Raw genomic sequence first — 72,089 nt, forward strand, 5'->3', positions numbered from 1 at the left:
AAGTAATACGTTTCTTTCATCTCACAACAGAGCCATTATGATCAATTAATGGCATTAATGTAACGTTATAATTGGCAATCGTAGCTGTTTCGTGAAGTTTCTATAACGTTTTCCATCTTTGATGCTCATTAATTACGGATAATACATATCTGTACTTTTTGCTATCTAGGTTCATTCCTCCAATGTCTCTTCAAATTACCAAGAGGTCCGAGTAACTGCTCCTTCCTGTTTTCTTGAATCTTTGCCCGTATCTATTAAGGCTCGTGTCTCTTCGAATATTCTTTGCCAGTTGTCACTCTTTTATTGATCCACGTGTCTTGACATGTCACCACATAATTAATTCCATATGTTAGCTTGATTTTTCCCAATACAATTCCGCATTGGTGACAGCCCAGAGCCAAAATTTGATCACGCCCAACTATGCCTTATAAAAAGGACAATGCGGTCGTTGCAAATATAATCCGGTTTACAAGTCCGGAGTCGAATCCCACAGAGAACTAAGGCTTAGCTACAACTGTTCACTATCACCAAGAAGACAAGCTTGAACAGTTCCTAACTTATAGATATTTAGATTCTTGTGTTTAACTAATTGATTAACAAATTAAAATAATAAATTAACAACTAAAGATACTAAGAGTTAGAGACAAGATTAAGGAGGTCTAGAGTTATGATTTCCCCAATTGTCGGAATCCTTCCCGCTATGTCTTCTATAATTTCGCCTAAGTATTCTCTACCGATCATGAGCACTCTTATTACCGTAAATCTCTCCTGAGTAATCACGACAATTTACTAGACACACTCTCCCGAGCTACGCTAGCTGGCTTTTGATACAGCTCACTTCAGATCGCACCCAAGACTTCGTTATCCCTAATCCCGCCTTTAAACCCTTGGTTATTGATCCCTCATATACTCTGGGAGTGGTGTTGTTCAACAATTACCTAAATATGCACTCTCTCCCGAGTTATGCATACTAAATAGGCACAGCTAATTGAGAGCTCTTCAATTAACTACAATAAGAACGTAGTTGAACAAATAGAGATTATACTACGACTCAATTATATAAAAACATAACAAAAATTTATCCTATAAAAGATTCTATCAAAACTCTAGATAACAAATTAGCTATTCATAATAGTATGTAAAACTACATTACTAAAAGTCATAACCAACAACGAAAAATAGGAAGAGGAAAGAAAAAACTTGTAGAAGAATTCCCAAGCCTTGCTCCTATTGTGTCTCTGCATCCTTAGGTCAAATCTATGTCAAAAATATGTCCAATTCCTTTTCTTGGCAGGCTTCCTTGATTTAATATAGGGTTTAGGGCTTAAAATCCCGTGTTTTACACTTTGGTCCCTGAAATTTACGCATCCTGCCGCGGTTCCACCGCGGTTACGCCGGAACCGCGGCCAAACACCCTCTCAGGTTCTTCATTTGTCCGCGACTGCCTTCTGACGCGTTTCTGCCGCGGTCCTACCGTAACCGCGGTTTTTCACCCTGTTCCGTTTGGAATTTGGAAAAACGTAAATCCTGAAAGTTATAGCCCTTTGACTTATCTTTCCCACCATATATTATGGAGTCCAAATAGATTTCTGAGAAAAAGGTTATGTCTATTTTACTAGACAGTGCGCAATATGCCTTCGAGTTTTCGTTTTGTTGTTTTATCATCCGTTGATCCCCAAACGCGATCCCGGCTTAATTCCTTGAGCTCTTACTCAGACTTCAAAGCTCCAAACCACTTAAATTCATTCCATAACATCTATATAGCTCGGAATCACACCTACAAGGCATAAAACACACAATTAGTGCAAAACACTAGCGATTAAAGTGCAAACTCAACTAAAGTGCAGTAAATTAGTGTGTAATAATCGACTAAAATACGTAATTATATCCTATCATCAAAACCCCACACTTAAACCATTTCTCATCCATCGAGCAATCAAACTACATTTTTTTTATAGACACGACCTTTTTAAACAATTCTCCTAACTCATCACACCAAGAGTATTTAAAATAGACTAAGCACAAAAGCGTAACATCTTCACTTCAAGATTTGACTCATAAGTACCACGCATTATTCACAATTCACCTACTTACTCTAACATAGAGGTCACTAACATTACCTTTCTTTCATGAATCAAGTGCCTTCACACAACAAAAGAGAGTAGTTCCACACAATAAAATTTAAGAACACTTAGGAACTCAAGATAGAAAGAATTCACTCACTCTCAGAAATAACATTCATATGCCACAAAGATGCACCATAAGCTTGCCCGTAGTGTACTACTCTACTAATGGAGCTCATTCAATCTAGGATTAATTAGGACTTTATTTGGTTGTAATGTAGGCTATGGGACGGGTATGATACATTTAGATATAAGAGTAACTACACCTCCCTAAGCACTTTAATACATATACTTTAATATTCAAACCCCATACTTATGTCAAGCCAAACTCCACCTTCACATCAATATACATCAACTCCCAAATTATTTAAGCCCAATTATATCAAGAGTCACCACTATCAAAGAATATATACTTTTTTTTTACAGCAATACAACGTTTTTTTTCTTTTTCAATTCAAGAGGCTCTTGCTTTTCAAATCAGTGCACCCTTTCTCCTTATTTCATTAGTTCCACTCAAAAGCCAAACCAACCACCCCACACTTTAACTTTTGCAAAGTTCATAAATAATTCAAGTGCTCATGAGAGGTTACAATGGTTCAATAGATGGTTAATTCAAACAAATGGGTTAGGCATGTAATGTGGTTGCCAAAGAAACAAGATTACAGGCTCAAAGGGGTTAACTACAATACATAACAATTAGGTGGGTAACATATACATATTTGGCTCAACAAAGAAATGTCTATATCACTTCCTAGACTGAATAAAACTACTATTTCACTTTGCAAACATACGGGACAAGTTCTAGGCATCAAATGCAATGCACAGAATATAACAAATTCTTGCACACACATAGCACATGACTCACTCAAGATTGGATCATCAAGACACTCTAGTCAAAGCAGTTAAGCAAAGTTAAGATCATACAATTTAAGGTACTTCTACTAGAGTCAAAAACTGAGCCTAAGAGTCACAACCAAAGTACTCACTATTCTCAAGGCATAACAAAGTCAAGAGATATTGCTTCACTTCAAAACACAACACAATGGCTCCTACTCCCAAAAAAAAACTAACTACACCCGGTTCAAATAAAACCCTTGGAAAAGAACTGTGGTTTAAAGAAAAATCAAGGGGGAATTATTACACTACCTAACAAAAAAAAATCTTTTTGTACTTTTTCTTTAGACTTAAATCCCTCAAGAAAATTGTCTAATAGATCCATCGTCGGGAAAAGTCCAATCTTTTCTATTTAAAAAAAATTATTCAATTAAACTAACACAACTAAAATAGCATAGAAAGTCACCCAGACAATCTCCTCACCCCACACTTAAAATTGTGCATTGTCCCCAATGCACACCATACTAATAAGAGGGTAAAAGAAACTCCCTGGTAGGCCAAAGGCCGAAGCATTAACAGCTCATGGGGTACACAGACTTCTCCCAAGCTTGGTCTTTTGTGCGGGTACCTTACACTTAGTTCCAACCATTTGGTTTGCTGTTACATCCTTCTAATACCTTTGCTTTCCATGCTCCTAGAAAATAAAAAATTGGCACTACAAAAATAATACAATTAAAAAAATAAAAAATAAATAAAAGAAAGCAATAAAGTTAGTGTCACGACCCAAACTGAAGGGCCATGACTAGCACCCGACCACACTTGCCGAGCACCAACGTACATTTCATCTAACCTTCATTATTATCTTTTAAGGCTGACGAGATCAATATAAATGGTAGACCTAGATCATGGACAACCAGCAATAAAATATGACGGCATGAACATACATAGCAGAGGATGACCAGACAATCAAGAAACTACGTATAAGGTATGAGCTACCACGCTACTATGAAAGACTATACAACAAAAACTAGCCGACAAGGCATACCAAACTATACATGAGCCGACACCTGTCTATGAGCCTCTAAAAGAACATAAGTGTTGCAACATAGCCGGAACAGGGCCCCGACATACCCATAATGTCTATAACAAAAATTGCATACCAAGACCAAGGCAAGTCCGGAGAAGGGATCTCGCCAATCACCGCTGATCTACTGTGGTGGGGGAGCTGTACCTGCCTGTCTATTAGGACCTGCAGCACGACATGCAGCGTCCACAAATAAAAGGACGTCAGTACGAATAAAGTACTGAGTATGTAAGGCAAGGAACCATAAATACGATCAGTAATGTAAGCAAGGATAGAGAATATACAACCTGTAACATCTTAGTACCTCTGAGGGCTACTTACATGAAATGCATGATACATATGTATAAATACATAAACCTTTAAAGCATTCGCCTCTGTGGGCATCATCATCATCATATCGTACCCGGCCATAATAGGCTCGGTAGAATCGTACCCGGCCACGTGGAGCTCGGTAAAACCCAACTGATCAGTGGTTGCACAATAGGTGCCGTACCCGGCCAACTATAGCGTGGCTCGGTAGAGTAAAATAGATACATATATATAATGCATGCTCGACTCATGGAATCACATTCTAAACCTTTCGAAGTGACGTAAGGTCGGTATCCTCTGTACACGTTATTAGGACTAACTCTTCACTATGAACCTTATAAGAATCAGGAAGTACCAACAACATTGATAACATAAGAATAAGAGAAGCAACATTAACATCAATCGTTCCATAAGAGGGAAAACAATGTAAGTACTGCTAGCTTCTAAGAGTAGAGTATCTTGGAAGATCGTTCATTACATTATGTGCAATCGGAGTCGTGCAAAAGAAGGAAAGGGATAGCCTCACATACCTTGTATATACTTCCCCAATCTCAAGCTATGCAATTGTCAAAACTCCTTAGTCTACAATAAGAGAAACGATACTATCGTTATCATTTAAGCGTCATAACTATTATGTATCGACCACAAACTATTTTACGATGAAACGGACAGCACCTCCCCTATATATATGACCTCACACCATTCAAAACAATCACCAAACAGCCCAAACATCATCAATAATAAACATATTGAGCCTCCCGAAATAGTCCACACACAGCCTAATCACTCCATACATACGACGACCACCGTAGTCGTGTCAAACAACCTGGAAATGTTACGAATAACTATCAGCCCATAAACCTACATATATATGGTGTTTCTCCACACCCTTCCTCCTCCAAAACTTCACAAGATAGTAGTAAAATACGCAGCCCAACAACAACACAAAACAGTCCACAAAACAATAACATTACTTCCAAGCCTTTCGATATATATTTCACAAGTTCTAGCTTCAATGGCTTAGCTACAACTTGGATAATCTTAAATACATATATAGTAAGAGGTTCCTTACCTTTATACAGAAATAACAACTCCAATTTGACCTTAAATTTCCATGAAATATCCCTCCAATGCTGCCACAACAACAAAAAAGCGAAACTAGCGATCAATTAGTGTTTTTCGGCACTAGAATCACTTTAGAAGGCTTGAAATCACCTAGGATTGATATTAAGAACATGAGGGAGTATTTACAGAACATAAACCCTTTAAAACAACCTCCCACACAAGCTGGAACGACACAAAAATGAGCAACAACAAGAAGAACAAGAGACTTACTAGCGCCACGGAATTCCCGACACTTGATTTGTGTTGTTTGCCCTTTTTTCGGGTCTTGAATCTTGAGAGAACCTTGAGAGGATGTTCCTAGGGTTATAAAGTCTGAAAATAGTGAAAAGAAATGACTTAAAATGGGTTGGAGGCATCCTATATAGGTCCAAATATCTTAAACCGACTTAGTGGGCCCCATAGAGAGGTGCTTGGCGCAGTCTCGCGAAAACGCGAATATCTCTCTACTCCGAGATCGTATCGATAAACGGTTTAATGCGTTGGAAACTAGACTCATAGATCTTTAATTTGGTGGGTAGATCACCCCATAATTCCATGTAAATTATGAGAAAAGATTAGAAACATTTGACCTAATGTTTAAGTAAAATTATGAACCTAAGTTGCGACAACTTTTGTCGACTTTTGTTTCATAACTCGTTTGACTTCAAGACTTATGATACAGATATTATATGATTAAAATACCTTAATAAATGACCTCTTGAGTGTATTAAGAACCGCTAGATTACCTGAAAATACGAGTTACAACATCTTTGATTCGTTTAACTTCTAATACTGGTTAATCACCCTTATACACTCTTGTATCACTTAAGACCAATAGGATTGACTTCTTATCATCTCAAAGATAATTCCTTCTTGGATTTATGTTAACTAATATATGGCATGAACTAACACATGTGGATATGGGTTGTAACACCCTCCCCCCTTAGGAACATTCGTCCTCGAATGTAAGGGTTTATGGGGAGTTTAAATCATCGTGGATTCCAATGGAAATTTCCGATCAATTTTCCCCTATAAAATGGTCACTAGCAAAACTTGCATGTAATTAAGCCCAACATATGGCTTCACAAGGCTACACAAAGCATTATGCGTATTTACATTATCTACATATCACCATTTTGTATTAAGGAGGAGTATTCTCAAATTATTGCTTACCTCATAAAGCCGTTTCTTCTTCCAATGTATCCTGTCTTCCACCAGCATCCTTGTTATCTTCATTCTGGAATAAGTAAGGGTATTTAGACTTCATATCCTCTTCTACTTCCCATGTCATTTCTTCCATATTTTTGTTCCTCCACAATACTTTGATGGAAGCTACATCTTTTGTTCTCAGCTTGCGGACTTGCCGATCTAATATCGCCACTGGCACTTCTTCATATGATAGGTCCTCTGTAACTTGTACATCTTTGATAGGGACGACTCGAGAAGGGTCTCCAATACATTTTCTCAACATAGATACATGGAATACCGGGTGGACAAATTCCAATTCGGATGGCAATTCCAACTCATAAGCAACCTGTCCAATCCGTCGAAGAATTTTATACGGCCCGATATACCTTGGACTCAGCTTAACTTTCTTCCCAAAACGCATAATACCCTTCATTGGTGAGATCCTCAGGAAAACCCAATCACCAACCTCAAACTCTAGATCACGACGTCGGACATCAGAATAAGATTTTTGCCTGCTTTGTGCCGTCCTCAATCGCTCCTGTATCACTTTCACCTTCTCAATAGCTTGGTGAATCAAATCTGGCCCATATAATTCTGTTTCACCGACTTCGAACCATCCAACTGGTGATCTACATCTCCTCCCGTATAGTGCCTCATATGGGGCCATTTTAATACTGGAATGGTAGCTATTGTTATAGGCGAATTCTATGAGTGGAAGATGATCATCCCAATTCCCCTTAAAATCTAGAACACATGCTCGTAGCATATCTTCCAGTGTCTGAATGGTACGTTCAGCCTGTCCGTCAGTCTGCGGATGAAATGCAGTGCTGAGATTTACTTGTGTGCCTAAACCCTTCTGGAAAGACCTCCAAAAGTTAGCCGTAAATTGAGCTCCTCGGTCTGATATAATAGATATGGGCACACCATGAAGCCTAACAATCTCCTTGATATACAACTTCGCATAATCTTCAGCCGTGTAAGTTGTCTTCACTGGCAGAAAATGGGCACATTTTGTAAGTCGATCAATTATCACCCAGATGGAGTCAAACTTATGATAAGAGCGAGGTAATCCAATAATGAAGTCCATATTAATCACCTCCCACTTCCAGGTCGGAATCTCTATATTTTGAAGCAATCCATCGGGTTTCTGATGTTCTATCTTTACTTGTTGACAATTGGGACACTAGGCTACAAATTCTGCAATAGACTTCTTCATATTATCCCACCAATATTGCTCCTTGACATCATGATACATCTTTGTCGAGCCGGGATGGATGGAATATCGGGATTGATGAATCTCATTCATAATCTTCTCTCGCAACCCTGCCACATTAGGCACACACAATCGGCTCTGGTATCTCAGTGCCCCATCTTTTCCGATCCCAAAAGCCATACTTTTACACTGTTGAATGCTTTCTCTTAATCGTACTAAGATAGGATCTTCATATTGTCGTGCTTTTACCTCTGCTACCAAAGATGATTCTGATGTATTCTGTACAGTAACACCTCCATCATCAGAGTCTAACAATCTGATTCTCATATTGGCTAGCTGATGAAGCTCTTTAATCAACCCCCATCTACCTACCTCAATATGTACTAAGCTTCCCATTGATTTACGGCTGAGAGCATCTGCCACAACATTGGCTTTACCGGGATGATACAATATCTCGACGTCGTAGTCTTTCAATAATTCAAGCCACCTACGCTGCCTCAAATTCAACTCTTTCTGCTTGAAGATGTATTGTAAACTCTTGTGATTTGTGTAGATGTCAACATGGACGCCGTATAAGTAGTGCCGCCATATCTTCAAAACATATATTACTGCAGCCAATTCCAAATCATGGGTTGGATAATTCTTTTCATGCTTCTTCAATTGTCTTGATGCATAAGCAATCACATTCCCACGCTGCATCAATACGCACCCCAAACCTATACCTGAGGCATCACAATATACCACATAACCTTCTGTTCCTTCAGGAAGAGTGAGCACTGGTGCAGATGTCAATCGATTCTTCAACTCCTGAAAACTACGTTCACAAGTGTCAGACCACTGGAATTTGGTAGCTTTTTGTGTTAACTTAGTCAATGGTGATGATATAGAGGAAAATCCTTCTACAAACCGCCTATAATATCCTGCTAGCCCTAGGAAGCTGCGGACTTCTAATGGTGTTGTAGGTCTCGACCAATTCTTTACTGCATCGATCTTCTGAGTGTCGACACTAATACCCTCATCAGATATCACATGGCCAAGGAATGCTACTGAGTTCAGCCAGAATTCACATTTGGAGAGCTTAGCATATAACTTATGATCCTGAAGCGTCTGTAATACTATCCGCAAGTGGCCCGCATGTTCCGCCTCCGAACGAGAATACACTAGAATGTCATCAATGAATACAATCACGAACACATCAAGATAGGGCCTGAATATAGTATTCATGAGATCTATAAAAGCTGCTGGGGCATTTGTTAGCCCGAACGACATCACCAAGAACTCAAAGTGCCCATATCTTGTCCGGAAGGCCGTCTTTGGAATATCCTTCTCCCTAACCCTCACCTGATGATACCCTGAACGTAAATCAATTTTAGAGAAATACTTGGCACCCTGGAGTTGGTCAAACAGGTCATCAATTCTTGGAAGTGGATACTTGTTCTTTATAGTAGACTTATTCAACTGTCGATAGTCGATACACATCCGTAACAACCCGTCTTTCTTCCGCACGAATAGGACTGGTGCACCCCAAGGTGAAGTGTTAGGCCTAATAAAGCCCTTATCTAGCAAGTCCTTCAACTGCACCTTCAACTCTCGCAACTCTGCCGGGGCCATTCTGTATGGAGGAATAGAGATCGGTTGAGTGTCAGGCAACACATCAATGCTAAACTCAATCTCCCTTTCAGGAGGAAGGCCTGGGAGTTCATCTGGGAAAACATCTGGGAATTCGTTGACCACAGGGATTGATTGTAAAGTAGGCGGTTTCGCCTCCGCATCCCTAACGCGAACGAGATGATAAATGTAACCTTTTGAGATCATTTTCCTTGCCTTAAGATAGGAAATAAACCTACCTTTCGGTGTAGCAATGTTCCCTTTCCATTCAATGACGGGTTCACCCGGAAATTGGAACCTAACCATCTTCGTACGACAGTCAACATTTGCATAGCATGAGGCCAACCAGTCCATTCCCATTATCACATCAAAATCAACCATTTCTAACTCAAATAAATTTGCCGAGGTTTGACGACTACAAATCATCACAGTGCAACCTCTATATACCCTTCTAGCAATCACAGAATCTCCTATCGGAGTAGATACCGCGAGGGGTTTACTTATCAATTCAGGTTCAATGACAAACTTATTAGCCACAAAGGGTGTAACATATGATAATGTAGATCCCGGATCAATCAGCGCATATACATCATAAGAAAACACAGATATAATACCTGTAACAACATCTGGAGACGACTCGAGATCCTGTCGACCTACTAGAGCATAGGTTCGATTTTGAGCACCACTCGAACTCGGCACTGCACCTTTACCCCTACTACGACCTGTCGACTGCTGAAAACCCCGTGCTGGAGGTCGAACTGATGAGGAAGAACCAGACACAGATCCAGTCGGCTAAGCCATACCATCACCTCCTCTATTAGGACACTCCCGCATCATATGGCCAGGCTGCCCGCACGAATAGCATGCATCAGAACCTCGACGACACAGTCCAAAGTGGGCCTTGCCGCACTGATCACAATGTGGTGTTGGTGGTCTCATCTGACTAGTATCCCTGTGATGTTGCGAGCCAGATGCCCGCGAACTCTGACCTGGACCAGAATAGGATCGATCATATCGAGGCCTCTGAAACTATGGAGGAGCACTAGCTACAGGTGGCGCCGAACTCCTCGAAAACTGTGGCCTGATGCGGCCTCTGAAGTCATCAGAATACCCTGCAAATCTCGCCCTCTTATGCTGGCCTCTATCCTGCTCCCTAACTGCCCTCTGCTGGCGCTTACGATCCTCTAGGGTCTGGGCATAAGCTTGAATACGGGAAATATCCATGCCCTCCACCAAGGAGGCTGTCGTACACTCATTTATCAGATGTGGTCCCAACCCATTCACGAACATATGCACCCTATCACTCATCTCGGCCACCATATGGGGAGCATACCTTGCCAAAGAATCAAACTGCATACTGTACTCTCGTACACTCATATTACCTTGTCTAAGGTTCAAGAACTTATCAGCTCTAGCTCGTCGTATCTCAACTGGCAAGTAGTGACGAAGAAAGGCCTCAGAAAATTCCTTCCACACAGCTGGAGGAGGGTTCGGACCCCTGGATCTCTCCCAACTATCATACCAGAGAACCGCTAAATCCCGTAGCCGATAAGAAGCCAACTCTACTGTCTCTGTATCACTAACATGCATAACACGAAGTGTACGATGAACCTGGTCAATAAACGTCTGTGGGTCCTCCTTGGGGTCTGATCCGGTAAACACTGGAGGGTCTAAATTAATAAAATCACGAACTCTTGTACTAACTGGTTTCTCAGCAGCACCTGTATTCTGCCTCTGAGCCTGAGCAGCTACCAAGCTAGTCAATAACTGCAAAGCACTCCGCATATCCTGGTCTGGAGTGTCAGACGAAGGAACTGGAGGCGCTGGGTGCCTTCTAATATCCTCTGGAGGAGATGGAGTAGATGAGGTATGAGAGGGCATCTCACTTTGAGCCTCAATTTGTCCTGCTCTGACTTGGGGCACCTGACTGGTACCCTCTCCCGCTGCTGTATCAAGCCGTCTACTAATCGTTTGCTTCCTAGTCGAAGGCATCACTGAAAAAACAATGTGAATATTAGAGACGAACACTTACGACTCAACTCTACGCACGATCTAGATTCAGGAAGAAGGTAACAACCCTAGATGTCATGTAGCCTCCTGATTATAAATGTGGCGCGCTACACATCCATAATCAAGACTCTACTAGACACGGCTCATAGACAACCCCTAGGACAGACTTGCTCTGATACCAAGTTTGTCACGACCCAAACTGAAGGGCCATGACTAGCACCCGACCACACTTGCCGAGCACCAACGTACATTTCATCTAACCTTCATTATTATCTTTTAAGGCTGACGAGATCAATATAAATGGTAGACCTAGATCATGGACAACCAGCAATAAAATATGACGGCATGAACATACATAGCAGGGGATGACCAGACAATCAAGAAACTACGTATAAGGTATGAGCTACCACGCTACTATGAAAGACTATACAACAAAAACTAGCCGACAAGGCATACCAAACTATACATGAGCCGACACCTGTCTATGAGCCTCTAAAAGAACATAAGTGTTGCAACATAGCCGGAACAGGGCCCCGACATACCCATAATGTCTATAACAAAAATTGCATACCAAGACCAAGGCAAGTCCGGAGAAGGGATCTCGCCAATCACCGCTGATCTACTGTGGTGGGGGAGCTGTACCTGCCTGTCTATTAGGACCTGCAGCACGACATGCAGCGTCCACAAATAAAAGGACGTCAGTACGAATAAAGTACTGAGTATGTAAGGCAAGGAACCATAAATACGATCAGTAATGTAAGCAAGGATAGAGAATATACAACCTGTAACATCTTAGTACCTCTGAGGGCTACTTACATGAAATGCATGATACATATGTATAAATACATAAACCTTTAAAGCATTCGCCTCTGTGGGCATCATCATCATCATATCGTACCCGGCCATAATAGGCTCGGTAGAATCGTACCCGGCCACGTGGAGCTCGGTAAAACCCAACTGATCAGTGGTTGCACAATAGGTGCCGTACCCGGCCAACTATAGCGTGGCTCGGTAGAGTAAAATAGATACATATATATAATGCATGCTCGACTCATGGAATCATATTCTAAACCTTTCGGAGTGACGTAAGGTCGGTATCCTCTGTACACGTTATTAGGACTAACTCTTCACTATGAACCTTATAAGAATCAGGAAGTACCAACAACATTGATAACATAAGAATAAGAGAAGCAACATTAACATCAATCGTTCCATAAGAGGGAAAACAATGTAAGTACTGCTAGCTTCTAAGAGTAGAGTATCTTGGAAGATCGTTCATTACATTATGTGCAATCGGAGTCGTGCAAAAGAAGGAAAGGGATAGCCTCACATACCTTGTATATACTGCCCCAATCTCAAGCTATGCTATTGTCAAAACTCCTTAGTCTACAATAAGATAAACGATACTATCGTTATTATTTAAGCGTCATAACTATTATGTATCGACCACAAACTATTTTACGATGAAACGGACAGCACCTCCCCTATATATATGACCTCACACCATTCAAAACAATCACCAAACAGCCCAAACATCATCAATAATAAACATATTGAGCCTCCCGAAATAGTCCACACACAGCCTAATCACTCCATACATACGACGACCACCGTAGTCGTGTCAAACAACCTGGAAATGTTACGAATAACTATCAGCCCATAAACCTACATATATATGGTGTTTCTCCACACCCTTCCTCCTCCAAAACTCCACAAGATAGTAGTAAAATACGCAGCCCAACAACAACACAAAACAGTCCACAAAATAATAACATTACTTCCAAGCCTTTCGATATATATTTCACAAGTTCTAGCTTCAATGGCTTAGCTGCAACTTGGATAATCTTAAATACATATATAGTAAGAGGTTCCTTACCTTTATACAGAAATAACAACTCCAATTTGACCTTAAATTTCCATGAAATATCCCTCCAATGCTGCCACAACAACAAAAAAGCGAAACTAGCGATCAATTAGTGTTTTTCGGCACTAGAATCACTTTAGAAGGCTTGAAATCACCTAGGATTGATATTAAGAACATGAGGGAGTATTTACAGAACATAAACCCTTTAAAACAACCTCCCACACGATCTGGAACGACACAAAAATGAGCAACAACAAGAAGAACAAGAGACTTACTAGCGCCACGGAATTCCCGACACTTGATTTGTGTTGTTTGCCCTTTTTTCGGGTCTTGAATCTTGAGAGAACCTTGAGAGGATGTTCCTAGGGTTCTAAGGTCTGAAAATAGTGAAAAGAAATGACTTAAAATGGGTTGGAGGCATCCTATATAGGTCCAAATATCTTAAACCGACTTAGTGGGCCCCATAGAGAGGTGCTTGGCGCAGTCTCGCGAAAACGCGAATATCTCTCTACTCCGAGATCGTATCGATGAACGGTTTAATGCGTTGGAAACTAGACTCATAGATCTTTAATTTGGTGGGTAGATCACCCCGTAATTCCTTGTAAATTATGAGAAAAGATTAGAAACATTTGACCTAATGTTTAAGTAAAATTATGAACCTAAGTTGCGACAACTTTTGTCGACTTTTGTTTCATAACTCGTTTGACTTCAAGACTTATGATACGGATATTATATGATTAAAATACCTTAATAAATGACCTCTTGAGTGTATTAAGAACCGCTAGATTACCTGAAAATACGAGTTACAACATCCTTGATTCGTTTAACTTCTAATACTGGTTAATCACCCTTATACACTCTTGTATCACTTAAGACCAATAGGATTGACTTCTTATCATCTCAAAGATAATTCCTTCTTGGATTTATGTTAACTAATATATGGCATGAACTAACACATGTGGATATGGGTTGTAACAGTTAGGTTGCATCCCAACAAGCGCTTGATTTAACGTCGCGGCACGACGCCCTCCACCTCGAGCTTATGTATTGAACCCCAAGTTTTGATTCAAGCTTATGATTATGGTCATGGGGCGGTGGAACGAATCTGACTGGACCAATAAAATAATGTAGTGTTCTGCACTTCTTGGCCTTTAGATGAGGTGTGTAATCCCGACTTTCTGGAAAGAAGAATTCCAGAATGTAAGCATTTTGTTCCTCATTCCTTGACTCCTCAAGTGGCTCGGACGACTCTATTTTCATATCATCATCTAAACACAATGTGGAAAAATGCTTGGAGTGAGGACTAATGCGCTCAACTACATGAACATTGGGACAGTCTACATTCTCAACACTAATGACAATAGAGTCAACTAAATATGTATCCTCAATATCCTTGGTTGACTATAGTATCTCCTCTACGACATCAGCATCCTCTAAATCTAGTTCGATTGATTGTTGGTGTTCTACTCTAGCCTCCTCTTCTAGCTCATCCTCGTATTTTTTTAAATCCTCCAGTAATATGGCAAGTTCTACAGCCCGTTCTTGCTCATATTGGCTACTATCCACAATGTCAACTTGTTGCGCTTTACCAGGTTCAATTAATTTATTCGCTTGAGCCTCCAAGTTGTGAATAGTTGCCCCTTTCCTTTGTACCCGCAGTTGTATCTCATCATATTATTTCGTAAGGCACTTTAACATATCCTCGATCTCTTTCAGGTCCTCATACCTGAGTTCTTTGCTCCGATTATCCTAACAAGAAAACATGGAATCATCATAATAAGGGGTTGATTCTATGTTTGAATAGTGTGAATTCCTAACAAGAAAACATAGAATCATCATAATAGTGTGAATTCCATGGGCACATTCATATACACGAGTTGTGTAACAGTTAAAAGCCCAAGTGTGAAGATATTGTTTATTTTTGTGGCTTCGTATAATTTGTTCCTTTTGACTTTAGTCCGTCCAAAAGATACTTCAACAGTTGAATCTTGAATGCACTTTCCATGCAGCACCAACTTTTTTCTTTTATTCCGAGCGTGGGATTTGCCTAAGAATAATCTAATAACAAACCCCTTTCCAAGCAAGCGACGACAACGATTATACAAGGGATCTTCTTTTCCTACTACCACCATTAGAATTGAGTTTAAAAAATGAGTCAATTTCCTCTCTTGCCTTGATCTCGAAAAACTGCAACTCATCTACTAATTTGAAATTACCTTTTTAGGTTTCTTGGGCGCGGGTGGACTGCTGAGAATTTTTGGAATAAAACACGTTGGTGATTTTGGGATTAGAAGAAGTTATTTTTACCGTGGGTAATTGGATTTCCAAGATATCTTGTCGGAATTCTAGATCTGTAGACATGGTTTAATTATTATGGGTAGAATATAAATATTTGTGGAATTGTGTGAGAGAGAAAAAGTACAAAAGTTATATATAAACAAGAGAGATGTGTATTTGTTTTAGGGATCAGTATATTATTATACATATATATTTGTGTATATATATATATATATATATATATATATATATATATATATATATATATATATATATATATATATATATATATATATATATATATATATATATATATATATATATATATATATATATATATATATATATATATATATATATATATATATAAGCCAATTGAAGAAAGGGCACCTATTTTAATAATTTCCGTAGGGTAATACAAAATGAAACAACACCCTTACTAAGGGGTAGGGTGTGATAGACGAGATCTGTGAAATTTTTAACCAGAGATTTCGAGTTTGAACTTTAAATATGAAAAAAAAAATCTTTAGTAAAATGTATTTTCCTCGACCCTCTTAATAGACTCTACATGATGCGAATATCATCAATTAATCACATTATCCGAATACAAGAAACTGATATCGGTACAACTTTTCTTCCATGTCCATTTCATATACTGTTACATTAATTTACGTAACTTTATTAGTTATCACTTCTTAACATTCTTTAATTATAACGGTGGTATCCGAAGTAGATCGGATGTATCTCGATCATTTTTCCGAATATATACTATCTCCTATCAATATATATATAAGATTTCTAGCTTAGACATAAGTCACTCTCAATACTTTGATGGCATTCCTAATTAGTTCATGCAAATTATATGGTGAGTTAATTTTCAACTTATTTTGTCCTTGGGAAGATTTTCAACTTATTTTGTCCTCATTAAGGAATACTTTAATGGCATTCCTTAATTGATGGCATTCCTTATTAGTTACATTCGCTTTATTTACTCTCTTGCGTGATTTAGTATGAGCCATCTATGAAAAGAGAAAAATCAAGATGAATGCCTTGAGGTAATTAATACAAAGATTGTTGTTGGAAATAACAATTAGGAATTAATATACCATAATATCTAGATTGTCTTTATGTTTCTTTGAGGATCTGAAAGCAATGAATATAGACTTAAACTTGAAAACCAAATCTTAGAAACATGCATAGATATACATGCATGTGACTCAAGAGACAAATACAATATGATTACCATACTTGCGTTCAATCAACAGATAAAATAGAAGTGATAATAATACATAAGACAAGATATAAATATATAAATTTTGAGGGAACAATCTTAATCTGTCGGATCTGAAATTCATGATTTTCACAGGTTTGGGGATTGCTGTATGGAAGTGGAAGTTATGCAACTTACATTAGAACTCGACATAATTATTATTAAAAAAAAAAAAAACGACAAAACTTTGATTTATTTAACAAAACCTTGGCACATCTCATCCCAATAAAATGAGGTTTAAATTAATTTATGTATATCGACTAAGAAAAGCAAACGGTAATATCGGTTGCCGGCTATTTAAAGAGTAAAAAATGACACACATATACAAGAAAGTAAAGCAATAACATATTGTATTATGAATTTAAATTATATATACTGATGATAACGTAAAAAAGAAATTATAATGCCGAATTTTTATTGGGCTGCCCTTGATTTTTACTTACTAATTTTTTTAAGTTGCAAAATTCCAACCTTAGAGAGTACGTCACTCTCAAACGTGCATAGGATACCTTTTGATGGAGCCTTATTTAATTAAAGACCTAACAGATCTTTTTGTCCAAAAAATAAAATATCTCTCTGTCTGTTTTTATAATTAACCGTAAAATCAAGATAAGGATTTTTGGTTGGGTTTACCAAATAATATATCCACCACCCTCTAACTACCTAATGAATCTTTCCACGTGAAATGTCTCCCCTTCTTAACCTATTCTTATTCTTAATTCTATGATTCCGTTTTATCTAGTTTACTTATTGGAAAAACGACGTTATATAACCGTTGTAAAAATAATAGCAGAAAAAATATATAAAATTTGTATATTTTTTGTATACATATATATTCTGTATGTTATATAAAAAAAATTATATAAATTTTATATGTTTTTTCGGCTATTAAATATAAATAGTTTCTAACGCGAGCTAAAAGTGATAATACCCCTTACTTATTCTTGATCTTAAATTCGACCTTGTCAGCTGCTAATGAAAGAGCAAAATTTAGATATATAGCAATACCTATTGTGGGTAAATAGATGGAGATAGAAAGAAACAACTCTTACAATTTAGAATAAAAAATATCGATAAATTCTTATGGAGTACAAAATTTAAAGAAAAATCAACTGCTCCAATTTCATTTCTATCAAATTTTACTATTAAAATAGCGGATATAGTCATGATTCAATAGGCCATATCCACTTACTTTTTCTTTTCTTTTTTAAAATTTCTAATGCAAATTAAATTTGAACTTTATGAGTTTAAATTCAGAATTTATCACATTGCATCTAATTTATTGGACTGCTTATGGAATCAAAGACAACCAACACATTTTTATGTGGGGTTCCACTCTTAATGCTATTGAAAGACAATTAATTAATGTGTTTCTATTTTTTATTTTGTTTTATGAATTTCATGCAAACTCAAAATACTAGTAGTATCTATTATGCCTTAATCTATGTCCCAATGATTGTGGGCATTTTATCTCCTTGGTAACAGTAAACTAAGCTCTATAGGTTGGGCTATCAAGAAAATATCAATAATATTCTAATGTTAACTTGTTTAACTACCACTTTAATTAATTCCTTGTTATCAAAGTTTTCTTAAGAATCCAATCTTTTTAATTAGCCTTCTCTCTTTAAAATATTTTGGCTATCAGCACAAGAAACCAGAAAAAAGACACTAGAGTTCAACACAATGATCTTAAAAATATTATTTAAGGTTATTGTTTTTGGCTGTCATGTCGCCAAAAGAGACCAAGTATAAAAGTGAAGCGGTTAGTACTTCTCCATCCTAAACCAGAGGTTTAGGTTCAAGCTGATGAAGTCGCTTCTAGTACGTAGCACTTTACCCCCAACGTGGGACGTCTCGTCACGAATCCAGATTATTTGGACTCTAAAGTAAATACCGGACATCGAATAAAAAGAAAGTATAAAGGAGGATTTGACCATCTTAATCTTTTTCCCATCAATATGTTAACTGATTTTGGGATCATTTCTTTTATGGTTTCATTTGCTATACTTTTCCAGTTATTAAGCAAGCATTTAACATGTGGGACACTGTTATAATTCATCAAAAAGATATAGGAGTAGTGTGTCCAGCTATTTTTATTTTATGTAGCATGGGCTGTGTACTTTGCTATAATGAACAAGTAATTTTCATTATGTTCTTCACCTGTTATGTCTCATTGCACATGGTAGTGACCTGTTGGTTGTACAGTAAAATCATCATAATAGTACTGAAATATTCTAACTAGAACAAATTAAACTTTGCAAATATTCACTATTGCTGCAAGTTTGAAGAAGTGAGTCTTGAATTCCGAATCTGAAAATTGAGTTTAAATCAAGTCGGTGTTATTGGAAAAGCTCGAAAACATTAGCAGGGATGAAAACTAACAAAGTGGCTATATAAACTACTCTCAGTTTCGGACAAGCATGTTCGAAGGAGAGCCTTGACGCAACTGGTAAAGTTATTGTCATGTCACCAGGAGGTCATGGGTTCGAGCAGTGTAAACAACCTCTTACAAAAGCGCAAGGTTAGGCTGCATACAATAGACCCTTGTGGACGGTCCGACCCTTCCCTGAACCCCGCGCATAGCAGGAGCTTAGTGCACCGAGCTGTCCTTTTACGTTTGAAACTTCAGATATTAGATATTCAAAACTTCAGACATACATCATACATGCTTATAGTTGGGGACTGCAAAGCTAAACTACTCTCTTGACATGGACTTAATCTATTTATTTCTGGAATTCAGACTTGACATGTTCATCATTCATGTGATGAATTGATCTAAAAATACTTGCTAAAACTAATCAGGCACATGCCCTGCATCACAACTAGCACAAGTTCCTAATATACAAGATATTATCCTGACCGGCAGAAAACCTTGAGATTTTGGTCTGAGAGATCTTTGTTGTAGAGTATGTTAACTTCTATTTCAGTTCAGAGATTATATAATTCGAGAAAGTCACTCTCCCATGAACCGAAAATCACTGCAGCAACTGCTAGCAGGATCTATAGCCACTCTCAAAGTACTAAAAGAAAAGGTAAAGAAGCTATTCTTCGGTCCAAAATTTCACAAAAGCCGTGATACATGCCTTCAATAATGCCAGGAGTGGATTTGTTTCATGTTCCTTGGATTTTGCTGAAGCGCCTTTCCATGTTTCACTAGAGAAATGAACGAGCAAAAAGTAAATTAGTGGGAATTGTATTGCAGGAATGATGAACTTGTTGACACTAGAACTAGGAAGAAAATAGAATGGAACAGCGTTTAGCTCGTCCAAGAGCTTTCTTAAGGTACTCACAGATGAATCCTGTCTAGTGGAGGACTGCCTACTTTCTGCTGGCTGCTATCATGTTGAACGCTGGCTTTACCTTTAGCCTCAATCAACTCGTCAGCAGCCGATTTCTTAGAAGTGCCATTGTTACTACTGCTGTAAAAAGTCTCATTAAGCATAGGACTAGACGCCTTGACAGTCTGCAAAAGTTTGAAAAAATGGAACATAACATGTTAACAACAAATAGAGAAAAGTTCTACAGTAGGCGATCATGGTCCAGAAGTAGATGAGAGTAACAAACCATTTTGCGTATATCATTAATTGGACCTTTTTCTTAATACAGCAACAAGTTACGCTGGTTAGTTAAAGTTAGCTGCAGAATACAAAATATGACAACCTTAATACCTGAATTTCATCATTATGATCATGGTAGAATAGTAAAAGTCTAATGCTATGCAAGTGTTTATGCAAATCTGTAAATTCTAAACAAACATTTAATTAGACATCATGCATGACAATGAGATGAAATTGTGTATACATGTGTTTCAAAATTAATGCAAAATAGATAAAATCATGCTTTCTTCTCCAAACGTGAACTAGCTTGCTTCTAGAAAATTCGCTCAGCCACTGAAGGAAAATATTCTTTTATCAAAATCAAAGAAACCATAAAAAGTTGGAACATCTCAACCTTCTAAACCTTATTAAAATCATAAAAGTCGAGGCCGTAATAGCATGAAGTGACTAAGTGAACTTGGGAAAAGGTAAAACTACCCATCTAAAGATAATATTTGCTTTTGAATCTACTAGCATACTATACCGCAGCGTTGTCTGATTCCATTATCCGCATTCAAACCAACATATAGTTGTTAGGCATCTATCCCATTCACTACCAAGAAACAATGTAAGCCCAGGATCTCAAACCAACCCCACCCCCGACCAAAAGAGAAAGGAAACACAACAATAATATTACTTAATAGTTACCCTACCTAGAGCAATAAGGGGTTAGATACACTCCACTTTGTTGGAATAGCCTTAATTAAGAACCTCTATAGCACATTCGCGAAATCACATGCCCTACCCTTACTTCTTCCATAAAAACTTCAAATTTCCTTCTTTTTTTCCCAATTAAAACTTAATACTAGCCATTACAATACTAACAACGATAGATGCCAAAGAAGAAATATACACATCCCTCATCATTAGGGCATGTCCGACGAGATGAATTTGCAGACTTCAGGTTGTGGTTGAAGTCATGAACTCTATTTCCCATATATTTGTCATGTGTACACCCCAAACCAATGATGAGTGCTTTAAGAGTTTAAGACAAGCACCAGTGGAAATAAACCTTCAAACCGAGAGATTAATTTTTATAAATAAGAAAGCAAATGCAGGAACTTTGACACTCTACCTACATCAGCATTGTTAAAGTTTACCGCTTAACAAAAGCTTACCCCATTTACTGTTGATGACGCCTTAACTATAACATCCGTGGCAACGGCTGGTCTTTCTTCGGAGGCACTTGAAATTTCCAATGATGCATCCCTAGCTTTCAGCTCTGCTTTCTCGTCCGACAGTTTACTGGCCTTTTCTGATGTTGGATCAGCTGTCATGACGTCAACTGGCTCACTTATCAATTGAGCATCTTTTTCTGAAGAGGTTATTATGTCCTGTTCAATTTCTGTTTCTGTGGACGTTTTTTCCACATTGGTTGTTTCATTTAATCCTGAATCCAAGTCATCTAGTTTCTTAGAAATGGGCCGCAGGGGAAACTGCTCCACTAGTAGTTCTGTTGTTTCAAGAGGTTTAGATTTTGATGCTTCCAGTTCATTCGTTCCACTTTCAACATACAAACTCTCTCTTACCACTGACTCTGTAAATATTGGTTCTTCATATGTTTCATCCTTTTTAACTGTAGGATGGCACGCATCGACCTCACTGCTAAGACTCTCATTCACAGGGTCAGAGATGATCTCAAAAGAATCTAAAACTTGTGATTTGGTATTTTGATGATTGACAGAGAGGTTGTCGAGTAAGTCAGCTTTACCAGAAGTTTCATTTTCTTCGGTTGTCTCATAATCACCAACCATCAGTTCATTGCGCAGCTCCTGGTCAAATCCATTGATCCCACTAGAGTATGAAAACTCATCCTTGTTTATTTGAGGATCAGATTGAGAATCAAATATGTGCGATTCATCAGATTGTTCAATTCTTTCATTGAAGTCACTTGTGCTGGTTTGTGGTCCATCATTTGCAACCTTCGCTTCAGCTACATCAAGCTGTGTGTTCATGCCAAAATCAGCTTCACTTTTACCCATGTAATGAATGGGTGCAAAAGTTGACATAACATAGCTCTCCTCGGATAAAGACAAACTTTGTGGTTCAGTTGATATGGATCCTAGTGGATATTGTTCTGCAAACTGGATATCATTTTGCTCTCCGGGAGGCAACTTAGCTGGACCTAGAACTTTATTTTCCTGAATTATCTCACGAACTATTTCTCGTACTGTGTAGAAAGAGCCACCAACTTCCTTGTGCGTCAGATTAAGTGACGGAAAATTCCCATTGTTTGACGTCTGATATCTGCAATCAATAAAGGCAAGTGCAGATAAGATGCCATTCCATCGATCCAACTGCTGTTAAGTAAGATTTGGTGCTCAAAGAAGATTGAAAATTTTACTTCCCTAGCACCTTCTAAAGATGTTCACCTAGTTATCGATGACCCAAATAACAACCTATGAGAAACCGATCATAAACATTTATCCTATTATTAAGTGTTCTGGCACCCTAAAGTGCCCTATCAGGCTCAAAGTTGGTGACATGATTACCTTTTTGTAGTTGATACAATTTGAAATTGGAGATTAACTGTATCCTTTAGCCGTGACTTATTCAAAATGATAATTAAATATTTAGAAAATCTAACACTTTTAGTAGATAGAATTTTTTACTCTTGACTATTCGAGTTTTATTTTCAAAATATGAGCTAATACCCCTTAATTTGAAAATTAAAAAATTTTCATATTAAAAATCAACTGCACCACATAAAATGAGAGGATATTACATTGCAACACTGCTATACAACTTTGAAGTTTGATGCTGAATATGAGAGCAATGAGGGGATGATGCCAACCGATGTTTTAAACATATTGTGAAGCTGAATAGGAGAACTATGACAAATGATTCTACATCCTACTAAACAAATAGGATTTTACATGCCAAGATCCGGACAATTTGTAAGGTTAGAAATAGAAGAGCTTTTGAGTTTTGATGGAAAGGGGTTACCATTCTCCCAAATGTCTAACATCTTGTTGTTTTTCTACATATTTCTAAACACACATAGGATTTCTACATCTATAAAAAAAATTGGAATTCGTGGTAGAAAGCAACATGTTTTTGCAGCCTGTTCTGTACACTTCCCATAAACGAGAAAAGACACTTTTAGTTCAATGGAACCTTATTTACTTGCAAAGAAACAATGGACGGAGCACATGTCTTACATTTCAACTTGTTCCCTTTCTCATCTATAGCTATCTAACATATCAATAAACTTAATTGTTATGTGAAATCAGCAAGCATAGACCAAATTGCTTAACCAGGGTCCAAGTACTTGTCATTGGGTAATGTCTACATTCACCTTAGCATCCAAAGACTTTTTTATCACTATGACCCATCATATGCAGACAACATCAACTAAATATAATGACAAGGGGCAATGTCAACCAGTTGTGAATTTCCATCTCTGCCCACTTGCCAGAAGCCATTGAGGACACCTAGAACTAGGGTCCGCGGAAGTCTTAATCTGTCAAATTCGATAATACTATAACATAATCTCTAGGTCAAAAATCAAATATGTATCGGATACTCTTAAGGAAAATATCATTCAAAAACCTGCTTTTGGACAAGTTCACACACAGATAATAAGAGGTGATTCATTAGCTAGACTAAAGCATCTGAAGAATTTGAAAGAGGAATAGGTTTTGAACTACTAGAACTGTGAAACACAAGTGTCATTCTAAACCCTGAACATATCGGTCCAAATCAACTTGACTTGGCAGAAATTATCGGAATCGCATGGTTTATAGAAGTAATGAAAAGGCCACTTACTTCTTTATAAAAGTTTCCACCATAGACCTCCTCTCCTCTTTCGAACGCCTAATCCTAGTCTTCCGGCCGCCAGAGTCATTGTAAGAAGCAAGTGCAAATGTTTGTCCAACCCAACCACACTTAATTGTCTGCATATTTAACTTTCAGCTACTCATGTAAAGCTGAAATGCTGAACAACAGACAATGTTAAGCCTCGACATCAAATTATGAAACTCCAGAGCTGAATTAACAAATAAGGGAATTTCTTTTTCTTTTTCTTTTAATAAATATTAACAAAATGAGGGAAATAGAAAGAAAAAGAAGAAAAATGGATTCCAACAAATTACATACAGAGGCTACATTACATGTAACATATTACAGAAGCACTTAATTCTAAGGACTATTCAGAAACGCTAAACTTACAAATACTCTTATTCAATTTCAGCTACAAATACTAATTTTTTCAAATCTCAACTAAATCATGTCCAAACGCCTACTAAGTAGAGTTTAAAAGTACAAAAGACAAAAAAATCAAAACTTTCTTTCCATCTGTAAATTCAGGTTTTTCCCCTTCATCTCCAGCAATACATAAGTACAAAAATACTGCCAATAAGAACAGGTAATGAAACCTCAAAATACAATATGAGAAATTGGAAGTGAAAAACAAATAATTTTTTTTTGAGATGGAAGTGAAATTCAAAATTGAACTACCAAGATTATCACAAAATCATTAAGAAGCTAAAACCCCACCAAAAAATCTTTCTGTTATTCTCCTATTCCTGTATCTTTTGAGTTCTAATACTCAGGAAACTAATCAAAATGAGCAAAAAGAAAAAAGAAAAAAGAAGGACTATAACCCCATTTCCACATTCAGATTTTCCACAATTCCATAAAGCTAAAATTGTTTAACTAAGCAGTTTAAAGTTACATCAGCCCAAAAAAAAAGATTGTAGAGCAAAATTTACCTGGGTTTTTTCTAGGAAGGAAGAAAGAATCGAGGGGTTTGAGAGTGATAAACCCTACACAGTGAAGAGGAGTGTGAGACTGCTGTGCTGAGTCCTAACATTCCCATTTTCTATTGGTCCAGCGAGAAGGCGGGTTGATTATTAATTTTGAATTTTTTTATTGAGCTTTTGAAACATGAGGGTGGAAAAAATGAATTAAAAACCATAATTCACTTGAATAATCGAATTTCTAACTTAAACATTCTATCTTCATATTTTTCACGACCTACATAGGGAGTGTTGTAATAGCTTGTTAAGATTAATTTTATTTTAATTTATGTTACACTATTACTATTGGCGAGTCCAACAAGATTATTCCTGACTCATCAACTATTATAACTTATTCTTTTTATATATGCAAATTTTATAGTACAAATTTTGAAATTTTATGTCCGATCACATAAAAAAAAATTAATGATCTCCATACTCCGAAAAGAGTCAGTGTCACGTTAGTACTTTATAAAGATTTCAAAAGCATTATTATGAGTGACATTTTAAATCATGTATAGCAACCTCACCTAGGAGCATTTTTTTTGTTTGGGGGGTTGGGGGGAGGAAGAGGGGGGGGGGGGTTAATTACAGCTTTTATATGCCAAGGAAAAATACGTACAAGTAAAATAAAAATTTATTAACTGAGGGTAAAAGTTCAACTTCCTCAGCTGTCCAGCAATCTTCTTGTTGTAATTCTCTCGACATTGCATATCCTGGAATATTAGCTTGCTAATTACTTCAACACTTCTCAGTTTCTCTTTAAAAGTTCTTTGATTTCTCTCTTGCCACACATAGAAGTATGAGTGGCAATTTGAGCCCAAACCCATCTAACCCGCTCAACTCGCCCAGAAATTAATAAGTTGGGTTACAAACATTTAGCTCATGGGTCAATTTTAGTTGAGCCCAAAATAACCCATTATATTTTATAGTTCATTCTGACCCATTAAGCAGCCCAAATACAACTCATGAAACTCACCCAAAAAGTTTTTCGACTTACACATTTTAAGGAAAAAGACTTTTTTATGCGATATGAGCATGGTTCTAAAATATGGGTCATGTTGGGTTATGACCCATTGTTTAGCGCATCTTGATTCAGCCCATATTAGCCCAAGTACACTTTGGGCTGAGTTGAGCAACGACCCATTTATTGACCTAACCCATCTTGATCCGCCCAAATTCAGCCCAACCCGCCCATTTGTCACCCCTGCTGATAGAACACACTTCCAATCAATATTTTTCTTTAATTCTTAGTTGTTGCCGCCTAATTATTGTTATTGTTGTAATATTAAAGTCCTTGATAAATACTTGCAAAGTTGTACTTTTATGTGTGGGCCATGAGTTTATGTGGAAATTTTATTTTTTTAAATAGGAAATAGAAATTGCCTGAAAATGTGCAATTCAAACATTTTAACTTCCGCTTCGAGCAATATAAATATGCAATTTTACAGGTTATCTTTTATAACTCTCCTCTTCTATCGAAAATTAACAGTTCTTAAAAAGAATATGAATGAAAATCTTCAAGAATCGCTAACCATAAATTTCGGAGACTTTGTTGTATCTTGTAGCTAATTAATACCTTCATCTAACCCATCCGTTTGTCACTTGTAGCTATTCAAATGTTTGAGGCAAATCCAATATCCAAATTCAGCTGATTGATCTTGGTATATGTATACATTTTATAGTTTTTTCATCATATGTATACATAGTTCAAACCTAAAATGTATCTATTCAATTAAACTCGTAAAACCAGCCCTAAAGCCGGCCTCTATTCATGTTCTCATGCTTACTCAGATTTTGACTGTCTAGATTGAATTCTAAATATATTTATTCCAGCCACTCAGAGGTACGAACAAATTTTAAAAAACAAAAACCAAACACTGCTGTGGCAGAACTGTCTCTCCAACTCATAAGCGCAGAAGACTCAGAGAACCATCCAGAGCATAGTAATACGAATTTGCATTTTGCTTTACTGCATAAGAATGTATATACACTGTCGAAAGAATACAATTTCTGTGGATGCTCTGCGCGTTTCAAATATTGCAGAAATGAAATCTCCACTAGAGAATGTGCCTCTTGGAATCAGAGACTTGTAACAAGCCGCATACGATATTCGTTACAAAAGCTTGCAAAACTGCTTGCGAGCCACACATAATGTACTCGCTCTCCCTCCATATGAATATATGCAGTTAGGTCAGTCTAGTATGTCAGTGTCCTTATGTTGATGCAGTTAGGTCGTTCTCTTTCATCCACAAGCCCAGAGCAAAAATGAGCTTGATTGCCGTGTTAGGAGCCAAGTGGTTCACAAATGGTGTCAAAAAGCTCTTCTAGCCAAGATGTGTTATCCTCCCAGTGTCTTTTGTTTATATCCGTGTTTCATTCTTTCGAGTAGTTTCTCTCTTGTCTTTCTTTTCTTGTCCATTTTTTGCCTGTATCTCTCTTCTCTCTCCCTTTCATATATCCCCTGCCAATATACCTCTCCCGTTAAAGGCCACAACCACGTTTCATATGGATGGACATTGTCATCAGCAGCTTCTGCCAAGTCTTCATCCATACTCTTCAACAATGTTATGTTGAAATACTTTGCCCACATATATCCTTTTCGCTGCTCAATGGGGTGCTGCTCTTCCAGCACGCCTGAGTGAGGATTAATGTAAACCATCTGCCGTGCACTGTGATAGGCCCAGACATTCACCAACAGTTCCAAAACCCGACAGTAACAGTGCTGCTTCTGTTGGTCGGAAACAATCAAACATAAGAAGTCATCCTTCTAACCTGCATTACTTTGTACCAAATGTAAATTTATACCAATGCAACTTATGTCTATAGGCTTACCTCAAATGTCGAGATTGCCAATATACAATGAGTCCTATTGTTTGAATTCACGTGCAAACCATCCAGAGCATCGACAAACATCCTGGAATTCAAACCATTTCAGTTCAAATATACAATTCATATTTCGAACTCGAATATGCAAATTTATGCAAGTAATGCGAGACCCACTGTTTATATGTTTGTTGCCTAGATTACCTGGAAAACATAATGAACTCCAGAAACGAAGAGGTTGGCATAACCCAGCTATGTAGTTCTGACCATCTCCCACCATCTTCTGGCATTGGTGGGAGAGCTTCTATATGTGACAGTAAGCCATACATTCTACGAAATGTGTCTTGGAAAGCAGTTCTGAAAGAATGTTAAAGGATGAGAGTTAGCTGAGACAACTTTGAAAGGCCAATCTCCATTAAAAGAAAAAGGACACCCGTCCCTCTGCACATAAGGTGAAGATATTTTTATTCAGAAGTGCAGGGTGCAAAATTTCCAGTTTCCCATTTAACTCTCTTCTTTTAACATAGTACATTCTAGGACATGAACTTCTGAAATCTCCAATTTCCAGCTTTTTGGACCTCAGAACATGAAATCTATTATAGTATTTTATATTAGATGAAACTAAATAAATGGATCATTCATCCAAATTTCTGTAACAGAGATCAAGATTGTTCAAAGTACAAGAAATCTATCCACCAACAAGGGAAGGAGAAAGTGCTAGCAGAAATGAGTAATGTTGAAATAAATCAGTCTGTTCAAACCCACTGTACACCACGTAATACCTGCAGTTGCCTCCATTCAAAATATCGCACATTGACCAGAAAGTAAGGGCATCATTGTTTCCTGTAAACCCACCATCCACATCCAAATGTGCCCAATAGTATATTACATCACCTTTAGCCTTTGCCTGTATTGTTTCTTCTAGGGCCAGCTCAGCATTTTTAGATAATGAAACCTGAAACATTAGTACAGAAGCCAATATGAAACTTGTTAACAAGAAAAGAGTACATAGAAGATTGTATGTGAATATGACAACGCCAAGTTTAACATTACAACAAGAACAAGTTCACACAGCAAAGATTCATCAAGAACTAATAACATACTTTTCTCCCAGTAGCTCGCCATGACTGAAATCCAATCCAGGGTCGCTTATGAATATTATCTAAATGGTTTGCAATTGAAAACATGCCACCCATCTCACAGAGGATATTCCGGTAGTAGGTCTCATTCAAAAGGGTAAGCCGGCCAACTGCATCAACATCATCTGACCTCGATCTCCGTGCTTTAGTTGACTAAGAGAATATGACATAGTTAGAACCAAAGAAACTAGAGATGTAACATAATGAAGTAAATAAAAGCTAAGGGAATGTACTTGATCGGCATTAGCCGATATGAATAACATATATCATTGTATTCTTAAAAACTTCATTTAATTTTTCTGTACAAAGAGACCAATAAAAAAGAAAGGAAACCGTAAGAAACTGAAACACAGAGAATAAGCAACAGGAACTCACTAGGCTCAATCCACGGTACAAAGAGCCATGATGCAAAAATGGCCATGCTCCAGCTCCATTATAAACCTCATAAATGCATACTGGTTGCCCAGTCCTTTCCAGCTCTCCTTCATCCCTCTCATTAGTTTCAAAACGAAGCTTTTCAGCTTTTCGAGCATTACGATATATTTCATCCCACTCACCAATGTCCTTTTCCATTCTTTCCTCAATCTACATATTGACAAAACATGCTCAACAGATGTTGCATCAAAGGGAATTCAAGAAAAATAAAAACATAGACAAGTAAAGATCGCCTTTTCTATTTTTTTTGCTTTTCCTTTTCTTTTTTTTTTTGGTTATGGTAGTGTGGAACGGACCAGGGAAGACTACTTGTCAGTAGAAAGTATAATCATACCTCCTCCATCTCCAGTCTATTTACTTCCTCAGAACGCTCCATTTCATTCAAGATGTCCCAATCCAACTCACTTGGAAAGTCCTCTAAAGCCTCTGAATTATCTCCAGAGACATTCATCAAAGGAACAAAACCTGTCATGTCTACTTCAAGGTCATAAACAACACTGGAATTTATTGGATCCATATCCTTTACTTGAAGATCTTCTATGTCATTACTCTTCTCTACATCCTTTTGAAAATAACCCCACTCCCATGAGCCCTGCTTAAGCTGAGAAGTGTCTCCTGGAAGTATGACATCAGATGGGAAATTTATGACATTCTCCAGCAGCTTTGCGTACCCTGCAATGCATTCAACTGCAAGCATGTTCTTGGAAAGCAACCTCCCAGAGGATGCAATAGTGTGAGCGAATCTCGTGAGTTTTCCATTAGATATAAGTACTGAGAAATCTTGCACCAATGCATTGGACTTGTGTTTAGAGAAGATGATTCCATGAACTTCATCAACAACCTGGATACAGAAAGTTCTTCAGGAAAAGACAAAATAAGTAGCAAAGTATTAATCGACTTACAAAGGTTGTCAATAATAAGATTAATCTACTTACATATTTCTTAATGACAGGGTGGTCCGGTGCAACGATTGGTATCCCAAATGACATAGCTCGTATCAGGATCGGAGGAAATTCTTGTTCGTATTGAGAGGAAGAATAGAGGACAATGTCAGCAATCAGTATAATACCATTAACGTCACCCTTCATGTCATGGTGTGAAAGAGATCCCTCACGAAGTCCCAGACGAGTAGCAATATCCTACAAATTTTGAGACATATAGTTGTTTTTATTTTATGGCATAAGATAATAGTCAGTAAACCACACATTACTGCTACCACAAATGTTGTGAAGTGAAGCATCACTCAATGTCACTAGAACTTTCATCTCAACCAAACAGATAACACAGTAAAGAACTTGCAAGAAATGAAGACATCGAAAAATGGAAATGGTATCTTATAGATGAAAAGAAGGATGAAAATTTCAGGTAGGCACCTAAAAGAACAAAGCACTTTAAAGTGTACACTCAAGAGAAAATGATTTAGAATTTCCTCAGCTAAAAGAGTTTCAGTTGTTATGCTAACGTATACCTACGAAGCTTTATCCTTTTTACAGTTCAAACAACAAAACGTTTTTAACATCGAAATAAAACAATAGTGAAGCAGAGAAAGGAAAAGGTAAGCCATCAATTACAAGGATAGAATAAAGAGTGAAACAGGATGCAGAAATTAAGAATTACTAACACAGCATTCAAGACTTTTACCTGCAATGCCTCATTATACCCATCACTGGAATTTCCTGACACGAAAACGAACTTCAGTCTCTCTTCAACATCGCTACTTCCAGCAAATTTGAGTAGCAAAGGTTCTATATCATGAATAGACAAAGCATAATCCCAAGACAGCTCATTGTAGAGAATGGAACTTCCAGCCACCAAGACCAAGAGATCATCTTTGTCAAAACCATATTCCTCCCTTAACTGAGATTTTGAATGTCTCCTATTATAACTGTCAGCTGCCCAACTGTCTTTTGGTGATGCGGGGATCACAAAGAAGTTTCCAGAGTCGAGCACACTATATAACATCTAGAACAGGAGAAATGTGATGGTTGAGTACATGAAAAGCTTGATGAGCATTAAGAATTCTGAAAAGAAAAAAGAAATCAGAACAAAAAACAGAGAAGAATATTGTATATACCGGCAAAGAGTAATCTGGAAATACAATAACATCAGCCCTGCGAAAAGCATCTTTCCAATGAGAAATAAGACGCTCCCAGCCCATGTTTTCATAGAGACGAAGGCGACTTGCTAGAGTGTCTTGTTGAATTATCCATACAAGGGGGACAGAGCAAAAAGGCTCCTGCATAAGGCTGCATAAATATAGAACTCACAAACCATAATATCTCAAACAAAATATAGAGAATGCAAAGAATTTTTTAAGTTCAAGATCAAGATTCATATTTGCTATGTGGTCTCCCTGTATTGCCTAGACATACCCATGTCAGGCAGGAGTGACATGGATATGGTACTTTGTATGCATCATTTAGAGTACATCAAGAATGTAGCGTTAAAAATTGGACATAATAGTGCTGACATCGTCTGATAATAATGTAAAGTCCGTTTGACTATTAGGATTGATTTATTCTAACATCTTATAGAAGCGTTCTTCCTTCAAATGTTATTGTGACACTAGGTTCAAGAATATTTTCTTTTAGGTTGTACAAGTCAGCATATGCACTAGTAATGCTTAAAACTCTTGCAAGAGAACAAACTTCAGAATAGAGGACAAGGATACTGTAAAGAGCACTCATTGCTCGTACATGTCACATTAAAATGGCTAAAATTTCCGCAATAACATCAGATTCAGAAGTGAATATCATGTGAGCACTATTTACCTATAACAAACTGAATTGTGGGTTTGACCTTCTATTTTCAAAAAGATTCCTTTTATTTTGCAGATAAACTCTGAGTGGAAGTTATCCAGAAGAAAGCAAGCCTTCAAATTTCCAAGCTCCAAGTCCAACTCTAGGTAATTCCAATTGTGAATTTCTGACCATTTTTAGTTTTAATAATTGGACATATCAGCTCGCTTTTTTGAGAAGTTGGACATATCAAGTCACCTAAAATAACTGCTTCCCAATTGAAATATGCATGATTAGCTAATAATCTGCTAGAGTAATAGAAAGTAAGTTTCATCTAACAGGCTAGCCATACCTTGATATAGCATTTTTATCTTCAAGTGAATCGGCAATAACACCATCAAAACTGCACAAATGAAAATGTAGGAACTAATATATACCAGGCTAATTAAGAGTTGCGATAGAAAGTTACAGAAATGGACTGTCACGAGGATCCAAGATGGCAAAGCATGCTTACATTGACCAGTCAATGTGATCATATCTTTCAGCGGTTAAAATTGATATTTGCCCTCCTATTTCTTCCCATATGGACCTCGCAATGCCATCCTCCACAGCATATATCTGCAAAGAAGAGTTTTAAGTGGGATATATGCTTGCACATAATCATTATGCACCACTATCAAACAAGGTGCGTCACAACTTAGATCTGGACACCATATTTCGCGCCTATCTTAGCTTAATCCCAAGTTTTAACATAGAACAAATGTCTTATAGACATATTAAAATGTCCATAATTAGATATGTGATGCGATTTTCATTTAGAAGATACAGATGGGAGAAAGAAAAGTAACCTTAAAAAATAAGAATGACTATAACTCAAATTAGAAACTGTAAAGTAAATGGGGAGAACAAATGATAGTATGGTTCCATTTAAAACCTAATTCCACAAATATGCCAGATCAGTCCCCTCCCAGCTCCAAGAGAAGAACCTACTTCTATTTCCCCAAACTTTAAGTGTATTAATCTCAATGGGGCACACGTTAACCCAGTTCTCAGCTCAATTACTTCACATCCAAATTTTCACTCAATCGTAAATAAAAGTTGGTCATATATGAATCTCAAATAAAATTTTCAGGTAAAAACAATCTTTTTAGCTGAAATACCATCTGAAATATAGAATAGTTGCAATGTAGATGCTTAAAGTTTTTATCTCTATAGATAGTACATATATATAGGATACAGCAAACAGATATTATAATTTAAAGTTTCCAGAAATTACCTTAATCATATACCGTAGTCCCCGTAAGTTCTTCACCACAGTAGACAGCATCAATGACAGTGGGTCCTTCTTCATGTTTCCTAAGACCTTACACAATCAAATTGAAGCATGGTTAAATTTGTGAAAGCTACAGAGACCAATGGCAAAGTGCATCTCAATATAGGAAGCAATACGGAGGATAATATAATATAATATGAAGGAAACCAAATAAAAAATGGAGACTTGATTCTCAACCATTTTATTTTTGAGAAGAGATTCTCAACCCAGTCTTATCTCTATGCATTTTAAAATTAGCAACTGGAAATGCATAATCCATGTAAAAAAAATTCACTCACATCTGCTAAGATTGAATAACTGCAGAAACCAGGTAAACATCACAGGTCGTGAATATTGAGCAAGAGGGGATCTAATATATTCTTAAACATGTCAAAATGTTCTTCTCATATTTTATTTCACTCATCTTCCTCGATATATAAAAAGTGATCGGATATCCCCCAAATTCAAGCAAACATTAAAATTACAGTTCCAGGCTAGTAAAGAGATGGTGCCACTAGCACAATTCACGTGACGGTATGAATTTCTTAAGTTTGAATCATCTGCCATCATCTCCAGATCTCTAAATCTCTAGTACAAACTGCAGTTCCATGCATCTAGATCTTACAGGTTCAATCAAAAAGAAAAAAGAAATACAATCTACAAGTAATGCTAATTGACAATTAAATCATTGATTTGATGTGCATGACACCAATTTTATTTTTTATATTTTTGGGTTTTCCATCCATTGCATTTGTGCGACTAGAGGTTACAAGTCAGAGGAATAACTCCAAATGCATTGTTTGTAAGTAAACATGAATGTGATAGCACTCATACTTACTTACCAAAATAAAGCATTCCGTATTCATGAACCAAACTGATCTGTAAAACATATTTTAAATTGAAATTTTAAACACGTATCATCCAATTGCTCTCACATTGACGTGAAAAAACATATCTATAAAATGTCAGGTTCATATAAATTTATCCAAGCTCTATCATTCAGTTACTCCCCTTAGTTACTCTCTTTTGGAAATACAATGAGCAGCGGAAGTTCTTTTTTTTATGACAGTGATGTCGGGACCAGCTTGCGCTCACCTCTACTATTCCATGTTACGTGCTGCCTCCCACCAGCACAGGTACCGAGCAACTCTGCCTAACTAAAGCTTAGGCAAATGGGAAGAAATCACCCGGCGAATTTTTGCCTCTACTGGAATTTGAACCTGAGACCTCATAGTTCTCCTCCCACTTTATTGACCACTAGACCACACTCTTAACGCTAGCTTAGTAATCACTGACTAAGGTGGTTGCATTACCATATGTTTATGTAAGCGCTTAGCCTATACTAAAAAATAAGTTTCAGTCTCTTGCTATGTTGTTGTAATCTTTATACTATTAGATAGATTGACATCAGAGTTCTCGCACCTAGTAGCCCTTATATAGCAATAGCAAACAGCCAAATTATAGCCTATCAACAGGCTAGTCAATATCAGTAGGGGCCTCTTTCCTAACGGAGTCAGCCCAAACATGGACAATGATAGGGATACCAAAGATCTACGACGAGAGAGAGAGAGAGAGAAAGAGAGAGAGAGGGGTGGGCTTGGGGACAGACCGCATCATAGCTATTCTATTCCTTCTGTACTACAGTTCAGTGGAGAAATTAGAAGAGAACAATTTCAATCCGTGCTCTAACAGAGTGTGCATGAGCAGCAGGAGTTCTTCCGAGACATAAAAATGTTGTATCAAAGAAGAGAACTCTAATTCTATCCAACAATTGAGCATGATCATGTAAGTATCAACTTCTGCATTGACTTCTTAAATCTTCAATTGGAATTTTACCACAAATTAGTTATCTGGTTAAATTTTAACTTGCTTTCTTCCACATCTTTAAGTGATCGCTGTAGCTTCCTGAGTTCTTCTACAGTAATTCTGAAATAACTAATAAGCAATTCTCATACTTAAACATAAACACAAGGCAATATAGAGTTTCTTACTAGCGCAATCCGAGGAGGCCGAACACCAATTCTAGGCTGATTCCTGAGCAAGTCTAAGCCATTACGAAGCTGAAAGCTCCGCTGTTGAACAAACTCCAATGAACTCCCCAACTTCAAATCATCCCTAACGGACCACCGCCAACGAGCTCTCTCATTCCCTTGCTTTAACACCGACATGATTGAACTCTGTAACACCATAGACGCCAACGCAAACACAAAAATAACCAAAAATATGCACAAATATAACCACGATCTCTCTCTAAAACAATAAAAAAACAGCTTCCTAGTGTAAGATCGGTTATAGTGATGGTGATGGTGATGATGAGATCGTGCCGCTGTTTTCCACTGCCGATCCGGCGATAACGTCGGCGACGGCAGCGGAGGCGATGGTTTATGTGAATTTCTCTTGAAGCGAAAACGGTCACGGATCGAGTGAAATCCACCGCCGGAGTTGATGGCATTGTCATCGTTATTATTATCGTCGCCGGAGCTCGCCGAGCTACGGCCCATTGTCATTGTTAATTAATCGACGAGTATTTGATTCAGTGAGTTGTATTTGGAATTTGGCATTGAAAAGAGTGTGTGATTTGAATCGGATAAATGGCGAAGTGTGAAATGTTAGAATTCTGTTTTTCGTTTTGCTTACACAGCTTCTTCACTCGTTTTTCTGTATCTGACTGTGATTTGCTCAGAAAATGACAAAAAAGTCTCCTTTGTTAAAAGTGAGAATTTTAACTATTTAAAAAGATTTATGGAATTTTATATTTGGAGATTAAACTTTTGTATTTTTAGTTTATTTCTGTTTCTGGTGCAATTTTTTTTTTTTTTTTTTACTTTTTCAATCCATTAGTTGTCGTGGTTACTAGATATATCTGGTCCAAAATAGTTGCCATTTAGAAAATAAGGTATAATTTACTATTTTTTCCATCTTGCCTTAGCATTATTGAATAATTAAAGATATAAATAATTATAATTAAAAAGTCTTTCTTATTTACTATTAATTATTTTTTAAGTAATGTATAAGAGAAAGACACGACAATTAAAGTGGATCAAAGGGAGCAAGTGTAATTGATTAATTTCTGCTATTTTTTGTTTATTTTTCTATGTTTAGTGTAGCTTTTTTAGAATTTTATTTATTAAATATTTTATAGGGGTTATTTTTTTCTGATTTTCTTCTTTTGTTTGAATTGAACAAACAACGTGATGAGATGATCTGTGGGCTCTACGCGCTTTGCCGGCGGGCAATTATGGTCAGATTATTAGATGGGTAACTGAAAAGTTATAGAATTACCATTTACTGAATAGATGTAGTAAATGAGGAAAAAGAAAGAATAAAGATGTTTAAATAAATACCTATAAAGAGAAAATGATCATTAAACTTTTCTTGTACATATGTAAATTAGGAGTAATTATTGCGACTCATAATGTTAAATTGCTAACTTTAATACAATTATTGGGTTCCAATTGAAGTTAATTTTTTTGTGTTATTTTAGTCAACAATTTAATAGCGATGGACCTCTCATTTTAGTTATTTCCACATCATGAAAATAGTTTGTTAAAAACGTGAATACCATTCACGTTCTGTTTTTTGTCACATTTAATGTGAAAAAGAAAGCACTTTTGCCATTAATAATTGAAAGAAAACACCATGAAAATTATAGGAATTTTTACATTCTTATGCCATATAGTAAACTATATTACCCTCTATGCTTAATTTTTAATATAATTACCTTTTATATACTTAATTACTATTTATGTACCATTTTAGAATTTTAATGGTATTAATTAGTCTCCTAATTTTACTCAACCGTATATTCTCACTCCCTCAAATTTCTCTCTCCAAATCCCACCACCTCACTCACGTATCAAACCACACCCACGATTTCCTCTTTTAAAACTAGCGAAAATCTGTAACGCCTCCACCATTGACAACCATTAAAAAGTTTTGAAGCTTTGAATTCGAATTTGGGTTTTCAAAAAATATTTGTTTGTTTGGATTGGATGTTGTTGCAAAGAATTGAGAATTTTCTTTACGTCTCTCTCTATCTCTCAATCCCAAATTTTAGTAATATAAAACAAAGGAAAAGAGAGCAGCAATTCCACCATTGACAACCATTAAAAAGCTTTGAAGCTTTGAATTCGAATTTGGGTTTTCAAAAATCATTATTTGTTTGGATTGAGTGTTGTTGAAAATGATTGGGAATATGATTTGGAGTTTATATCTCAATTTTGAGGGGTTTTGGTGAAGTTAAACTTGGTTTTGGCTGAATTTCAGATTGAAACTCGAAGAAGAAGAAGAAGAACACATGACATACATTATATTGTAGAAATTATAGAAAAATTGTAGACTGTTGTTTATTTATTTTTCTTTTATTCATTTAACTATTGTATGAAAGTTGAACAACATTATATAAAAATTATATTTAAGCGGTATAATATATAATTAGTTGTATGAAATTTATTTTTACTATGTATAATTAATTGTATGAAATTTGCTTGTCTTGGTATACTTGTCCTACTTCAATAAAAACTTGGTGTACTATCTGTTATTATTATACTTTCATATTCCTCTATAACGGGAGATGTTGGCATATCAAGTAACTTTAATGTTCCAGACGTACTTGCATGAAAATAAAGATAAATTCAGTTATGAACAATTTGTAGAAATTTTGTAGAAATATTAAAATTCTGTATTTCATATTAATTTTTCAAATGATATGTAGTTTTATTGTAGGATAAATGTAGAAATTTTGTAGATATTGTGAAAATCCATATATATATATATATATATATATATATATATATTTACTCTGACATGTAGTTTATTTTATAGATAAAATGTAGATAAAGTGTAGGACATTGATATACAACCAGAATTTGATAGAAAATGGAACAACACAAACCTGCAACTGTGTTCTCATTGGTGATACTCAATTCCATATTGAAATCGCGAACAGTTATACATAACAGATACGATTCTAAGTTTTTGTTTTCCTTTTTCGTCTCCATATATACACAACTACAATATAATACCACTTAAATACAATTTTTATACAATGTTGTTCAACTTTCATACAATAGTTAAATGAATAAAAGAAAAATAAATAAACAACAGTCTACAATTTTTTTACAATTTCTGCAATATAATGTATGTCATGTCTTCTTCTTCTTCTTCTTCTTATTATTATTCGAGTTTCAATATGAAATTAAGCCAAAACCAAGTCTAATCTTCACCAAAACCTCTCAAAATTGAGATATAAACTCCAAATCATATTCCCAATTATTTTAAACAACACCCAATCCAAACAAATAATAATTTTTGAAAACCCAAATTCGAATTCAAAGCTTCAAAACTTTTTAATGGATGTCAATAGTGGAATTGCTGCTCTCTTTTCTTTTGCTTTGTATTTGATTTCTATAATTTTTTTGGATGTATCGATCATTAATTGTTGTGCTATTGTAGAAATCAATAGACTATAACTCGCATCCTCATCGACTACAATGCCATCGACCTGAAGTTCTCTAAATCTCCCATAGCTATCCAAATTCTCATTCAGTTGTAGTATAATTGGGATTTTGGACATAATTGCATTTGTTGCAGAAGAATTGTAGAAGATTTAGTCGTTTTTGATTTGTGAAATTAGAAAAAATGTTGAAACCCAGTGTATCGCAAAAACAGAGTCGCTAAATTTTGAATTGAAATAGCTGATAATATTAATGCGTGATTTGGGTTGTAAAATATCTGGAAAAATATTTAATTCCCCAATATTAGCGCGCCTAAGTAAGGAAGCCTACAATTACAATGATTCCTTATTTAATGAGTTATTTATATTTTGTCGAAATACTATTAGCATGACGGGTAATATGCAAACTATGAACATATTTGATAATATAGTTTCCTATATGGTAGATGAACGAAAATTTGATAACAGGAAAACATAACATGGAAAAATGTTGCGAATTTCAAAATATTATAGATGATTTTCGTGATTCAGTTTATTAGATTGCCGAATATTTTGGGGGTATTTTCAATTTCGGGTAACAAATACAAAATAAATTTCTTTAAAAATACATAAACAGGTACTTTAATTTGTTTTTCAATCCTCTCAAAAGATTGCCTTAATGAATCACAAGGAAAAAGGATAGAGTAAAATACAATATTGACCGGACAATTGAAATTAATTGCACTCGCTAGTCAAAAAAATATATTAGAAAATATGTATATTATATATATACAATACGCATATATTAAAAAAAATACATTTTATCGCTATTATTTTTGGGAGCGGTTAAAAATACATATTTCTCAACCAAAAAAATACAGATCAACAAAAAAAATGACGCTGAGCCTTAATGCTTAAACATGTGATTTGGAATATAAAAAGTTAGATTAGTGTTGGATTGTGACTGTTTCTCACCGACACATTGTAGATTATGCTTTCTCTGCTTAAATATGTGTCCTTGAAAAGAAAATCATTCTCTGCTTATTACTATTTGACACTTGGATTATGCATTAATTATTCAAAGTACTTTACTAACTTCTATGTAATTATAAATTGATGTCACATGAAGGAATTTAAAGCTTTTAACCCTTTTTAGGATCTCAATAACTATCTATCTTTTTTTTTTTTTCCCTCGGGTACTTTATTTCAGTTTTTTAACTTTTATTTGGTAAGTATTCATTCATTCTTAATCAAAGATTTGGAGTTCCATTTCTGGATATGAAGCTGCCTTTGTTAGAGAGCGTGAATCCTGATTTAGTGGGGTCCCAATACGTATACTGAACAACAGGTGGAAAACCAAAAAAATAAGAACATGAAAAGTTAAGCAAGGTCTTCTAATGACTCATCCTATTTATTTCTCTTCTTTAGAAATTTCACCACATCAAAAGTTTGTTGCTCCACCTTTTGAACTTTTATTTGAGATTTAATGTTAAATCTAGAATTTTTAAGGAATAATCTTGGTAAGTTATCAGAATTTTGTCGACTATTTTACCATTAAATGTGGATTATAAGAAAGATAATATACTCTTGTGCTTAAATTGACTGCCATTGCACAATAAAATCACAGCTTATGAAATGAAGAGACAGATGACAAAGAGGAAGAGAAGCACTGGTGGAGTAAGTTACTTCACTAAAACATATAACTAATGTTTATTCCTGTAAACGTATCATACAACTGGTGTGGTCATACTACAAACAGCTACATCTTACATTGCATGAATTATAGCAAATTATTGGCTAGCTTACAATTATAACGTGTATATAGTAAGTATATGCTATGGCATCGACTTCATTCTTCGTCTGGATAAGCTTCAAGAAATTCCCTAATTATTAGCCTTTCGTCTGAAGTAAGATCAGGATCATCACTAGTGATCCTATTCCGAACTGCTGCACTGATGCTGTCTGGATTGTCGTCAAGAACCTGCTGGCACGTCGTGAAGTCAAAGAATGGTAACTCTAGAGTTAAAGGTCAGAGTAAATAGACATTCGACTTTTTAAGCAGTTCCAACAGAGATAAGGCTAAACACTCTTCACTGCAGCATATGATGGCCAATGAGATGTCCGGTGAAAAGTATGGATAAACAATTCTATCTAGTTCCAATATCTGGTGTATGCTAGTCAGTGTTTTATCTCTTGTGCCTCGGAAGAAGACATTTCGACACGGGAATAATAAATAAAACACCAACTAGTGAAACAAGAAGTCCAAAAGAACAAAGGCACAAGTAAGAAGAAACTATAGGACATGGCACCTCTCTCTCTATAAAACCAGGCAAAATCAGTTCCTTACCTTTACATAGTTGTTGACATGTCCATCTTTGTTGGGAGAAGTGATGGGCTCAAACTCACTGCATGTCCATACACCATCAACAATATACTTGTATTCATAGTGTCCTTCCTGTTAACGGAGAGAAATTAGGATTGACAACCTTTACAAAACATTTGTTGTATGTTCTCCAACTAATTTATAACAATATATACTTTTTATGTTATTAATTTATAATAGTATATTCTTTAGATGGTTTTGGAATAATTTCATGAAATTTGATTGTTAATGTCACAGCATTCTAACACGAAGAACCATGGGGTATATGGCATGTTTGAAGTTTAAAAGATTCAGTAGGTTGTGATGAATATATGAAATGTTTCTATAATTCTATTTCCGTCATTGTAAGAAAGGAAGAAATACACCAAGCCTAAAAGAACATACTTACAGGCAAATCCCTCTGGAGAGTCCACAAACCTCGTTCCTCATCAAATTCCAAGGGTATTCTCTGAAAACATTATAGAACAGTTGTTAAACTAGCTCTAATATAAAGCATGGAATAATGCAAAGTTGCAAAGTTGCATCAAGTGAGAAGAATATTTCATGAACCTTCTTTCAAAACATGTAAAATGCAATGGAATGCTATAATAATGGAGACACGTTATTCTTAAAAATGTTCCTTCCCAAGTAGTAAGAGCTCTTACTATATTGAGGACAGGGAATGTGATTGCTATAGAGTAATCTACGTGTAACCAGTGAATTGATCTTAGATAATATTAAAAGACAACATTATTGAGAAAACTTTCTAAAAAATAAACGGTAACACTCATCTGACAATTCATATTTTTTTACTATTTTGAATTCTCGGCCTTCATTATAAAACTACAGAAGTATATCCTAGTGTCTCAACTGAAGTTTATTTATCAGGTTTTGGGCAACTGACAGTCGAAACTTGAAAAAGATGAACTTCAATATTTTCTGGTCAGCAATAAAACTGTCATACATTCGGAAGAAAATAACAAGGTACCGTTTGTGAGACGTGACTATTACCTGGCCCCAGCCAATATCAAGTCCAGATATTTCCACTGTACTACAATCATCACCAGACCATGTCAACGTGGCAGGCTTCCTTTTAAGGCCTGTAAGCTTTAGAAACGAAGATACTTAGCCAGGAACAGAAAAGCATATATGAGAATAACCACCTATCATAATTGGAAAGCAGAATGTGAAATGAAAAATAGATGTAAAGGCAGCTGGGGAACAACACTGTTTGCGGAAGACATATCTAGCTAAAACAAAGATGAAAAGTCTTCCATGGTGTTGTAGAAGATTGTAATGCAACAAATATTATACTATAAAATCTAGTTTCTTTCTGCACGTTATAGCAGTATTGACCATTCACCAAAGAAAAGAATACTGTTGTCAGATATACATAGCACTATGGATCCTAACTAATGATTCAAATTACATATTTAATTTATTAAGTGATAAAGTGCAATATATATTACCATGCATCCCACACCAACACCACAAGCCACAAGGGAACTATGGGAATGATAAATTGTTAAAACAACAATAAAACTCACAATGTCTGCTGTGGCACTTTTGATGGCATCTAGTTTTGGAAAGCAGGAACGCTTGCTCTGAAAAAAGATAGAGTTGGTCAAGATATGTAAAATCCAGTTCGAGTTGAAAAAAAAAAAAAACAGATTACGCTATATAAAAGGGAAAAAATAGTAAAAAGAATCAGCTAAGTTTCAGTGGCTATGGTTCATAAAAATATTCCGAGGAAATTTTTATTGCAAAAACCAATAAAACATCGTATTACTCTATCCTCAACAGGCTATAATCAACTTCAAAAACTTTGGCTACAGAAGCGATCCGCATAAACTCTTTCCTCAGGTCATCAGCATAAGGATTTTTAGTGCAAAGACCAATAAATCATGGTATTACTCTATCTTCAATAGATGATATCAACTTCAAAAGTTCGGCTACAGGAACCTATAAGACAAACTCGTCCTCCTCAAGGACCATAATTCATGGTAACTCATCTCAAAGAACACTTGGTGTTATAGCAAGCCAGACAGCAACAACAATACTTTCAAAAAGTGAAACTACATAACCAACATAATAGGGAAAAATTACCATGAGTAAATTGAAAGCTTCACTAAGCTTATAGCCTTGAACCCAGAACATATATGTCAACTGCAATTCAAAGTTCCAAAAAGAATATAAGTACAATCACAATGTAAATTATACAAATAAAATATTTCCATCCAATCGTGATTGCATTTCAAGTACAAGATACTTTTTCAAATAAGAAATTACAAGATACATTTGATAAATAAAACAACACAGTTCCAGGTGCATATCTGTAGAAATCTGAAATAGTTTGCATTTTCTTATTAAAGATCACATTCTCCTTAAACGCTACACTAACACATGGTTTTTTTTGCAAGCAAAATCTCAGTACTGAAAAAGTCTCATGCCCGCGAAGATCTGTTATGAGTCGAAAGCAAAGGTAAAGTTAATAAGAACATTTTAGAAATCATTCTGCAAGTCCTAGTTCGCTAAGGAGGATGTACAAGGAGGACTGCCAAAATGTATGAAAGAGCTTTTGCCGCAAAAGCTTCAGGCAATGTCGCACGTCACAAACTCAACTTGTAAGTAATCATACAGTTCAACATGGAATCAAAGTACGCAGAGGTACTAAGTTCAAGTCTCACTAGCATCCTTCATTAAGGAGAAGTTTTCACATGCTTGAACCATGAAAGAGAATCAAGTTAGCACTTGAGGGGTGTGTTGAAGATATACTTAAGTAAATAAAGTGTCCTCTCTAACTACTCAAACTTTTGAATGAGGTGATTGCACGGCTCAAGGCATGAAATCGGCCAAAAGTCTGATTTGGAGTATGACCAGCTATTGAATGGTTTCTTCTCCTACTTGTGTGCAGCCTGCAAGCACCAGAGAGGTCATTGTCCAAGACGATTCACCCGACATCTTTGAGGTTTAGAAGAAGGCAGAACATGGACCAATGCAGACAGAAGGGACCCCAGACAATGATGAAATTTCGGTGAACTTTTCCACTGCCCTTCTACGGCTCTTGCAATCATTAGTCCATTACAAACACCACAAAGTGGCAAAAACAAAAGAACAAATGCAAGTACAATCACCAGATCAGTATAATAGAGCAGTCACAATGGACTTCTAGCACAAAGCAAAGGCACTGAACTGCTAATTGAAAATCAAAGAAAAGACAGAATCTGCTCAAATTCACGAATTTGGATCAGGTGTTTTCCGAATTGTGGCTGAAAATTGGAGATGGGAACGGAAAGTGTTAGGACTGGGATTTGGAGATGAGGGGAGGGGGAGTGCAGAAAGGAAACTTTTTATCATGGAGTTTGATTCTGTTGTTGCAAGAACTTGATGTGTAATGCTGCAATGCTCCAGGGCAAGCAATGAGTGTTAAGTTTGGAAAGGAGTGGTGGGAATTGATTCAGGTACAAAGATTGAGAGGAGGTCTAGCTGACATAGAATGTTGGAGACGAAGAGACAGGGAGATGAGGTGAGAGGAGCAGAGACCATCAACAGGAAAAGACTGCTACTCGGAAGATAATAATGTATGAAACACACTTATTCAGACAAGGGAAATTGATTGCATCATTTCATATTAAAGAGGATGTAGGCCACTTAGATATTTAAGGTCTTGCATTAAGCGCAAGTAACGTATATTAGTGCATCAAAAAGTCTGTCTATGGATAAGCAAAGAACAAACTCAAGTAAATGAAGAAAAGAACAAGTATTATGCTAAAGTGACAGCAACCTTCTTCTACGCAAAAACACAATTTCAGATCTTCCCAGAAGCCAAATCTACATTTATCAATTCAAGGTTGACTGGGAAAAAGTCATTATTTCAGGAGCAAGGATACTGTGCTCTATATCATTAAAGTGTTGAGAAATGATCCTAAAAACACAAGCAAGAGGAGGAAACTTCCATGTTTAATTAGTACTTTAATGCCATTGCATCTGTCAGGCGACATAGAGAAACTCATAAGCACTTACCGCAACTGCCGGAGCTCTGCCAAGTCCAGCGGTGCAATGTATGTAAGTCACACCCCCATTTCTATTGACGGCCTTGCTCAGTTTGCTTACAACAGCTGGAAGCCGCAACCTCAAATCAAATGCATCAAAATCCCTGCGTCATCAAGCATCAACACAATTAGGAATTAACTTTTGGAAATACCTCGTGGCATCACATATTCTAGAGATTATAAAATTTTATAAATACGCATTAGCAAAATGCTTGTCCAATTTTTCGAAAAAACTTTTTCTGTTTTCATCTTAGCTTGGGGTAAGAATGAGAATGCCAAGACATGTCAGCCCATGTAATGAAGAACCTCTTTTCTAACACAGCAAGATAAGGCAGAGTACATTTAGCAAATATTCTCAAAATAAAAATAACTTCATCTTTTAGTACTGTGCACATATGCTGTTATAATACAAGCATATTGCTGCTCGCAATCAAATTCCAATCCTGATTATTCCTTCTTAATATGGGTTTAAGACAAGAATGCAAAAACAAAATAATTTCACATCGTATAATATTATGTTGTAAGTCTTGTAGACCTAATGTACTTAACACAAAAAGTGCATACACACTTGCAGTTATATTTATCAGCCATAATAAAAAGTATAACAATTTTGGTATCTGTAAAAGATTTCCGCAACTGCCAACCAAACGACTAGGAAATAAACAAGTGTGCTTACTTTAGTGATTGCATTTCTTGCAATTGAAGGAAGAAAAGGAACTGATTCATGGGCGATATGGAGAATAAATCTTTTGCAAATGAATGCAAAACTTAGCCCAGTAATAAATGTTTTCTTTCTTGTCCTTTAACCTGTTATTCCATGTTCAAAGTTCAAACCAACTCTAAGCCTTTAATTTATTTCCGTTTAAACCTAAAAAGTAACAGAAAGAAGAACATGCATTTCTCAATGGCATAAACTCCTGCACTAGTTGTAACATCAAAGAAGTGGTCAACTTTCATACAAATGAAAAGGGATAGATAGAGATACAGAGAGAGAGAGAGTGTGTGTGTTTACATTGACAAAACAAGGCACTGCAGCACTTTTTTTAACTTCTGCTAAACTAACCTTATTTCGGCACGCAAGTGTTCAATATCACTGCATTTGTTGGCATATTCACGAATTGCACCGATATCAACCCCAAAATATCTAGAGAACACTAATTAAGGACTTGTAAAAAGATGTCGTAGATTGAGGGTGAAATAGATTGGTTGATCCAACATGAAATAAACAATCATGACATATTTTACGGATACTCGAGATCTGGATTTTGCTGCAAGCAAAAAATAGTTTTTACTCCAATGCTGCGAAGCTTGTCCACATCCTCAGGAGTCTGTCAATTTTGTTGGAGTCAAAAAAAGAAGTCAAAAGATCACCTCGAGAAAAGGATAATATGTTCTAAGAAAAAGGAATTACTCGTCACCTGTAGACATGACCCAACAATCAAATCTGGACGGATGAAGTTGTAGTTCATTCCTAACTCATGCCTATAGGTTAAAACTGCATTAAAAAAGTTAGTGGCGATATGAGTGCCACACTTGTTAGTTAATAGAACTCTGCAAATTTTCTGATTAATTACTGCCTAAAAGAGAATGTCATTAAGTTAGATGATCCGGACATTATGCTAATACAACTGAATCAGGAGCAAACTTGGAGTTGCAGTTTGCATAAGGAAAGGATCTTCAACAAAGGGCAAGGCAAGAAGGAGAAACAAAGAAAAGTAAATAGTAGAAAAAGATTGTACATAACTTAACCGATTCAGCTAGCATGTAATGCAACTTTATAAAATTGCCAGGGGCAGGGAGACTAATAAGTTTTCCTTGATAAGTCAAACTACTAAGTTTAATAGCTTTCTTATTCATATTGGAAAGGCATGCACCAGAAAAATCCTCAATGTGAAAGAAAATAAAGTTCACAAACCAGAAAATGTGTAGAAAGATAGACTAACCAGCTCCCATGGCTGCAGTCATGTCATTACTGTATGTATCAGATTTTACCGCATCCTTCTCTGTTTCATCCTTCTCTGTACTAGATTCAGAACCAGATACAACCTAGAAAGAGAGCAAGAAAGCTAATGCCAATTCAGAAATGGATTTCATAGATAAAAGAAAGAGTAGACAGCGAGAGAGAGGAGAAGAAGCTGCAGTGAACACTTAATAAATGCTACTCCTATAACATATTCGATTTCAACAAGAAGCAGAAAGCATGTTCAAATTTTTTCGCAATTTTTGGCCATATTAGGACTTCACAAACTAGCTTTAAGATATGAAGAAATGAAATGTTGGATCGAGTTCAAATCTATACTTCCACCTCATAGAAACTTTTAGCTCGGAGAGCAGCATGTTGGAGACTATATCTTTAGAAAGATATGTTAATAGATGAAAACAAAAGCAACACTTCGTCTTGTCACGAAAAGTAAATCATGTCCTTTTTCACATCCATTATCCACAACTGGTCATGCCAGCAAATAAGATTTTTTGGTATTAACACGCATATAACTGCTACTTCTATTGTCTTATTTCTTTTGTTGAGTTTATAAAACAAGAATATCTGACATCAATATCCATTTCTATGATGGCACCCAAGGGTGTGGACTGCGGCCTAGTGGTCAATAAAGTGGGTTGAGATTAATGAGGCCTCAGGTTCAAATCTGAGCGGAGACAAAAACACTAGGTGATTTCACCTTGGTAGACAGAGTTACCCGGTACTTGTGCTGGTGGGAGGTAGCAGGTACCCCATGGAATTAGTCGAGGTACTCGCAAGCTGGCCCAGACACCACGGTTATCAGCAAAAAATCCATTTCTATGATGGATAATACTAGCGAAATTGATGTAAATTTTGGAAATGACAAAATCTAGATTCGTCCGGTACTTACTGTTAGGTACATAGATGGCTAATAACAACTCCAGAATGTAAAAGGGAGTAGGTTAATCATATAAATAATCTGATCAATCCAAAAAAATGTAAAGCAAAAAGGAACTACCAGTGAATGAGTCATCATTTGCCAATTCAAATCTTACCTGTGCCACAATACTTAGACGCTGATCAGCAAATTTTGTCATCCCCTGTAAATGAAAATGATAAGGTTCAATATTGATCACAACCTGTAGAAATTACAGATCACCACTCCTTCCTTTTCAATTGTATAACATTTCCTGACGTCCCAAACGTTTGATACCATTCAATTTACATACTACTTTTACAACTTTGAAAATATGTATTCTCTATCAAACGAACGTTACAACCATTACTTAAATATTTAATTGTGAATTTTAGCACACAAGAAAATATATGCACGGCAAATAATAGCAATCTAAACCTAGCAACAAGAGACAATAATCAACGGCAATAAAAGAGTAACAAGGACACCAAGATTTTAATGTGAAAAAACCTTCCCAATAAAGGGAAAACCAGCAAATTAATATCACTACATTAACAAATTTACACTTCAAAATCTCGAGTAAAATACTCAATAGACCACTATACACTTAAAAGAAATAGTCCTCTTTTGAAATGCACAACTTATTATAACATCGCTCACCTTCTCAAATTTTCTGACAGACTATTTTCTTTCTCACTGTATGCAGTAGCGAAGTCAGGAAATTCAATAAGGGTGTTCAAATTTTGAATACCCTTTGCCAGTGGGCTATGTAAGGGTGTTCAAAGTCTATTTTTAATAGATAACAAGTAACATTTTACCTTATACGTAGTATAATTTTTCGGCGAAGTGTGGTCAATAGCTTCGCCCCTGACTGTATGTGTAGTGAAATGAGAAGAGCTGCCCTTTTTATAATAGCAAAACTGTGATCTCTAGCTAGTAGAAAAGGAAAACAAAAAATTCCAAGACTTTGTCACACAAACCAAACTTGGTGTCTTGGTCCCACCCAAAGACTGTGAAGTGGGAGGAGCAATAGTCAGGTGCGCGGAAGCTGGCCCGATTAGTCAATTACAACCAAATGGGATGGTATGGACCCCGTATATTTTTCTTCCAATATGACTAACTAATATAATATAGAAATCAAATGAACGTGTGCAATCAAATCTAGTCATCAGGAGAACAAAGAGAGTATAAAAATAAAAAATGACCAATTAAACAAATGCAAGAGATCATTACCAGTGAAACAACGGGGAAATAAGGCTTTTTTGTAGTGCCTGTGAAGTTTCTCAGTGATAAACCAGAGGATCTGAAAACCACATTAAATTGAATTATTAATAGAAAAAAAAAAGAAATTAGAATTTAACAGAAGAAAATCGAGTTACAAACCTGGGAAGATTCTGAAGGCAATTCATTGGAAAATAAATGGAAAAAGCAGAGAGAGGAATGTGAATCTGAGTGTAATATAAAACTGTGAAGCAGAGGAAATGGAAACTGTGAACAAACTTTATTTTATCAGTGTACAGTGTACTTTTAACTTCTGACTGATATTTTTCTCAATGTTTTGGCGTTTTATAACTTCTAATCAAAACTCAAAAGGTACCTTTTTAAAGATTCTCTATAATACCCTCAGATCTTTTTCTTTTTTCCGTAGGGTCCTCAGATCTTTTTCTTTTTTCGTAGGTTACCAGCTTGGAATTAATATTTTCCTTTTCTATTTTTTTTCCTTTCCTTTATAAAAGTAGTGCAAATGTAAAAGATATGGAGTAGTAGTATTTTGAATGGATCACAAAATATGTAATTTGTATATTCCTAATAGAATAGAGGCAACAGTTTTTATTTTGTGTCTAGCTAGTGTGAGGATTAATTTGGTAATCTCAATTTAAACTGTAAGTAATTTATTATCTATCCCTTTTTAACTTTTGGCTATTACATTAAAATCTCATAGAAGACATATAGTGTCTAACTTTCATATCTCATGTAGTCCTTTAAAACTCACGCCTTCTCGATGAGCTATTTCTTTACAAATCTTCAAACCCAAAGAAGTCTTTTCATCGGAGAAACGCTCTGGCACCACTTGTTAAAATATTATGTGACCTTTTCGTACTATCATATAGATACCAAGAGAACATAAAATACAAATATACTATTCTTAAGAACTCTACTTTTATATAGCATGAGGAAGAAAATATTAGAATTTTTTTAAAGTAAGATAACACTTAAATCCTCAAAATTTTCAAGAAAAGAGATGGAGGAAGAGATGATTCTATTTCGCAACTTGAATATCTCAAAATAACTAGAACTACGGCTTTCAGATTTGACCTAAGCCCAAATGACCAGCCTAACTTGCCAAAATTGGGCTGGTTATTGACTCAATTCATCTCAACCCATTTAAAGTTGGAAATTTTACATGAATTAGATAAATAATGCATCTTATTTATTATAAACCAAAATACTTTTTAAAATATTATTATTTGTAGTTACTTTTTATATTTTATAGCAAAGTACAAATATATACAACTAATCCCTCAATTTTTCCCTCAACCCTCTCTTTTCTCCCTCAAATCTCTCTCCCTTTTCCATCTCTCTTCGGCAAGGTCATCGTCTTCTCCGGTGACTCACCGCCATGGCCAAATCTGTTCATATTTTCGGCGACTCTGCTTCAGATTTTCAAAAACTCAATTCGTAGTCATGGCCAGATATGTTCTCCTTCTTCGCTCCAGATCTATCCATGGCGCGATGGAAGATTTGATACACTGTATTCAATTTACTCAAACCTAAAAGTTTTAGATCTATGTATCATTTGAAAAGTTAGAGGCGCGATGAAAGATTTGAGGGTCGGATGTTTGTTCGTCTCCATTTTTAGTTTTAATACAATATATATAGTATTTTGCTTGGCCGGAAGATACTATCTCCGGCGAACTTTCTTCTCTTCTTTGCTATTGAGTCACATACAATGATACAAATACATTGTATTCTGTATAAATACATTCAAATATATTATATTTCTGTACAAATACATTGTATTTTCGCATGTATTTATGTATTCCGAAGGTTATTTTTTGTGACAGATCCTTGTATTTTTTAATTTTTGTTGTTTTAATACAGCCAAATTAAATAGAGTATAAAAGCAACCACGAATGAATATATTGAACTAAATACAGTCAAATACCACTATTTTTTTGATTTTTTGTTATTTGAATATAGTCGAATTGAATACGGTGAATTGAATAAAATGTATAATAGTTAACAATGAATATAAGTGAATTGAATACCGTGTATACAACCGAATTGAATCGAGCGGTATACATCCTATTTCTTAATTTTTTGTTGTTTGAATATAACTGAATTCAATATAGTGAAATTTAAAACAATTCAATATTGCGTTTTCCGTTATTAAACACATGTAATCCCTATTTTTAGGCGGATTACCTCACTATAGTTATAAAATATATTCATACAGGAAATACAGAATTAACAGTTGTAATTCCAATTTTTCAGGCGGATTACCTCACTGTATTTATAAATATCTCACACGAATAGATGAAATTCAATACAACAATAACGAAATTGTAGCTACTACCAAGTAATATGGATATTGTAGCTATAGCATGTTAATTGCCATTTAACTATAGTGGCAGGCTAATTTTTAGCCCAAATTGATCCATAAGTAACTTTGCCAAAATATCTTAGAAATTATTGTTTTTTATATATTATATATGACCATAACAAAAGAAAAAAAGTCTTATTTAGAGCCCTTTTTGAAAGCTACAAGGGAATTGGATTTGGGTATAATTACACACTTTGACATATTTGTTTGACCAAGTAACTACTTGATTAGTGAGGAATTGGGTGTAATTGGGAGAGAGTAATTACACTCTTCAATTCTCGAGAGGGGGTAAAGAATTGGAGGTAATTATATTATGTAATTACAAGGCAACCTTTCCAATTCCTTTTTCCCTTTCAATATATTTTTCATCTGGGAAACAAAAAAGGCAGAGTATTCCACTTCTTCCCAACGTGTCTTGCAACTTGTCACGACCCCGGTTCGCCCTCCGTGAACCATCATGACGGCACCTAGTCTTTACGACTAGGTAAGCCTAACAAATACGAAAAAATAAACGAAACTTGCGGAAGATATAATCAAAAGCCAAAAATAACCGAATGAAACAATATTTGAGATGTCCCCTGACATATACAACACAACTTCTCAGAATCTAATACACTATCCCAAAATCCGAAAACTCACGGAAACACAAGCCTTTGGAATATCTAACAGTCTAACTCCAGAATATCTAACAAGAAAGAAAAATATAGAAGGGCAATGTTTAACAGCTAGAATAGAAAGGGACTCCTCGGTCTGCAGACGCGGCAGATGTACCTCGAAGTCTTTAGAGCAATCGCCTTCCTCAAGGATGGTAGGCCTGAGTAGCGGTACCTGGATCTGCACATGAAAAACATGCGCAGAAAGGGCATGAGTACACCACGGTGATACTTAGTAAGTGCCAAGCCTAACCTCGGTTGGGTAGTGACGAGGAAGGTCAGGGCCCTATTGAGGTTGAATAAAATATAAAGATCAACAATATAGAACATAACAATATAAATAAGTACAACAGTAAAATAACACAGGGTGTACAAGACAACAACAATTATACAGAAACAAGGTAAACACGGAAAAGAATTACAGCTTAACACCAATAATAACAATCGGGGATCTCCCAAGATACCGTCATGTAGTCCCATATGTACATATCCAATGGATCTCCCGGGATCCTGTCCCGTAGTCCAACTCATAGTGCGTGGGGATCTACCAGAATCCCGTTCTGTAGTCCCAAATATAAATACCCAGTACTGGAGAATCTACCGGGTGCATTCCCGTAGTTCTATATAACTGTGCAGGGGGATCTACCGGAATCCCACATCCGTAGACCCAAAATAAACAGACAAGGGGGAGCTACCGGAATCCCACATCCGTAGTCCCAAAATAAATACACAACAACAATAACAAGAAAATATACAGAAATGGCAAAATTTCATATTAAGGCAACAAGTGATTCTAGCCTAGCATGCTGCACAGAATTCAAATAAGGCAGGTTGAACAAATAAAGCAATTAAGTCACTTAGACATGCTTTCCTAAGCTAACAACAAGCTTATGGTGCAAGTAATAGAAACAGAAAAGGAAACATACTAGTAATTACTTAGAGAAAACTGATTTTCCAACAATTAGCACAAGTACACACTCATCACCTCACGTACAAGGCAATTCAATTACCAAATATACCAATCCTAAGAGGAAGGTCCCCCACACAAGGTTAGACAAGCCACTTACCTTGAACCGACTCAATAATCAATACGAAACCACGCTCTTGCCACGAGTACTCGACTTCAAATGGCCCAAATCTATTCAATTCAATTTCATAATGTAAATAACACTTCAAGTAACTGATTCTACAATTAAATTCTAAGCTAATACGCGAAATTAGGTACAATGACCAAAACGCCCATCGGGCCCACATCTCGGAATCAGGTAAAATTTATATTTCCAGAACCCTCGCACTCTCATGAGTTCATTATATCAAAAGTACCAAAATCGAACCTCAATTTATCCCTCAAATCATCACTCAAAGATGTCCAATTAGACAAGCCCTAACCCCCTAATTACCACTGATTTTTCTTAATTTTTCATACTTAAATTGATAAAAGTCATTCTAATAACGAGTTTAGGGACCAAAAACCTTACCCCAATGAACTCCTCTGAAAATCCCTCTTGAAAAGTGCTCCCCAAGCTTCTTCCCGTTTTGAAAAAAGATGAAAAATGGCTAAATTTTGTGAAGGCAAGAATTTATATATTCTGCCCAGCGATTTCCGCATCTGCGGTCCCGCTTTTGCGGACCAAAGGTCGCACCTACGTCTTTTCACTTAATGGCCAGGTTCCGCATCTGCGACTTCCAATCTACAGATGCGGTACCGCTTCTGCGGAATTACAACTGCTTCTGCAATTCTTGAAGAAATCCCCAAATTCCGCTTCTATTGCGCCGCACCTACGGAAGCCAAACCGCAGGTGCGGTTATGACTGAACCAGTAGCTGAAGTAGCAACTCTAACTCCAAATATCTTTTCGTCAACCATCCGAATTCATCCTGAGGCCCTCGGGACCTCAACCAAACATGTCAACCAATCCTAAAACATCATTCAAACTTGTTCCAACCTTCGGAACGCTCAAAACAACATCAAAACACCTATTTTTCATCGGATTCAAGCCTAAGAATTCCAAAAACTCTAAAAATACGCTTTCGATAAAAAATCTATCAAACCTCATCCGAATGACCTGAAATTTTGCACACAGGTCACATTCAACACTATGGAACTACTCCAACTTCCAGAATTCCATTCCGACTCTCGGATCAAAATCTCACTATCGAACCGGAAACTTAAAAATTCGACCTTTCGATATTTTAAGCCTAAATTAGCTATGGACCTCCAAAACACAATCCGAACACGTCCCTAAGCCTGAAATCACCCAACGGAGCTAACGAAACCATCATATTTCCATTTCGAGACCGTTTTCACACTGTTCCGACTACGGCCAACTTTCCAACACTTAAGCTCTCATTTAGGGACTAAGTGTCCCAAAACTTTCTGAAACTCAAAACCGAACATCCCTGCAAATCAAAATAGCAGAAATAAACTTGGGAAAAATGATTAATAGGGGATCAGGTCATTAATTCTTAAGACGACCGGCCGGGACGTCACATCCTCCTACACTTAAACATTCGTTCATCCTCGAATGAGCATAAAAACATACCTAAAGTAGTGAAAAATGAGGGTAACGGCTGCACATATCCTGCTCGGTCTCCCAGGTCGCCTCCTCGGCCGGCTGGTCCCACCACTAAACCTTTACTGATGCAATGTTCTTTGACCTCAGCTTTCTAACCTGCCTGTCCAATATTGCCACTAGCTCCTCAACATAAGATAGATCCTTGTCCAACTGTACTGAACTGAAATCCAACACGTGCGACGGATCGCTGTGATACCTCTGGAGCATCGAAACATGGAATACCGGATGAACTCCGGCCAATTTGGGAGGTAAGGCAAACTCATAACCAACCTCCCCAACACGCCTCAATATCTGAAAAGGGCCAATAAATCTAGGACTCAACTTTCTTTTCTTCCCGAATCTCATAACGCCCTTCATAGGCGAAACCCGAAGCAGAACCTGCTCTCCAACCATATAAGAAATATCATGAACCTTCCGGTCCGCATAACTCTTCTGTCTGGACTGGGCTGTACAGAGTCTATCCTGAATCACCTTAGCCTTCTCCAAAGCATCCTGAACCAAGTCTGTGCCCAACAATCTAGCCTCACCCGGCTCAAACCAACCCACCGGGGATCTACACTGTCTCCCATATAAAGCCTCATATGGTGTTATCTAAATGCTAGACTGATAGCTGTTGTTGTCAGCAAACTCCGCCAATGGCAAGAACTGATCCCAAGACCTTCCAAACTTAATCACGCATGCACAGAGCATATCCTTAAGAATCTGAATAGTGCGCTCGGATTGCCATCCGTCTGAGGGTGAAATGTTGTACTCAACTCCACTCGAGTACCCAACTCATGCTGAATGGCCCTCCAGAATCGTGATGTGAACTGAGTACCTCTATCTAAAATGATGGACACTGGAATACCATGCAGACGAACAATCTCCCAGATATAGATCTCTGCCAACTGCTCTGAAGAATAAGTAGTACACACAGGAATGAAGTGAGCGGACTTGGTCAGCTGATCCACAATCACCCAAATAGCATCAAACTTTCTCAAAGTCCGTGGGATCCCAACTACAAAGTCCATGGTGATCTGCTCCCACTTCCACTCTAGAATCTCTATCTGCTGAAGTAACACACCCGGTCTTTGGTGCTCATACTTCACTTGCTGACAGTTGAGACATCGAGCTACGAATCCAACTATATCTTTCTTCATTCGCCTCCACCAATAGTGCCTCAAATCCTGATACATCTTCGCGGCACCCGGATGGATGGAATACCGCAAACTATTGGCTTCTTCTAGAATCAACTCTCGAAACCCATTAACATTGGGTACACAAATTCGACCCTGCATCCTCAATACTCCATCATCACCAATAGTCACATCTCTGGCATCACCGTGCTGAACCTTGTCCTTGAGGACAAGCAAATGAGGGTCATCATACTGCCGCTCCCTGATACGATCAAATATGGAAGACCGAGAAACCACACAAGCTAGAACCCGACTGGGCTCCGAAAGATCCAATATCACAAACTGGCTGGCTAAGGCCTGAATATCCATCGCCATAGGTCTCTCCAACGCTGGTAAATAAGCCACACTCCCCAAACTCTCTGCGCGGGGACTCAAGGCATTGGCCACCATATTGGCCTTGTCCAGGTGATACAGAATAGTGATATCATAGTCCTTTAGCAACTCTAACCACCTCCTCTAGCGCAAATTAGACCCTTTTGCTTGAACATGTGCTGCAAGCTCAATGGTCAGTATAAATCTCACAGGGAACCCCGTATAAATAATGGCGCCAAATCTTCAGGGCATGAACAATGGCAGCTAACTCAAGGTCGTGAACATGGTAGTTCTTCTCATATTTCTTCAATTGTCTAGACTCATAGGCAATTATCCTACCATCCTACAACAACACCACTCCGAGGCCAACCCGCAAGGCATCACAATAGACTGTATACGACCCCGAGCCTGTAGGCAATATCAAAACTGGGGCTATAGTCAAAGCTATCTTGAGCTTCTGAAAGCTCGCCTCACACTCTTCCGTCCACTGGAACGGAGCACCCTTCTGGGTCAGTCTGGTCATATTGGCCACCATATTGGCCTCAAGGCATTGACCACCATATTGGCCTTGCCCAGGTGATACAGAATAATGATATCATAGTCCTTCAGTAACTCTAACCACCTTCTCTAGCGCAAATTAGACCCTTTTGCTTGAACAGGTGCTGCAAGCTACGATGGTCAGTATAAATCTCACAGGGAACCCCGTATAAATAATGGTGCCAAATCTTCAGGGCATGAACAATGGCAGCTAACTCAAGGTCGTGAACATGGTAGTTCTTCTCATATTTCTTCAATTGTCTAGACTCATAGGCAATTATCCTACCGTCCTGGAACAACACCGCTCCGAGGCCAACCCGCAAGGCATCACAATAGACCGTATACAACCCCGAGCCTGTAGGCAATATCAAAACTGGGGTTATAGTCAAAGCTTTCTTGAGCTTCTGAAAGCTCGCTTCACACTCTTCCGTCCACTGGAACGGAGCACCCTTCTGGGTCAGTCTGGTCATAGGGGCTACAATTGATGAAAATCCCTCAACAAAACGACAGTAGTAACCCGCCAAGCCAAGGAAACTACAGATCTTTGTAGCTGATGATGGTCTTTATCTTCTTCGGATCCACACGAATACCCTCACTCGATACCACGTGGCCTAAGAATGCCACTGAATCCAACCAAAACTCACATTTCGAGAACTTAGCATATAACTTCTTCTCTCTCAGAGTCTAAAGCACATTCCTCAAGTGTTGCTCATGATCTTCCCGACTTCGGGAATACACCAAAATATCACCAATAAAGACAATGATGAACGAGTCAAGATACGGATGGAACACATTGTGCATCAAATGCATAAAGGCTGCTGGGGCATTGGTCAGCCCAAATGACATAACAAGGAACTCATAGTGACCATACCGAGTCCTGATAACATTCTTCGGGATATCTGGCTCCCGAATCTTCAACTGATGGTAACCTGAGCGCAAATCAATCTTAGAAAACACCCCTGCGCCCTGAAGCTGGTCAAACAGATCATCAATACGAGGCAAAGGATAACTGTTCTTAATTGTCACTTTGTTCAACTGGCGATAATCAATACATATACGCATAGAACCATCCTTTTTCTTCACAAACAAGACAGGAGCACCCCAAGGTGATATACTGGGCCGAATAAAACCCTTATCAAGCAATTCCTGTAACTGATCCTTCAACTCCTTCAACTCAGGAGGAGCCATACGATACAGAGGAATATAAATGTGCCTAGCAACAGATTAATGCCAAAGTCAATATCTCTATCAGACAGCATGCCCAGAAGATCAGCTGGAAACACATCGGGAAAATCCCGTACTACTGGAACTGAATCAACTGAAGGGGTATCAATACTGACATCTCTCACATAAGCTAAATAAGCGTCACACCCCTTCTCAACCATACACTGAGCTTTAAGAAAAGAGATAACTTTACTAGGAGTGTAATCTAAAGTACCCCTCCACTCAACACGTGGTACACCTAGCATAGGCAACGTCACGATTTTGGCGTGACAATCAAGAATAGTATAATGGGGCGACAACCAGTCCATGCCCAAGATAATATCAAAATCTACCATGCTGAGCAACAATAAATCGGCTTTGGTTTTAAAACCACTAAGACAACCAAACACGACCGATAGATGCGGTCCACAACAAGAGAATCTCCCACAAGAGTAGAAACATAAATAGGGGAACTCAAAGAATCCTGAGATACACCCAAATGCCGAGCAAAATAAAAAGACACATAAGAATAAGCGGAGCTTGGATCGAATAGAACCGATGCATCTTTGTGACAAACCAGTATAATACTTGTGATGACAGAATCGGAGGCAACAACCTCGGTATGGGCAGGAATGGCATAGTATCGGGCTTGGCCTCCTCCTCTAGGGTGACCTCTACCTCCTCGACCTCCACCTCTAGCTGGTTGAGCAGGTGGGGTAGCAACTAGAGCCGTAACTATAGCCTGAGAACTTTGCGGGGCATGTTGTGGCTGAGAAGTTTGTGGAGGTGCACCCCTCCCAAGTCTGGGGCAATCCCTCACCATATGAAGGGTGTCACCACACTCAAAACAAGCTCTAGGAGGACGTGGTTGCTGTGCTGGCTTGGGCCAGGTCTGCTGGACTAACCTCTAGAAGCACCCCGCGCAGGAGGCGCGCTAGATACCAGAAGTGCATAATAAGGCTCCTGAGGTCTAGGAGGAGCTGGAATACCACTAGCTACTGGAAGAGCTGAATGAATAGGGCGACTCATATAACCCCTACCATGACAACCTACTGCTGGGGCACGGGCACTAGAGAAATAGCCCGACTCTCGAGACCTCATGGCCTCCCTCTCCTCTCTCTCCCTAGCATGCATACCCTCAATCCTCCTAGCAATGCTCACCACCTGCTGATAAGAAATATCCATCTCTAACTCACGAGCCATGCTAGATTTGATACTGGGAATAAGGCCCTCAATAAATCGGCAAACCCTCTCGCGAATAGTAGAAACCAAGGCTGGTGCATGTGTAGCCAAACTAGTGTAACGGACAGCATACTTTGAGACAGTCATAGCACCCTGGTGCAAATACTCAAACTCTGCGTACCATGCATCCTTGAGGCTCTGAGGAACATACTCTCTCAGGAACAGATCTGAAAACTGAGTCCAAGTCAGCGAAGCAGCCTCATCCGGACTGTCTAACTCATAGGTGCACCACTACTCATAAGCGGCTCCTCGAAGCTGGAAGGTAGTGAAGGAAACCCCGCTCGATCCTGATATACCCATGGTACGGAGAATGTGGTAACTCTCATCTAGAAATCCCAGAACATCCTCCGATGCTATACCGCTGAATACATGAGGCTTGTACCTCTTGAACCTCTCAAGCCTCAGCTGCTCCTCCTCGGAAGCCGCTGCCCTGTCCTCGGGATGAACTGGCACTGCAGGCAGTACAGGAATAATCTCAGGGACCTGTTCAACATGCACTCGCTGATCAGGAGTGCGGGCGGCGGGAGTCTATGCTCCTCCCCCAGCCTGAGATGTAGTTGCAGTAAGGGGAAGCAACCCTACCTAAGCCAGAGTGGTGTACATGCTCATGAACTGTGCCAAAGTCTCCTGAAGAGCTGGAGTAGTGGTAGTAGTAGGCGTGTCAGGTGCCTGGACTCCGGCTGGAACTGCTGGTGGTACCTCGGCGGCAGCTCGCGTAGGTGCTATGGCTGCACCACGTACGCGTTCTCGGCCTCTACCCCGGCCCCTAACGGCTACAGTAGGGGGTGTGGGTGCCTAATTATCTCGGGTAGAACGTGTCCTCACCATCTGTGAGAGAATAGAAGACAAAAGTTTAGAATTGTGATGTCAAATATCGCATGACAAGGAAATCAAATAAAGTGGAATTTTCCTAACAGTTACATAGCCTCTCGTAGATAAGTACAGACGTCTCCGTACTGATCTGCGAGACTCTAATAAACTGACTTGTGATCCATGACTCCTATAAACCTAGAGCTCTGATACCAACTTGTCACGACCCTAGTTCGCCCTCCGTGAACCATCGTGATGACACCTAGTCTCTACGACTAGGTAAGCCTAATAAATGCGGAAAATAAACGAAACTTGCAAAAGAAATAATCAAAAGCCAAAAATAACCGAATGAAACAATATTTGAAATGCCACCTGGCATATACAACACAACTTCTCAGAATCTAATACACTATCCCAAAACCGGAAACTCATGGAAACACAAGCCTTTAGAATATCTAACAGTCTAACTCCAGAATATCTAACAAGAAAGAAAAATACAAAAGGGCAATGTTTAACAGCTAGAATAGAAAGGGACTCCTCGGTTTGCGGACGCGACAGATGTACCTCGAAGTCTCTAGAGCGGTCGCCTCCCTCAAGGATGGTAGGCCTAAGTAGTGGTACCTGGATCTGCACATGAAAAACATGCGCAGAAAGGGCATGACTACACCACAATGGTACTCAGTAAGTGCCAAGCCTAACCGTGGTTGGGTAGTGACGAGGAAGGTCAGGGCCCTACTGAGGTTGAGTAAAATATAAAGATCAACAGTATAGAACAGAACAATATAAATAAGTACAGCAGTAAAATAACACAGGATGTACAAGACATCAACAACTATACAGAAACAAGGTAAACATGGAAAAGAATTACAGCTCAGCACCAGTAATAACAATCGGGGATCTCCCAGGATACCGTCCTGTAGTCCCATATGTACATATCCAATGGATCTCCTGGGATCCCGTCCCGTAGTCCAACTCATAGTGCGCAGGGATCTACCGGAATCTCGTTCCGTAGTCCTAAAAAAAATACCCAGTACTAAGGGAATCTACCGGGTGCATTCCCATAGTTCCATATAACTATGCAGGGGGATCTACCGGAATCCCACATCCATAGTCCCAAAATAAACAGACAAGGAGGAGTTACCGGAATCCAACATCAGTAGTCCCAAAATAAATACACAGCAACAATAGGAAAATATACATAAATGACAAAATTTCATATTAAGGCAACAAGTGATTCAGCCTAACATGCTTCACAGAATTCAAGTAAGGCAGGTTGAACAAATAAAGCAATTAAGTCACTTAGACATGCTTTCCTACGCTAACAACAGGGTTAATGGTGCAAGTAATATAAACATGAAAGGAAACATACTAGTAATTACTTAGAGAAAACTGGATTTCCAACAATTAGCACAAGTACGCACTCGTCACCTCACGTACAAGGCATTTTAATTACCAAATATGCCAATCCTAAGGGGAAGGTCACCCACACAAGGTTAGACAAGCCACTTACCTCGAACCGTCTCAATAATCAATCCGAAACCACGCTCTTGCCATGAGTACTCGACTCCAAATGGCCCAAATCTATTCAATTCAATTTCATAATGTAAATAACACTTCAAGTAACTGATTCTACAATTAAATTCTAAGCTAATACGCGAAATTAGGTAAAATGACCAAAATGGCCCTCGGGCCCACGTCTCGGAATCGGGTAAAATTTATATTTCTAGAACCCTCGCACTCTCACGAGTTCAGTCATATCAAAAGTACCAAAATCGGACCTCAATTTGTCCCTCAAATCATCACTCAAAGGTTTCCAATCAGACAAGCCCTAACCCCCAATTACCACTGATTTTCCTTAATATTTCATGCTTAAATTGATAAAAGTCATTCTAATAACGAGTTTAGGGACCAAAGACCTTACCCCAATGAACTCCTCTGAAAATCCCTCTTGAAAAGTGCACCCCAAGCTTCTTCTCGTTTTGAAAAAAGATGAAAAATGGCTAAATTTCGCGAAGGCAAGAATTTATATGTTCTGCCCAGCGATTTCCGCATTTGCGGTCAAGGGACCGCATCTGCGGTCCCGCTTTTGCGGACCAAAGGTCGCACCTGCGACTTTTCACTTAATGGCCAGGTTCCGCATCTGCGACTTCCAATCCGCAGATGCGGTACCGCTTCTGCGAAATTACAACCACTTCTGCGGTTCCTGAAAAAATTCCCAAATTTCGCTTCTATGGCCACTGAGCCGCTTCTGCGGTGCCGCACCTGCGGAAGCCAAACCGCAGGTGCGGTTATGACAGAACCAGCAGCTGAAGTTGCAACTCTAACTCCAAAAATCTTTCCGCAACCATCCGAATTCATCCCGAGGCCCCCAAGACCTCAACCAAACATGCCAACCAATCCTAAAACATCATTCAAACTTGTTCCAAACTTCGGAATGCTTAAAACAACATCAAAACACATATTTTTCATCGAATTCAAGCCTAAGAATTCCAAAAACTCTAAAAATACGCTTTCGATCAAAAAGTCTATCAAACCTCATCCGAATGACCTGAAATTTTGCACACACATCACATTCAACACTACGGAGCTACTCCAACTTCCGAAATTCCATTCTGACCCTTGGATCAAAATCTCACTATTGAACTGGAAACTTCAAAATTCGACCTTTCGATATTTTAAGCCTAAATTAGCTATGGACCTCCAAAACACAATCCGAACATGCTCCTAAGCCCGAAATCACCCAATAGAGCTAACAAAACCATCAGATTTCTATTCCGAGGTCGTCTTCACACTATTCCAACTACGACCAACTTTCCAACATTTAAGCTCTCATTTAAGGACTAAGTGTCCCAAAACTTTCCGAAACTCAAAACCGAACATCCCGACACATCAAAATAGCAGAAAAAAACTTGGGGAAAATGGTTATTAGGGGATCGGGGCGTTAATTCTTAAGACGACCAGCCGGGTCATCACACAATTCCAGGTAAGATATTTTTCTCTTTCGCTTTGTTAATGTATATTCTTTCTGTTTAGAAGTGTGTTTACCCCAAAATTGGGTACTAATTAAATTTGTACGCAATTATAAGGATACATAGTATAATTCAACACAAACAATTAAGAATAACAATTGAATGAATTAGAGACGAAATAAACAATCAAACCAATTGAAGTATTGCGACCAGCCTGAAATTAGACTGACGAATGACCTCGTCCTCGATTGGACACTCAGTTCGAGCCAAGTCATGAATGAGTGTCACGACCCAATCCTCGAACCCGGTCGTGATGGCGCCTCTCGTGAAAACAAGGCCAACCAAACCAAAACAGAACACCTCTTTTAAACAGTTAATCATCATAAACAGTAATAACATATAATATAATATTCATAAATTGCAAAACTTTAACGATAACAACAGTGGAAACCATCCCGACACAGCCCAAACCGGGGTGTCACAAGTCACGAGCTACTACAGAATCTGCTATAGGTCTACAAAGTACAGAATTCGATACAACAGTCTGAAGAAAACATAAATGATAGAGGATAAGAGAGACAAGGGGCTGCGGACGTCAATAACTACCTCGTAACTCCAAATCACTGAAGGCAAGAAATCACATAAAAACACAAGGCATTCCATACTAAAGCAGTAAAATCACTTTAAATAGTAAAGAAGTGAGAAATCAAGTGAAAATCCTTTTTTCCAACAAGTAAAGCAAGTAGTTTACAAGTGAGTAACAAAAATGATAGAAATGTAAACAACCCCTCGGGCAAAACATGTACAACAAAATGCCCCTCGGGCATAATAACAACAGAACCATCCCCTCGGGCTCAATTTAGAACAGTAACAGCCCCTCGGGCTCACTCTTAGAATAGTATCAACCCCTCGGGCTACCTCACAATCACTTATATCAGCCCCTCGGGCATAGTATCAACCACTCAGAACAATGGGTACCCACGCTCACTGTGGGTGTGCAGACTCCGGAGGGGCCCCTTACGACCCAAGCGCTATATCAAGCCACCTCGTGGCATCATCACTCGACACTCGACCTCACTTTACTCAAGCCACCTCGTGGCATATAAAGTATCTCAGGCCCTCGGCCTCATATCACTCAGCATATCCTCACATATGGCCCTCGGCCTCACTCAGTCAAAAAATCATCACAAGCCCCTTGGGCATTAGTAAAACAGTAGTTCTTAGCCCAAAACATGATGTAGAAATATCATTTAAGTTTCAAATCTGAGTAAAAGTGGTTAAGTTTGTAAAACAATAGATATCAACAGGGCTGAGTTCAAATAATAAGTCAAGCAGTGAGGAAATAGTGATAAAAATCCCCGAAGGGTTCAAATAGTTGGCACAAAGCCCAAATATGACAATCAGCCCAAATCATGATGATAATAAATGAATCAGTCAAATACGTGGTAAAATCATCAATCGGGACGGATCAAGTCACAATCCCCAGTAGTAAAAGACCCCACGCTCATCATCCAGCGCGTGTCTCACCTCAATATAGCACTACGATGTGCGAATTGTGGGTTTCAAACCCTCACGACATCATTTACAATCATTACTCACCTCGAACCAGCTAATTCTCTAGCTCGCGACGCCTTTGCCCCTCGAATTGGGCTCTACGCGCGTCGAATCTATCCAAAACCAGAACGAATACGTCACAATATGCGAAGGGAACAAAGGCCAAGCGAAAACATTCAAAAAATATCAAAAATCCCGAAATTAGCAAAATCCGAGCCCTGGGCCCATATCTCGGAATCAGGTAAAATTTACATATTCAGAATCTTCATACCCTCACGAGTCTAACCATACCAAAATTATCCAATTCCGATACCATTTGGTCCTTCAAATAATCATTTTACATTTTTGCAAGGTTTCACAATTTTTCTTCCCTAATTCCATCCCAAATCATGAATTAAATGATGAATTCAGTGATAGATTCATGTATTCTTGCCAAATCTGAGTTAAAATCACTTACTCCGATGAATTTCTTGAAAAACCTTCAAAAAATCGCCAAAATCCGAGCTCTCTAGATCAAAATATTAAATAAAATCCAAAACCTCGTATTTATAGAGTACCCCTCAGATTTCAGCCTCTACGGGCCGCACCAAATTGACCGCGGTCCGCACAAGCCAGTGCGGTCCGAGCAAAAACAACCGCGGCCGCACATGCCTTCCTCTGCAGTGACAGAATTTAGTATTTTGGCCATAACGTTTTTTAAATATGTCCAAATTACAATATCTTTATCTTTCTGGAAAGTAGACATGAAGGTCTACAACTTTCGTTTTTGAATCACCTCAAAATTCTTTGTAGATCAAACGATATGAGCTTCCGAAGTTGGACCAACGGGAAGGTTCTTCGCCGCGGCCGCGCCCCCTTTTGTACGGTCCGCACGACACCTACCGCGCCAGCGCCCGCTTTTGTGCGGTCCGCACAACACTCACCGCGGGCACACTCATTTTTGTGCGGACTGCGTGGGTAAGTTCCGGGGCCTGCAACCCTTCTGAACCTGCTACAGCTATGATTTTTGCACTAAAACATCCCGGAACCCCCGGAACTTCAAACCAATCATACCAACACATCCCACGACATCATTCAAACTTTCTCAAAACTTCGGAATGCTCACAACAACATCAATCACCAATTTAACATAGGATTCAAGCCTAAGAACTCCAAGAACTCTTAAATTATGCTTTTGATCAAAAAGTCTATGAAATCTCGTCCGAATGACCTGAAATTTTGCACACACATCCCAAATGACACAACGAAGCTACTGTAACTCTCGGAATTCCATTTCGACCCATATATCAAAATCTCGCCTATCAACCAGAATTTGCCAAAATATCAATTTCGCCAATTCAAGCCTAAATCTTCTCTACAACTCCAAAACTCATTCCGATCGCGCTCCTAAGTCACAAATCACCTCCCGAAGCTAACCGAATCATCGGAACTCACATCCGAGCCCTCTAACACATAAGTCAACATCCGGTTGACTTTTTCCAACTTAAGCCTTCTTAAAAGAGACTAAGTGTCTCATTTCTTACCAGAATCCTCCTCGAACTCAAACTAATCAACCCGATCACATAAAACACGGATAACGAAGCGTAAAAAAGCTGAAATGGGAAAAATGGAGCCGTAATTCATGAGACGAATGGACGGGTCGTCACATCCTCCCCAACTTAAACAAACGTTCGTCCTCGAACGAGTCAAGAAACATACCTGATGCCTCGAATAGGTGAGGATATCTGCTCCGCATCTCCCGCTCGGTCTCCCAGGTAGCCTCTTCCACGGGCCGACCTCTCCACTGCACTTTTATTGAAGCTATACCCTTTGACCTCAACTTCCGAACCTGACAACCCAAAATAGCTACTGGCTCCACATCAAAGGTCAAATCATCATCCAACTGAACTGTGCTGAAGTCCAAAACATGAGACGGATCCCCAATATACTTTCAGAGCATAGAAACATGAATTACCGGATGCACACTCGACAAGATGGGTGGCAAAGCAAGCTCATAAGCCACCTCCCCAATCCTCCGAATCACCTCAAAAGGCCCAATGAACCAAAGACTCAATTTCCCTTTCTTCCCAAATCTCATAACACCCTTCATGGGCGAAACCTTCAACAAGACCTTCTCACCCACCATATAGGACATATCCCGAACCTTTCGGTCCGCATAAATTTTCTGACGCGACTGTGCTGTACGAAGCCTCTCCTGAATCACCTTCACCTTCTCTAAGGCATCCTGAACCAAATCTGTCCCCAATAGCCTAGCCTCGCCGGGCTCGAACCAACCAACTGGAGATCTACACCGCCTCCCGTACAAAGCCTCATATAGAGCCATCTGAATACTCAACTGGTAGCTGTTGTTGTAGGCAAACTCTGCAAGCATCAAAAAATCATCCCATGAACCTCCAAAATTAATGACGCAAGCATGCAACATGTCCTCCAATATCTGAATAGTATGCTCAGACTGTCCGTCCGTCTAAGGATGAAACGATGTGCTTAACTCTACCTGAGTACCCAACTCTCTATGCATGGCTCTCCAAAACAGCGAAGTAAATTGAGTACCTCTATCTGAGATGATGGAAACCGGAACACCATGCAACCGAACAATCTCCCGAATATAAATCCCTGCCAACCGCTCTGACGAATATGTGGTACACACAGGAATGAAGTGTGCGGACTTGGTCAGCCGATCCACAATCACCCAAATAGCATCGAACTTCTTCAAAGTCCAAGTAAGACCACTCACAAAATCCATAGTGACTCTTTCCCACTTCCACTCGGGAATAACCATCTGCTGGAGCAAGCCACCCGGTCTCTGATGCTCATATTTCACCTGCTGACAGTTGAGACACCGAGCTACAAATCCCATAATATCTTTCTTCATTCTCCTCCACCAATAGTGTTGCCTCAAATCCTGATACATCTTCGCGGCACCCGGATGAATAGAATACCACGAGCTATGGGCCTCCTTTAGAATCAACTCTCTGAGCCCATCCACATTGGGCACATAGATCCGACCCTGCATCCTCAATACACCATCACCGCCTATAGTCACATCTCTGGCATCATCATGCAGAACTCTGTCCTTAAGGACAAGCAAATGCGGATCATCATACTGGCGCTCTCTGATGCGATCATATAAGGAAGATCGAGAAATCACACAAGCCAACACTCGGCTAGGCTCCGAAATATCTAATCTCACAAACCGATTGGCCAAAGCCTGAACATCAACTGCAAGGGGTCTCTCCCCAACTGGAATATATGCCAAACTTTCCATACTCACTGCCTTTCGGCTTAAAGTATCGGCCACTACATTGGCCTTTCCCGGATGATACAGAATAGTAATATCATAATCCTTTAGCAACTCTAGCCACCTCCGCTGCCTCAAATTAAGATCCTTTTGCTTGAACAAATGCTGAAGACTGCGATGATCAGTGAATACCTCACCAAATATGCCGTACAAGTAGTGCCTCCAAATCTTCAATGCATGAACTATGGCAGTCAACTCCAAATCGTGAACATGGTAGTTCTTCTCATGGGGCTTCAACTGACGAGAAGCATAAGCAATAACTCTGTCACGACCCAAACCAATGGGCCGCAATGGGCACTGGGTACCTTACTCAACCGAGTACCAACAAAGCGTATCTTTCTTATTACATCATTATATACACGTGACATACGGGCCTAGTAGGCCAATATAATCATTTATAAACTCAAACATAGTCCGACAAGGCCGTACAATCTTTCACGTATACGACATATGTCTACAAGCCTCTAAGAATACATAAATGTCATAGAGGTTAGGATAGAGTCCCGCCATACCAAACAATACACGTCTAAATCATACTAACCAAACAAGCAACTCCGAAGCAAATGGAGCGCACCAACATCTTCCGCTGAGCTGATAGCCTACTTGGAGGGCTCTCGACCTGTCTATCGGGACTTGCGGGCATGAAACGCAGCGTCCCCAGGCAAAAGAGACGTCACTACGAATAATGTACCGAGTATGTAAGGCATATAAGTAAGTACATCAGAGACATGGAAGAAGTATAGAGTACATGACTCAACCTGCAAGTCTGAATAACTTTGCAAATCATAAATTACTTTTAGCGTCATGCATATGCGTATGAATTACTTTTAGCGTCATGTCATGTCGTGCATAGATACATGTTTCATAACATCATCAGCCTCTGAGGGCATTCCATTATATCATACCGACCACTGTGGGAAAAATCATCATCGTATACCAGCTGATCAGGTGGTGGTGCATATATAACGCCATAACCTTTCCCATATCCCATATACATATATATACATACATATATATGCGTATATAACGCTGTTTGAATACATACATATAATGCCGTTTGAGTACATACATATATATGCATATATAACGCCGTTTGAATCATATTTCAGCCACTGTGGGCAACATCATCATTATATACCAGCTGATCAGGTGGTGGTGCGTATATAACGCCATCTGGTCATGAGTCAATGCAAATGAATGCAATGCATGAAAAGTACGTCAGTAAAATCATTCGGAATGTCATAAGACCATTTTTCCTCTTGAGCAATATCATAAAGTAACATCTTTTCAACTTTCGTATTTTTCTGAGACCCATGAACAGATGATAAAATATTATGACATATGGGAATTAAAGAACATAGATATTTCTATTACTTCTATGAGTAGAGTCACTTGTGGAATTTGTGCATTTGCACGTTTCGTTCATATCGTATGGATCGTGCCAAAAGAAAGAATGGATAACCTTAACATACCTGGACCGATTCTCTTGATAATTCCTCTAATACACGTCTTATGTGACGAACATGTAATGGCGGATTGAAGTAGGAAAACATCCGTATGATATTCCTGAAAACGATCATACCGGGCTTCGTTAGAATTTCAAAAATGTCACATTTCTGAGATGCTAACGAAAATTTTGCTTGACCCTTGAAGTCTCGAATGAATTCACGTTTTTATTTTCTAAATCTTACTAACGTTCTGTTGTAATGGATTTTGTAGTGATTATCACTTAATGCCTAATATCTTTGGATGGAAAGAATGGCTGAATCATGGATTTTTGTAGTGCTTGTACATAGGATATAGAAAAGTGAGGTGTTTTTAAATTAGTTGCCACCTAGATTAACTAGATGAAGAGTCATTTCTTGGAGAAGGAGTGGCTGCCACGTGGGGGTGGGAGTGGGGTTTTAATCTTATCCAAATATATCCCCAATTAATTAGGTCATGTCCCGTTACCCGGTAATTAATTAATTACCCGCAAAGTTGAGAATTATTCCCACTTACTTAAAATATTACTCACTTTTAATATACCTTATACATATTACTATCATGGTCATGTGGTACCTTGTATGACACTAGTCCATAAATACCGGGTATTTTAGCTCGGGTCGTACCCCAACATGCCAAACTTCGACAAAATTTGTTTTCTTTGATATTACTTACCCTCTTACCTTCACGAATTTACTCATCACTTATAATCCTTATAATCTCCAAATAATCTTTTCCTTGGACTGATGTCAATTACCTTACGACAAATTCAACGTACAACACTACAGGGTGCAACATCGTCATAATATAGTATTGCCGGATGTGACATCTCACTTCCTGACTCTCATTAATTTATTTATGGCGTATTTTCATGTACGAAAATATGGGGTGTAACATCATTACCCCCTTTGGAACATTCGTCCTCGAATGTTGACTAATGTGTTTATCATTCTCATATCCCATAGCTCTTGCGAATACTTTAGTAGTCCTTTTGCCATCTAGGCAACTGTTCTGTGAATAAGTTCAAAGGCTAGGGCATTCCCCCCTTTAGGCCTCTTTTCCACGCCATGACTTGTGTTTGAATTCCTTCCAATCTCGTAACTGCTGCTACCTTCCATTATGCAGTTTCTACGACACTGACCTTGTAAGTGTGCCTATGCGACTCTCTTCTCCTTTTTCCTCTAGCTTTTAGCCAATCCTGAAGTTCTTCGCTTGATATTTTATTGAACTTACGAATATGGCTCTATCTTATTTTATAGACCTGGTTATCCATTCGTATGACTTTACTGCATCTACATAGGTCATATTATACCATAACACTTACCTCGATTTCTCGTTACTGAGGTCTGCTACAAAATCTCAGGTTACTTTCATTGCTCATCTCGTACGTATAAATATATGTCCTCTAATGCCTCCACATTACTGTTCATCTTTAAGAATGACGACCTAATCTCCTCTCATACTTTGTAACTTTTATCCATCCATTGTTGATTCACTTCAATTTTGATCCATAATCCACCCCTGATAACTTAACTTTTTATGTAATATTGCAGCTAGGATTCACGTTTTATCGGGGAACATCTGAAATGATTAGATTGACCCACTTGGGGCGATACCCTGCTTTCATAACCGTATCTCACAACATCCCAATGTGATCCACCTTGCGTGGGTATTTTAATCATTTCCAATTCATGAGATTCCTTTCTTTTATCCGTCAGATCATTACTTAATTGTAGGACCAAACGTCATTTTTTGTCTATAATAATTACCCCTCATTCTATTAACAGGGTAGTATTCCATTTTTTCTGAATGCTATAAATCTTAGATTCCTTTGAGTTCATTCAGGCTATACTGAATTTTCAATAACATAGAGAAACCATTATCTCTCTTGTTTTCATGGACTTAATCCTGAGAACTTATCCATTCTCGTCGCCTTTTCACTTGTCTTTCCTCATTCTTACTCATGTTTTCTTAAAACTTTATGCTCTACCATACTTTAGCTTGCGACCTATAAATATTCATTTATAATACTCGCAACTTTCCTTCAACTTGCTTACACCATATATTTCCTTATATTATTCTGGAATGTCAAGTGATACATCACACCGTCTCCAACTCTTCTCTTAACTAGATTTCTCAATACTTTGAAATCATAGGTGGGAAGACATGCCGTTGACGATGCCGTTATCATTCCCGGTTACTGGATCCCCGTGTTGATAGCCTTGTATCTGAAGTATGGACTATTCATGATCTTCTGCCTTTGAGTATCTCGTACGTTG

The 72,089-nt window shown here is 38.0% G+C and overlaps 3 protein-coding genes across 5 annotated transcripts; all 3 read right to left on the reverse strand.

Moving 5' to 3' along the window:
- Nucleotides 1–19,570: 19,570 nt before the first annotated feature.
- Nucleotides 19,571–25,329, reverse strand: LOC107812931 (uncharacterized). The gene is made up of 5 exons (XM_016638121.2): nucleotides 25,193–25,329; nucleotides 24,249–24,417; nucleotides 21,599–22,727; nucleotides 20,175–20,347; nucleotides 19,571–20,037 (listed from the first exon to the last, which is right to left on the reverse strand). The coding sequence occupies exons 2-5, from the start codon at nucleotides 24,380–24,382 to the stop codon at nucleotides 19,926–19,928; spliced, it is 1,548 nt and encodes a 515-aa protein (XP_016493607.1). The 5' UTR covers nucleotides 24,383–24,417; nucleotides 25,193–25,329; the 3' UTR covers nucleotides 19,571–19,925.
- A 1,837-nt stretch (nucleotides 25,330–27,166) lies between these two features.
- On the reverse strand, nucleotides 27,167–36,351 carry LOC107812929 (uncharacterized). Its single transcript, XM_016638118.2, has 14 exons — nucleotides 35,661–36,351; nucleotides 33,634–33,720; nucleotides 32,872–32,975; nucleotides 32,710–32,760; nucleotides 31,694–31,865; nucleotides 31,261–31,581; nucleotides 30,555–30,758; nucleotides 29,954–30,460; nucleotides 29,560–29,769; nucleotides 29,149–29,337; nucleotides 28,828–29,000; nucleotides 28,250–28,402; nucleotides 28,055–28,136; nucleotides 27,167–27,950 (listed from the first exon to the last, which is right to left on the reverse strand). The coding sequence occupies exons 1-14, from the start codon at nucleotides 36,174–36,176 to the stop codon at nucleotides 27,561–27,563; spliced, it is 3,159 nt and encodes a 1,052-aa protein (XP_016493604.1). The 5' UTR covers nucleotides 36,177–36,351; the 3' UTR covers nucleotides 27,167–27,560.
- Nucleotides 36,352–40,789: 4,438 nt separating this feature from the next.
- On the reverse strand, nucleotides 40,790–49,937 carry LOC107812930 (phosphoglucan phosphatase DSP4, amyloplastic). Of its 3 annotated transcripts, XM_016638119.2 has the most exons (14): nucleotides 49,777–49,937; nucleotides 49,627–49,696; nucleotides 48,533–48,577; nucleotides 47,461–47,563; nucleotides 46,936–47,012; nucleotides 46,769–46,845; nucleotides 46,581–46,661; nucleotides 45,489–45,621; nucleotides 43,572–43,631; nucleotides 43,013–43,069; nucleotides 42,477–42,572; nucleotides 41,875–41,934; nucleotides 41,451–41,558; nucleotides 40,790–41,084 (listed from the first exon to the last, which is right to left on the reverse strand). In XM_016638119.2, the coding sequence occupies exons 1-14, from the start codon at nucleotides 49,800–49,802 to the stop codon at nucleotides 40,953–40,955; spliced, it is 1,125 nt and encodes a 374-aa protein (XP_016493605.1). In that variant the 5' UTR covers nucleotides 49,803–49,937; the 3' UTR covers nucleotides 40,790–40,952. The 3 variants fall into 3 exon arrangements, with proteins under 3 accessions (XP_016493605.1, XP_075080933.1, XP_075080932.1); XM_075224832.1 differs by lacking the exons at nucleotides 49,627–49,696; nucleotides 49,777–49,937 and adding an exon at nucleotides 49,212–49,301; XM_075224831.1 differs by lacking the exons at nucleotides 49,627–49,696; nucleotides 49,777–49,937 and adding an exon at nucleotides 49,054–49,132.
- Nucleotides 49,938–72,089: the final 22,152 nt, after the last annotated feature.

Source organism: Nicotiana tabacum, chromosome 11 (assembly GCF_000715075.1).
Source record: "Nicotiana tabacum cultivar K326 chromosome 11, ASM71507v2, whole genome shotgun sequence".
NCBI lineage: Eukaryota > Viridiplantae > Streptophyta > Magnoliopsida > Solanales > Solanaceae > Nicotiana > Nicotiana tabacum.

Coding starts and splice junctions, on each gene's coding strand:
- LOC107812929 (XM_016638118.2), bottom strand. CDS start 36,176: ATGACAATGGGCCGTAGCTCGGCGAGCTCCGGCGACGATAATAATAAC. Junction 30,461..30,554: donor ACCCTGTCATTAAGAAATAT/GTAAGTAGATTA, acceptor TTCTGTATCCAG/GTTGTTGATGAAGTTCATGG. Junction 28,137..28,249: donor GAGTTCATTATGTTTTCCAG/GTAATCTAGGCA, acceptor TTTGAATTCCAG/GATGTTTGTCGATGCTCTGG.
- LOC107812930 (XM_016638119.2), bottom strand. CDS start 49,802: ATGAATTGCCTTCAGAATCTTCCCAG. Junction 47,013..47,460: donor GACTGCAGCCATGGGAGCTG/GTTAGTCTATCT, acceptor TTTTTAATGCAG/TTTTAACCTATAGGCATGAG. Junction 45,622..46,580: donor CACTTGCGTGCCGAAATAAG/GTTAGTTTAGCA, acceptor TTGATGACGCAG/GGATTTTGATGCATTTGATT.
- LOC107812931 (XM_016638121.2), bottom strand. CDS start 24,382: ATGCAGACAATTAAGTGTGGTTGGGTTGGACAAACATTTGCACTTGCT. Junction 20,348..21,598: donor CGTCATCAACAGTAAATGGG/GTAAGCTTTTGT, acceptor AAACTTTTGCAG/ACTGTCAAGGCGTCTAGTCC. Junction 20,038..20,174: donor CCACTAGACAGGATTCATCT/GTGAGTACCTTA, acceptor TCATTTCTCTAG/TGAAACATGGAAAGGCGCTT.